The 72,089-nt window shown below is 37.3% G+C and overlaps 1 protein-coding gene and 1 long non-coding RNA gene across 3 annotated transcripts; both read left to right on the forward strand.

The window, feature by feature from the left end:
* Nucleotides 1–1,293: 1,293 nt before the first annotated feature.
* LOC306640955 (interferon-induced very large GTPase 1-like) lies at nt 1,294–23,060 on the forward strand. 2 transcript variants are annotated; one of them, XM_079105695.1, is made up of 2 exons: nt 1,294–1,427; nt 14,083–23,060. In XM_079105695.1, exon 2 carries the CDS (start codon nt 14,085–14,087, stop codon nt 21,372–21,374), a length of 7,290 nt encoding a protein of 2,429 aa, XP_078961821.1. In that variant the 5' UTR covers nt 1,294–1,427; nt 14,083–14,084; the 3' UTR covers nt 21,375–23,060. The 2 variants fall into 2 exon arrangements, with proteins under 2 accessions (XP_078961821.1, XP_078961822.1); XM_079105696.1 differs by having other exon boundaries at nt 1,302–1,431.
* Nucleotides 23,061–26,759: 3,699 nt separating this feature from the next.
* On the forward strand, nt 26,760–27,884 carry LOC306641000. The gene is made up of 2 exons (XR_013757982.1): nt 26,760–27,088; nt 27,553–27,884. It is a non-coding gene; the product is annotated as an uncharacterized lncRNA (long non-coding RNA).
* Nucleotides 27,885–72,089: the final 44,205 nt, after the last annotated feature.

Consider the following 72,089-nt stretch of genomic DNA (forward strand, 5'->3'; position numbering starts at 1 on the left):
AATGCCAACTTTCAGGAATGCCATTCTCTGAGCCTCAAAAACTCTAAGATGCTGGCAGTCCTGGGAAAGTCTCAGGTTCAAATTAAACTCCTAGAATATCGTAGCTGGAGAGACCCTTCCCAGTAATTCCTCTTGTGACATATTTGATCTTCAAAGTCAATTCTGTGCTGGGGAAAAAGAATTCATATTTGCACATGTACTTCAGGCCAAGCACTAGGTGAGAGTCACCTATGTCATCTCCTTTTGTCCTCACGGCTGTTATCGACTTAGATAATAGTACTGTCACTAGCAAATTCATCCACCATTTGACCGTTTCTCATTACTTAGGTTGCTTTCCTCCTACATACACGTAGTGTAAAGGAAGCTTTAAAAACTTAAAGCTTCGTTTTCCTCCAAAAGTTTTAATATGTTTAGTCAACAGAATGAGCTCACGACATACATACTGGGAGGTAAAAAATGCATACAAATTATTAATGTGCTTAAGCATAGCATCCATACTAAAGTATGCGACTCCAAGAGGGCAAGATGGATGAACTTTATGCAGAGCTAAACAAAGGGATGGGAACCTGGACCCCCTGAGAGGGAGGTTGACATGAGTGCTAGAAGGGCAGGTAAGGAGGAACAAATGAGCCACTCTTGTCACCTTGATAGGCAGGTAGAGTTTCCCAGTGACCTGGTGTCAGAATCCCAATCTTTTCTTTTTGTGAAAAGATCTTTCTCAGGTAGGAAGGGAGTATCAGATAGAAAATCATTTACCTGAATCCATGGTGTACTTTACTAGTACAGTTAGATACAGATTTCTGTTTACTAAAGGAAAACTTTCCAAAGGCCTTCCTTTGTCTGAATTAGGAGTCTCTCTGAATAACCAATTCAAACTAAGAAAAATAAATATATATTTGGAGTCAAATATTTTGAACTCCCTCACTAGTAACTGTTGGATCCTGGGCTCAAACATTGACTACTACTAAAACTTTTGATCGTGAGAAAATGCACATGCTCCCCCCAAAAGGGAGAAGATCAGTCTTACTGGTAAGACACTGTGTCAGCAGCCTCACACCCTCCCTGTTCCTCGGGTCAATCCATTTAACTAGCCATTGTCATCCCCAAAGATAACTGAGGAAACCAGTTCAGATACAGTCGTTTCCTCATTCAATTGTCACATATTTCTTGAACATTCACATTTTTCATGTTCTTTGTATGGAACTAAAGAAATAAACATGTATAAGAGAGAGCCTCCCACAACCGGAAGGAGAAGGGGGAGGTGGCCTGCTCTGAGGTTAATTTCAGTCTCTTCTCTTACAAAAGAAACCAGAACTAATGGCAGCTGTGAATCCTCTGCCTCCCACACTTGGGTAGGGAACCTGCTCTTGGTGGTGCACTTTTCTCTGGAGCAACCTGAAGACAGGCTCTTGGACTGAAGGAGACAGGTAGGTGAATAAGAAGTGAAGAAATGGGGTAGATGGAGAGAGATGACCACAGACCACGATGTTTTCGAAATCCAGATGGGAAAGTGCAGCTGGAGTTCCTTGATTAGGTTTCCAGATCTGAGAGCAATAATGGCTCCCTGGGCTCCTGGTTCTTCCCTCTGAATCATTCCTCCTTTTTCATAAAAAGTAGTACAAGCTCACAGTTGAGCAGTTTTAGCAGCTTGCTTCCTGCCAGTAGAATTTGAGGATGGGGTTGAAGGGATGTAACAGTCTCCTTTCATCTTGCGCTCACTGTGTCTCAGTTCAAGCTGGCAGGCTTTCTGTTTACTAATGATATGGGTCTTAGAGATCAGATACAAGTCCTTGTTCCCTGATGTTGAAGATTAAACACCTGAGAAATGTTGAGGCAAGCGTAGGAAGAAAATTTTATTTACAAAAGTGATAAAGTCAGACTTCTCCTAAGGGAAAATGGCCCCAGAGCTAGGTGTCCCCGGGACGGGATGCGTCTTGCCCCTTATAGACCCCAGGACCCCCTTTTAATCACTGTCTTCTCTTTCTTCCCCATGTATGCCTGGAAGCAGGGAAGAGGGGGTTAATTATTAGCCACCCAGAGTGCCCAGGACTTGATTGCAGAGGTTAACAACCCATTGTTTTCTGTGTAATAACCTGCCCTTATCCCCTCTGTACCCCCTCATTCACAACCTACACTGAGTGTCTGACCTTTGCTCCCTGCTTCAGTTTGCTGACAAATGTGACATATCCTGTCCATTCAGGTGAGGCAAAGTTGCAGACAGATTGCTTTCTGACAAAGAAAGCATGTGTGTGTGTGAATCAGCAGCATGGGCTCATATTATAGAATTATTCTCTTAACCTGGTGTTCCCACCATTCTCATCTATCTGTGCCCTTGCACTAATATTCTCAAGAACTTGTGATATATGTCACTGGAGCCTCACTCCATTAGACTCAAGTCACATCCATAGGTGACCTTCAGATAGACTCTCCTATACATTTGTCTTGTGCTATATTTTAAGAATGGTGTCCTAAGGCTTCCTCTGAGACTTCTGGTTTGATTGTTAACACTGTGCCAGACTCTTATTCTCTTGAAAGAGTTCTTTATGTACCTGATTACTCGAACCTTTTGATATTTGTGAGGTTTTAGCAAAATATTTCACAATCAATCATACCTGTTTCAAAAGCTTATTCCTTTTTTCCTCATGTCATTCAAACAATGAAGTCATGATTTTGAGAAAAAGGAAAATGAATTTTTATTGCTTTGCTGGCAAAGGAGAAGGTCAGAGGATTTTTGTCTTAGAGTTTGTGATTCTTCCCATCAGAAACAACAAAGGGCTTTTTAAAGAGGCGATGCAAAGGTTTCATTTTAGGTGTTCCTTGTCAGGGGTCATAATTCACTTTGACCTTGAAGTATAGCCATTTCTTAGGTCTTCTGTTTCCATTCCTAAAGTCTGAATTACTTCATTCCTGTGGTATGTGGGTTGAAGGATAGATAACTTGGCTTAGGATGGGAAGAAGGGTAATCTTGTTTCCCCAGTGTTAGGAAGGGGGAGAAGGAGAAGAGAAAGAAAAAAAAAATCAGTTTAAAAATAAGCTGCAGTGGCAGAGAATCAAGGGTTATGTTCAAAGCGTGAAGTGGACCACTGTTTCATAACCAGCAGAGGTTCATGATCAAATATCTCAATTTTAATGTTTTCTGCCTTTTGGAGAAAATGAGAAATTCAACATTATGCAGTCCTGATGTCTTCTAGTTTAACAATTCCTTCCTTAATTTATCTCTCTGTTCACATTTCATTAAAACTAGCAAGAAGAAATCAGGAGACATCTTCAACATTTTGCCTTAGAGGATCCTTACCTCCATAATCAATTTTATCACTATCAGTTCCACTGTATACATAACCCCAGGACACAATTTTTCCAGGCTTTCTGCTACACATAACAAGAATCTTCTTTCTCCTGGTTCTGCTGCCAAATTCTTCTCTTTTCTTCTAAGTCCTCACTACAGCCACTTCAGAGTCTAGGTTTCTGTTCATTGTCTATCCAAGGTAATTTCAACTTTCTCTATCATGCTCCTCAAAATTCTTCTGGTCTCCAGGCACTTACCTGACTCCAAATATGTTGCCAGGTTTCTAGGTATTTGTTACAGCAGCACCCAACTTCTTGGTTCCAAAAGCATGTATTTTATAATGCTTTGTAACAAGTTATCAGAACTTAGTATCTTAACATAGTAACTGTTTATCTATTTATCAATCATCATTTCTTTCTGGAGCCCAGTGCTTAACTGAGTCCTCTCCTCAGGGTCTCACAAGACTGCCATACAGGAGAGAACTGAGCTATGTTGCCTACTGGAGAAAAAACTTACACCTGTTGACACAATTCAATCTTTTGTTGTTGTAGGACAGTTCACTTAGGTTCTTCCTCCTTTCTTAGATATTATTATTTCTTAGGATTTGGAGTTTCTTGTTGGAGTGGCTTGTTCCACAATATGTAGAATGGCTTATTCCATTAGAAAATCATTCTAAATTCTATCTCTAGCCATTTGTCCAAATTTTCTTATAGGAAACCTGATAAAGGAACTCTTTGGAATAATCCTCATCTTCCACTAGCTTTTATATTCCACTCCCACAATGCTTCATGACATCCCTACAATTTATTACTCTAGTCCAGAAATCCAGTTTCCTGCCATTTCTTCACAAAGTTATTGTTCTTTCCTAAAAAGTATGAAAGCATCTTGCTTTATTCATTTCTTCAGCTTTCACATTTTTTGTGAGAATACTAGGCCCATATAAATTTAGTAAAATTTGTACGTTTTTTAATTATTAATCAGTCTTGTATTAATTTGGTCCCTAGATGGAGCCAAAGACCTCACAAAAGAACTGAGAGGTTCTCTCTTAGCAGGAAGGACCTCTCAAGGAAAAACTGTCCTAAACCTCTTTGAAACAATATCTCTGCTCTAGATCCTGCTCCTCCTTACTTCCTCTTGGGTTTTATTTCCTGTATTTTGAACACCTGACTTTACTAGTTGTTTCACTTTGAACAAGAAAACATGCTCAAGTCTTTTGGTTCTGTTTAAATGCAGATTGTATTCTGGCTCCTGTATATATTTTTGCCTTCATTATTTTTTCTAATATTGCCAGATTTCTTGCCTTATAATTTATATTAACAAAGACCAGAAAATTAATCCTTATACATATTCACATATTGGATAGTAGAAATAAGAATAATATTCATTGTTGCTATTATTGGCCTATTTCTAGTCAGACAGAAATTTCTCTGTAAATGTAGGGGAAGGCTAAATTTCCATCTTTCTATGGGTTCATATCTAGAGATTTTTCATTAAAACACATTTTAAGACAACACTGGGATTTTGTTAAACAACATAAAATGAAGCAGGCCTTATGAATGCTTATAATTTTTTAATTTGTTCTTTTTAAAGATACATGACAGTAGAATGTAGTTTGACTTATTAAATACATGAAGTATAACTTGTTGTAATTAGGATCCCATTCTTGTGGATTTATATGATGTGAAGTTTTGCTGGTGGTATATTCATGTATGAACACAGGAAAGTTGTATCTGATTAATTCTACTATCTTTTCTATTTCCATTCCCCTCCCTTCCCTTTGTCCAATCCAATGAACTTCTATACTTCCCACCCAACTTGTATGTTAGCATCACACATATCAGAGAGAACAACATTTGGTTTGGAGGGTTAGGCTTATTTCACTTAGAATGATAGTCCCAAGATCCATCCATTTACTGGCAGTAGTCATAAAGGCATTTTTTTGTGTGTGAATGAGTAATATTCCATTATGTGTAAATACCACATTTTCTTAATCCATCATCTGCTGAGGGCACCTAGGTTGGTTCAATAGCTTACCCATTATGAATTGTGCTGCTAAAAAAATTAATGTGACTTCATCACTTTAGTATGCTAATTTTTAATCATTTGGGAATATGCTGAGGAGTGGGATAACTTGGTCAAACGGTGGTTCCATTCCAAGTTTTCAAAGAGTATCCATACTGCTTTCCAGAATGGTTGCCCCAATTTGCATTCCCACCAGCAATGTATGAGTGTACCATTTTCCCCACATCCTCACCAACATTATTACTTGTATTCTTGATAATTGCCTTCCTGACTGGAATGAGATGGAATCTTAGTGTACTTTTAATTTTTATTTCTCTAATTGCTAGAGATGTTGAACATTTTTTCATATATTTGTTGACCATTCATGTTTCATTTTTTCTGGAGTACCTGTTCAGTTCCTTGGCCAATTTATTGATTGGATTATTTGGTTTTCTTTCCTTTCTTTCTTTCTTTGTTTTTTTTTTTTTTTTTTTTTAGTTAAGTTTTTTGAGTCCTTTTCATTATTTTAATTTTTTTCAAATATACTTTTAGTCATGGATGGAGACAATACCTTTATTTTTTTTTTATTTGATGCTGAGGATCAAACCCACTGCCTCACACCTGCTAGGCAAGCCCTCTACCACTCAGCTACAAACCCAGCCCTTTGTGTTCTTTATATAACCTGGAGATTAATACTCTACCTGAGGTACAAGTGGTAAAGATTTTCTCCCATTCTGTAGGCTCTCTATTCACATTGTTGAATGTTTCCTTTGCTGCAAAGAAGCATTTTTGTTTGATACTATGCCATTAATTGGTTTTTGACTTTACTTGCTGTGCTTTAGGAGTCTGTTGAGGAAGTTTGTTCATAAGCCAACATGATAGAGAGTTGGGCCTATATTTTCTTCTAGTAGGTGCAGGGTCAGTCATCTAATGCCTAGGTCCTTAATCCATTTTGAGTTGAGCTTTGGGCAGGGTAAGAGATAGGGGTTCAATTTCATTCTGCTGCATGTGGATTTCTAGTTTTTCCAGCACCATTTGTTAAAGAGGCTATCTCTTCTTCAATGTATGTTTATGGTGCCTTTTTCTAGTGCAAGATAACTCTATTTATGTAACTTTGTCTCTGTGTCTTCTATTTGTTCCATTGGTCTTCATGTCTGCTTTTGTGCCAATATCATGCTGCTTTTTGTTACTATAGTTCTGTAGTATGATTTAAGGTCTGGTATTGTGATGCCTTCTGCTTCACTTTTCTTGCTAAGAATTGCTTTATGAATTCTGAAACTTTTACTTCTCCAAATGAATTTCATGACTGCTTTTTCTATTTCTGTGAAGAATTTCATTGGAATTTTAATAGGAATTACTATCTATATAGCACTTTCATTAGTATGGCTATTTTGACAATGTTAATTCTGCCTACAGAAGAACATGAAATACCTTTCCTTTATCTAAGGTCTTCTTCAATGTCTTTCTTTAGTGTTCTGTAATTTTCATTGTAGAGATCTTTCACCTGTTTTATTAGATTGATTCAAAAGTACTTTATTTTATTTGAGGCTACTGTGAATGGGATAGTCTTCCCAAATTCTCTTCCAGCTGATTGATCATTGGTTAATAGGAATGCAATTGATTTATGGGTGTTAATTTTATATCCTGCTACTTTACTTTTTTCATTTCTGACATCTAGAAGATTTCTGGTGGAGTTTTTTGGGACTTCAAATACAGTATCATGACCTTGCTATTCATAGCAATATTTTGAGCCCTTCTATTCCTGTTAATATATTTTAATTTCTTTCTTTAGCCTAATTGCCCTGGCTAGAATATCAAGGACTATGTTGAATAGTAGTGGTGAAAGAGGGCATCTCTGTCTTATTCCAGTATTTAGAGGGAATGCTTTCAGTTTATTTATATTTACAATTATGTGGGCCTTGTGTTTAATGGATATAGCTTTTAAAATGTTGAGTTATATTTCTACTATCCCTAGTTGTTCTAATGTTTTGAACATGAGTGGATGCTGAATTTTGTCAAATGCTTTTCCTGTATGTATTATTGAGGTAATCATATAATTCTTATCTGTAAGTCTATTGATGTAGTGAATTGATTTTACTGATTTCCATATGTCGAAACAACTTTGTATCCCTTGGGTGAGTCCAATTTGATCGTTGTGTGCTATCTTGTTAATATGTTTTGTATGCGAGTTGCAGTCTTTTATTAAGAATTTTTGCATATATGATCATCAGGGATATTGGCCTGAAGTTTTCTTTCCTTGATGTGTCTTTGATTTTGGTATCAGGGCGATACTAACTTCATAGAATGAGTTTGGAAGTGTTTCCCCTTTTATATTTCACAGAATTATTTGAGGAATATTGTTGTTAGTTCTTCTTTGTAGGTCTAGTACAACTAGGAAAAAAAAAGTGAAGAAAAATCTTAGCAGAATTTTTCCATTTTTTAATGGTTCATGAAATATTTTCTACTTTTCCTTTGTAGCTCAGAAAGAAAGTTGGTTTTTAGCAGAGGTCAACTGCCTCCCTAGGAAGAAATATTCCTCCACAGCTGATGATTGCCTTTAGGGAAAATCCAAGAGAAACTCCAGAAGAAAGAGAGCAATCATCACAGCTGCATCTGACAGTTCCTCTCTGCCCCATAGTTCCAAATACCATTTAGTCCAAGCTGGGGAGGGCTTCCTGGATCATTGGTTCTTGTTCTTCTCCCAGGGAAAAATAAATAAATAAATAAATATATATATAATAATAATAATATATAGAACATATATGTAATATATGTAACATATATATTATATATAACAAAGGACTAACAAATGTTGGAAAGGGCATGCAGAAAGTGAAAGTTTCATACATCATTGGTGGAAGGTAGAATAGTGCAATGTTGTATAAAGTAATCTATAGATTTCTTAAAAAGATAAATGTTAAATTATGATATGACCTAGAAATTCTACTGAGAGGTGTATACACCCCCCAAAAATTAAAAATTACACAAGCGTCCATAGTGGTACTATTCACAGTAGCCAAAAGGATGAATATAATATGAATACTTATCAATTGATGTATAAATAAGATGTGGTACATTCATACAATGGAACATGACCAACCATAAAAGGGTGTGGTGATGTAGCCTCAGTGTGGATGAGCCTTGAAGACGTTATGAAAAGTGAAAGGAACCATACAGAACAAGTGAAATATTATGTCATTCCTTTATAAGAAATATTCAAACTACATAAATTCATAGAGACTGAAGGCAGATTGGTGGTTACCAAGACCTAGGGAAGCTGGGGAGAGAGAGTGCTATATATCACTTGCCTTAGGGTTGGTCAGCTATAATTCTACTACAGCTATAATTCTTCCACAGAAACTTCAATTAGAAACAGGGAAAGAAGCAGAAGTCCAGAGACAGAAAACTTTGCAGAGCACATTCTTCAACTCTAAAAGTGCTCAGTCTTTACTAGCCACTGTTTGTTGTTCTCAGGACTGAAAGCTGAATAAGACATAGACTCTGCTTCCTGGAATCACAGACCGTGGTCTAAGGGAAGCAGACAAGGCCATGAAGTTTCCAATCAATGGTGTGTAGTCAATGTTTAATACTCAGGAAAAGAAAACTGATGTGGAATTTTGTCATTGCTGGGGATCAAACCCAGGGCCTTGTGCATGCTAGTTAAGTACTCTACCACTGAGCTATACTCCCAGTCCAGTCCAAAATTTAAATGTGATATTAATTTGCATTTCCCAATAACTAATGCAATTATGCATATTTTAATGTGCTTGTTGGCTATTTGTATGTTTTCTTAGGAGAAATATCTATGCAATTATATGCCTATTTTAAAAATTGGGCTGTTTTTCTTTATGGTAATGAGTTATAAGACTTCATTTTATATTCTGTGCATTAAATCAATATTGTATATATGGACTGTCAAATATTTTCTTCCATTCTTTGAGGTGACTTTTAATTTTCTTGATCATGTGCTTTGAAGCACACAGGTATTTAATTTTGATGCTGTCTTCTTTCTCTTTCTTCTTTTGTGACTTTTGTTTTTGGTATCATTTTAAAAACCATTCCCAAATCTCAGATCATAAAGATTTATCTTTTTAATAAGTATTTTTTCTCTTAAATTTTTGTCTTTGATCCATCTGGAGTTAATTTTCATATATTATGGGAGTTAGGGTTTTGCATGTAGATATCTAGTTGTCTTTACACCACTTATTAAAGAGATTTTTCTTCCCATTGAATTATTTTGGCGCCCTTGTCAAAAACACTTAGTTTTACCAATATGATTTACTTTCTGATCTCTTCATTCCATTTCACTGATCTATATGTCCATTCTCATGCCAGTACCACACTATTATGATATCTGTGGTTTTGTTGTTTTGAAATTAAGAAACACGAATCTGTGTGAATTCATTAAATATGTTCTTCATTTTCAGTCTTGTTTCAGTTAGTTGAGGTCTTCTGCTACTCTACATGAATTTATCATGTTTCTAATCTCTACAAAAAAAATGCCATTGAGTGACATCTCTGTCTGAATTTGGTATCAAGCCAATGTTGGCTCTATCAAATGAGTAAGAAAGTATTTCTTTCTCCTTCTTTTTTAGGACAATTTGTTGAATATTGGTGTTAATTCTTTTAGTGAAGCCATCTGGTCATATGTAATTTGTTGAATTACATATTTTCATAATATCCTTCTAAACTCCATTTGATTTTATCACTGTAAAGTTGGTAGTGACGGCCACAGTGTCATATCTCGCTTTGGTCATATGAGTCCCCTCATTTCTTGTCTGTTTTGTTGTTTTGTTTCGTGAAGCTAAATTTCGGTTGTGTTGATCTTCTCTACTGTCATTCTCTATTTAATACATCTCCATGCTAATCTTTATTATTTTCTTCCTTCTGCATTCTTTGGGTTAAGTTTACTCTTCTGTTTCTAGTTCCTTAAGGGGTGGATATGTCTCATTGATTTGAGATATTTCCATTTTTATAATTTAGGAATGTATGAGTGTAAGTTTCACTTCATCTTATAAGTTTTGGCATGTTACTTTTTAGTTTCCAATCATCTCAAAGTATTTTCTATTTTCAATGTAATTTGTACTTTAAAAATTCCTTTTCTATTAGTGCATCATAGTTATGAATAATATTGGGGTTCATTTTGAGATAATCATACAAGCACGGAATATAATTTACTCCACTTCAGTCACCAGTACTTCTCCTTTCTCTCCACTCCTCCATCCCCATTTCCCTTCCTCTACTGGTCTTCCTTCTATTTATTTTTAGGTTTTTTTTAAATTAGTGCTTTGTAGTTTTAAAGGTGAAATTTACTATGGTATAATCATGTATGTACATAGCATATTTTGGTCAATTTCATTCCACAGTTCTCTTCGCCCTTCCCTCTTCCTCTTCCTCAGTCACCTTTCTCTGCTCCACTGATATTGCTTCTCATTTTCATAAGATTCCCCCTATTTTTTCCCCTTATTTTGGTCTAGCTTCTACATATGAGAGAAAACATTCCACCTTTGATGTTCTGGAGTCTGGCTTATTTCACTCAGCATGATAGTCTCCAGTTCCATACATTTACAGAAAATTTGCTTTATGGCTAAGTAAAATTACATTGTGTACACACCACCTATACACAATGTCTTTATCCATTCATCTTGATGCAGATTCAATAATGAAGTCAATGTTTTGAGAAAAAAGAAAAAGTGTTTTGTTTTGTTATCAAAGGATAAATGCAAGAGACTCACATCACACAGGCAACCATTCTAACTGCCAGTGGAAACAAAGAGCTTTAAAATGAAGGCATACAAAGGCAGTTTTCTAAGTATTATTATCAGTAGACCTAATAAATTTTATCCTTAAAAGATCTGTTGTTCTGATTTTGAGTACAGTTTCTTTATTCTCATGGACAATGAGTGGAAGGGCAATAACTCATCTTAGCACAGGAAGAACGTTAATCCTGCTTCCCTCATAGTTGGGGAAGAGAAGAAGAGGAAGAAAAACATGTTACTTTTTTAAAAATAAGGCTCTAGTGATCAAACAACAAGATTTATAGTGAATATATATGTAGTGAATATGAATATATACATAGTGAATACAAATGTGCAGTGAATGCATAAATTGGACCCTAGTGACTTAAAATGAACCCTATTATTATTGACTCACATTTCTAATGTCTGGAATGTCCAAAATTAAGGTGCAGACATATGAACAGAGCTTTTTTGTTGTGTTAGCACATACAGAAAGCAAAAGTGCAAAAAGACCAAAGAGGGTTGAAATCATTCATTCATAATGGAGTTAGTCCCATCTATGAGTGTGCAGTCTTCATGCCAAAATCACTTCTCAAGGGTACCACTTTGCTAAATTGTACAGTTCAACAATCGTTTTGGAGGGTACAAACATTCAAATCACAGTGGATGAGAAGATGATTAATCCCATGAAGACAAGGAAAGAAAAATCTAAAAGACAGTGTGTAGGGGGTGAAGAGAAATAAGAGCAGAGAGAGTTTTAACATCAAGAATACAAATAACAATAATTGCTAGTGGGGATGTGAAGGAAAATATGGTACATTTGTACATTCTTTCTGGGACTACAAATTGATACATCTACTTTAGAAAGCAGTCTGGAGATTCCTACAAAGACTAGCAATGGAACAACTATATGACTCCACTATACCACATTTATCCAAAATGCTTAAAACCAGAATATTAGGTACAAGCATGCCAATGTTCATAGCAGTGATAGTCATGGTAGCCAAGTTGTTGAATCAGGCTATGTGTCAACAGGCAAATGGGTAAAGAAAATATGGCATATATACACCATGAAGTTTTACTCAGTCATAAAGAATAATGAAATTATGTCATTTGCTGATAAATGGATTGAACTAGAGATTATGCTAAGTGAAATAAGCCAGCCTCAGAAAGACGAAGGTTGAATGTTTTCTCTCATGGGAGGAAGCTAGAGAGAGAGGAAAAGGAAAGGAATAAAAAAAGGGATTTCATGAAAATAGAAAGGAGAGCAATAGAGTAGAGGAAGGGGATCAAGAGGAAGGAAAGAGGGAATGGCATGGAGAAATACTGGAGAACAAAATCTATGAAACTATGCTACAACTGGGTGTGACTATACCACAGAGAATTTCAATTTTGTACATTATACTAATTAAAATCACAGTAACAGCAATCACTGTATTAATAGAAGGGAGAACAGTAGAGCAGCACAAATGGATCAGTAGAGGAGTGGGGGAAAGAAAGGTATCACAGAATGAGGTTGATCAAATCATGTTATGTGTATGTTTGTATGTGGCATAATGAATCCCACTTTTATGTATAAATATAATGTACCAATAAAAGTTTTAAAAATCAAAAACGTTACCTGAAGAAGAGATTTGAGATAGATGGTAGCCAGGTGCAGTGGCATACACCTGTGATCCCAGCAGCTTGGGATCCCAAGGCAGGAGGATTGCAGTTTCAAAGCCAGGCTCAGCAGAAGTGAGGCACTAAGCAACTCAGTGAGACATTGTATCTGAATAAAATAAGATGTAGGACCCGGGATGTGGCTCAGTGGTCAAGTATCCCGAGTTCAATCTCTGGCCTTCCCCTCCTCCACCAAAAAAAAAAAAAAAAAAAGATAGGTGCTGCAATATGGATAGACCTTGAAAACATTTTGCTGAGGGAAATAAACTAATCCCAAAGGACCAAATATTGTATAATTCTATTTATATGAAATGCCCAGAATAGGAAATTCCATAGAGATAGAGAGTAGATTAGTGATTGCCAAGGACTGGGGTGAGGAGGGAATGAAGTGACTGCTAATGAGTAAGGGGTTTCATTTTGGGGTGATGCAAATGTTCTTGAATTATATAGTGCTAGCGATTGTGAATATATGACAAAACATTGAATTGTACTCTTTTAAATGTGAAATTTATGCTATGTGGAATTACACCTATTCGGAAAATAAACAATAAATCTTTCTGAAAAGGAAAAAAGAGGATAAATAAATTTGTATTTGTAGGTAGATAGGTGTATGGGACACACATTGAGCAAGTATGCTAGTGACATCAAATAGCATAGGAATTATAGGATGAAGTAAAACTTGATAATGCCTAAAATTGGAAGAAATGAAATCACATTCTCATCTTCCATCTAAGGATATTCACTGAAGATGAAATGGGTGCAAAACACTAAAGAAACCCTGGATTAAAGAGAATATGGGGGTCTATATACATGACCACGAATGACATCCATATATAGATAATTCTTCATGTCATGGAAAGACGATATTAACTAGGTATGGATAAAATGCAGGAAATGAGTTACACACATACATCAGTTTAGAAGTGCATTTAAAAAGACAGCAAATAAGCATTGAATAACCTAAGAAGAAGTAACAGAGAGGTAGGAATGAAGCAAATCAAAGAAAAAATGTAGAATAAAGCAAGACAAATGGTGATATTGCACTATTTTAAAAGATAAGCATCAAGCTGACGAACTCATGGATATTCTCAAACTCCATGCTCGGCCTCATACTTTCCATTTAACTGAGTTTGTGTAGTAAATGCCCAAATCAGTATATTAAGTTGCAATTTACTATGGTAAATGAAAAAGCAATTTTTTTGACGATGCCCACAATGATACTTAGCACAAACACAGAAAGGATTTGATGAAAAATATATTTTAGAATAAGTAGGCAGGGAAGAAAAAGTCTTGGAGACTTGTATCACTAATACATTCTCTCTTTTGATCATGAGGCAAACATTTCCTAGAGTTAGGACACTATCAATTCTAACTGGGTGTGTGTATTTCACACAGGCATGGACACAACAGAACACATCTGTGATAAGCCTCTGCTCAGAGGCAAAAGGAGGCAAGAACTCCAAGAGATGCTGAGAGATATAGGACTGGATGCTGGGTACTGGTTTCCCAAGCTGCAGGAATATCTGGGTTTGACCTGTCCTCAAGCCTTACAATACTTAACAGAAAAAGACCTCCAGAAGCTGAAATCCCAGGTGCGACATCCATGGGAGAAAAAAGCCCTGGAGAAGCTGGTTGACCTGTCGCACTCAAATCGTCCTCCAGAGTTACAGGAGTCACCAGTGGAGATGATAAAGAGAAAGCAGAAGCAGGCAGAGCAATTGCTGCAGGAGCTGGGAGACTTTCTATTAGAAGGGAGGCAGAGGCAGGAAGAGGCAGTGGAGAGAAAAGAGGCAGAGCTGAGGCAAGCCTTGGAGATCCCTGAGGAGTACTGGTCAGTACCTGAAAAGCCCTTAAGGGAAGTCATGGAAATCATGCAGAGACTACTCAGTCCCATGGAGCAGACACTGTCCCACACGCAAAACCTCCCAGATGGAGATCTAATAAGATGGGCATCTGGAGGGCTGGCTCTGCAAGGGATATACAAAACGTGCCACCAAATGGACCTGATGCAGCAGAGAGAGGAGCTACTCAGTGTCCCCAAGGAGTTCTCACTCTTTGGTTCTCAGCAGGCGATACAAATGGTAACAAAAGAATTTATATCATTTGAAGAAGAATCCATGTTCATCCAGACAATAGAAAAGATGGGCTTCAGTGTAACTGCCTCTGCCAATGGTGGAGGTTGGGGAATTCAACTACAGATTGGAATGAATAAAAGCAAGCATTCAGAATCCAAGGAAACACAACAAACAAGTTCTGAGGGTACATATTTCTGCTCAACCAAGTTCTACTATGCCCCTCTGGCCTCTTGCTACTTTCCCATCAATGAGCTTCAGTTATCCAAGCCTGCTCTTCAGGAACTGAAATACATCGAAGACCTCTTGGGTCAGATGGCAGACACAGATATCTTCCCCTTGTTGAGGCACAGGACTGAAAATTTCTTCCACAGGTTTGGCTCTCATGTAAACCAAGGCCCTCTGCATCTGGGAGGAATCTATTGGTGGAAGGCTGTTTCAGAGGGATTCCAAAGTGACCAGCTGACTGATGTGAAGCAGCAGGCAGCAGAGGCCCTGGATACTTACCTAAGTGGGAGCTACAGTGGCTCTCCAGTAAAAGTTGCTGGGGCTATGGGTGTGTCACACTCACCTTCCAAAACAACCTCTCAAAGCCAAATTTTACAAAATCTTCAAACCAAAATCCAGTTATCTGTGGTCCATACAGGTGGCCCACCAGAAGCAGATGGCCTTGTCCAGTGGAAAGCTGGCCTTGTTTCTAACAATCAAACCTGGTGTGTCATTGACCGGGGACTTCAACTGGTACCCATTTGGGACATCATCCTCTCTAGTCACAGAAGTGATTTTCAAGATCCCCTTAAGATAGCTAACTGCCTGAAAGACAACTACACTGCTCTGACTGGTCTCAGTGCCCAGATCCAGGAGGGAGCAGAATTGTTGAGTGCTGGGCAGGAGGCTAGAGTTTTCCTAGATGAGGTAAAATCCTGGGAGGTATCTGATCCTGAAGAGCAACTTCAGAAACTGATAGATGTCATGAACAAACTGAGTCAAAAAATAAATGGTTATGACACCTGGATTAACATATGCCTCACAGACTGGGATCTGCAGAATTTTCTAGTAAATACTGTCAATTTTAGCAAAAATTCTTCCAGACATAAAATTAAATTTATTAAATCACAGTTGCGCAGCCTTCTGGATCCCCACATCTACAAAGTGACAAATTTTCCTCAGGCGCACTCCATCATGCAATGGATCTTCCAGTCAGAGTCAGAGCTAGAGCAACTCAATATCTCCCAATTTTCTCAGTTCATTGAAATCTTAAAGGAAACCAAGAATGAACTCTTTGAGGTGAATGTAAGATGTGAAGTCCAAGAAACAGGGGAGGAAGCTAAAAGGAAGGCCACCTATGAGGTCTGCTTAGCTCTCAGCAACTTCTTGAATCACCTCCAAGCAACAGAGCAGCCAGACACACAGCTCTTGCTACTTACCATTGCAGCTGGTGCAGGATATCAGGTGGGAAGCAATATTTTTCGACATCTCCTGGGGCATGATGAGTTAGATTTTCTACTGGATGAAATGCAAACCGCCTACAATAAATACCAGGAGCTCAAAACTATTTCCAGCTATAGGGCCCATGCATTCTTGGTGCTCACAGGTCTGACAGCCACAGCTGGAGTAATAGCTCTTTCTGCAGAAGAGAAGACACAGCGCATGGAGTTTATCAGAAAACATATGGGACAACTGTTCTCTAAAGAAGTTGTACATGTCCTCACTAAACTTGGGGCAGATCATGATTGGGAAAACCTAGAAAGAGACCTGAGATCGCTCATTGATGGAGATTATGAAGCTACCATCTCCTCTTTGAAAATGGATGAGGTTAAAAGACAGCTACAGAGTCTTCTTCATGAAAGGAAACAGCCCCATGAACCAAATATTAATGCAAATAACACAAGTGAAGTAATAGAAAATGGAGCCTTTCTAGACTTACTCCAGCGACTTGGCCTAGAATGTTACTACCCAAAAAGGATGAGTAGAGCTAACTTCCATGTGATCTACAAGAGTTCTGTGTCCAACGCCCAGCCCAAATCTGAACAAGAACTTTCCTTCTATTTCCTTCAGAAGCTGTTGATGCTGGGTTATGGATTGAGACACCTGGTCTTCAAAGATGATAGAAACATAGACTATCAAGTCCCTCCAAGTGCCTCCAATCAGGAAAATGAGGCTTTTGATCCATATGAAGACTTTTTGAAAGATGATGATAATCTCACTAATCCTTTGACCACTGAGTCCAGGCCCCACATTCACCCCATGGATATCCAGATGGCCATTTTTCACTGTGCAGATAATTTTGCCAGACAATATATTTTGACCAAACTATCCATCTGTCAATTTGCCCTGCCATTCCTGGTGCCAAATCCCTGCACTTCTCAAATTGAATTCTCCCTCTGGCCTCTCAGACAAATTAGGAGAAGTTGGCAGCAAGCAAGCAAATCACCACCAGGGAAGAACTGTCACAAGAATCAACAGATGTGTCGTGTCTCCACCCCCATTGTGTCTTTCCTTAGGGTTGGTAATGGCCTGTCTGCTTCCAAATCTCATATCATGAACTGTCTTCTCAGTGAACGCAAACATGATGTGTTCTTCCACCGACACTGCAGAGAAAGCAGCAAGAACTGTCTCTTGATGGGGGGTGTGGTGGAAATCTGCTGGTTCTGCCCTGGCGGGGAAGAGGAGGACAGGTTTGACAGCTGTGTGACCTTCACCAATCTTCATGGAGATGCAAAGGAGCATAAAAGGCAGCTCGCCTTCCTAAAGGAGGTCTCTTCTCTCATTGTGGTCCTCATGTCAGCTGCTGATGACAATGAAGAAAACCAAAAAATAGTCCGTGACCTGTGGCAGTCGTCAAGATCATTGATCTGCTTGCTTGATGACAAAGAAAAATGCAAAGTCAATAACTCTGGTAGGAGAGTGAAAATTGGCCTAAGGAGTAGAAATGAGGCAGAATTGACAGAGGAGCTCACAACTACCATCAGACATTTGCTAGAGTGTTCCAGCACTGCTCTCAGCATGGAGGACTGTTCTTGTATAGCTCGCCAGCAAGGATTTCTCATTGATGAAGACCAGAGAGATTGCAAGGAAGCCAAAGAAAAGGCTGAGACTATCATGGACCTACTAAAAGAAACAGAGTTGTCTCGGATGAAGGAAATTTTTCTACCCCTTCAAGGAGAACTGTGGCATCTTTGGTGTAAGAAGGACAAAGAACTATATCATTTGAGAGAAAAAGGTAATAGAAGCATTGAGCAACACAAGAGTGAAGTTGAGACAGATAAACAAGTAATACGACATCGACAATTGACAAGAGCCTTTCCTCTCAATATCTTAATGGGATCTCTGCTTCAGATTCTCCATGAGTATTCAGAAACTCACACCACACTTTACTTCTTACAATGGCTGAGTGTGTTTTTAGATAGCATGACTGCAGAGCATTTGGAAAACTTGCGTGAAAAACTAATATATTTGTGGTCAAATGTACACACAGAAAAGCAAAAATCCCAAGTCAGCAACTCTTTGAAACTCTGGCAAAATAAAATAGAAGCCATCTCTACTGAGATTAATGACTGTACCTTGGGAATTGAGCAATTTCTCAGAGAGGTTGGCCAGATCTATGAAGCTCTGGAAGAAACTTCCCCCAAAGGAGACACAATTTTTCTCTCCCTTCCCCAAATTGCTGCAGACCTGATGATATCTGGAGTTCCCATAGAGCTGATGGATGGAGATGCTTCCTATGTGCCCCTAAAGTGGGTGGCAGCTGTTTTTGAAATGCTCTCTGAGAAACTTGGAGACAAGAGGCTCTTTGTTCTCTCTGTCCTTGGCCTGCAGAGCTCAGGGAAGTCCACCCTACTAAATGCTCTTTTTGGGTTGCAGTTCACTGTCAGTGCAGGCAGGTGTACCAAGGGGGCCTACATGCAGCTCCTGAAGGTGGATGAGGCATCAGCAGAGGAACTTGGCTTTGACTTTGTGCTGGTTGTCGACACAGAAGGACTTCGGGCCCCAGAACTCAGCAACAAATCTCAGAATAGGGACAATGAGTTAGCAACCTTTGTCATTGGACTTGCAAACATGACTCTGATCAATATATTTGGGGAGAATCCATCAGAAATGCAAGACATCCTACAGATAGCTGTCCAAGCCTTTCTGAGGATGAAACAAGTGAATATCTCCCCAACTTGCATATTTGTGCATCAGAATGTGGGAGAAGTTACAGCTAAAGACCAAACTATGGAAGGACGAAGACAATTAGAGCAGAGGCTAGATGAAATGGCAGCAATAGCTGCTAAACAAGAAGAGTGCTCACAGGTAACATGCTTCGGTGACGTCATCAAATTTGATGCCAGTACTCACGTGTACTACTTCGCTCATCTCTGGGATGGCAATCCCCCCATGGCCCCTCCCAATCCTCGCTACAGCCACAATGTCCAGGAACTGAAAAGTAGAATCCTTTTGACTGCCAAACAGGAATCCAGGGGAAGCATCCTGAAGATATCAGATGTAAAATTCAGAGTTCAAGATTTGTGGCGAGCCCTGTTAAGTGAGAACTTTATTTTCAATTTCAGGAACACCCGAGAGGTCATGGCCATGAGCAAACTGGAAACCATGTACAACCACTGGACCTGGGAGCTCAGGAGCTATATGCTAGACTTGCAGAACCAGCTTCACAATCAGATTCAGAATAGAAAAATTCTGACAATTACAGCAGGCATAATTGTGGTTCCAGTTACAGGGAAATATGAAACTATCAAGCTAGAATTTGAAAAATATTTTAATGAAGACCCAGATCATGAAATACTGGTTCAATGGAAAGCAAATTTTGAAAATAAATTGTTACTCCTTAAAGAGTCCCTTATTTTAGACACCAGAAGAAAAGTCAATGAACTTATTAGTCTCAGAAAAAGCCAAGAAAGACTGGATAAGAAGAAAGAAGATTATGAAAATCAAATATTAGAGAGGAGCCAAATCTTGGCTTTAAGTGTAAAAGGGAAAGAATTTAGTGATGAAGAGTTACATGATAAATTCAATGAACTTTGGAAAAAATGGGTCTATGAAGTATCTTCAACTTCCCCTCAGTTCATAGAGCCTAACATTGATGTGGATGCTGAGAACATCCTTTTGGATTATTTCAAAAAGGAGAAAAACATAATAGAAAAAATAAAGGGAAACTCTGGAGAGGATTTTCAAATTGAATATGGAAAACATGTCCAAATGAGTAAGGAATATTTGTTTCACAGAAAGAATTTAGAGGCCTCTGATGAAGAGTCCATTAATATGACTACTCACCGCATTTTTTCAAGGTTTGATGAATCTATTAAAAGCATTTTGAGACAACAACGTGATTATGATCAAAATGACTTTCATGAAATTATGAGAATAATAGAAGAGGAAGTGAAATCTGCACCCACTAAGGAAAGATATGTATTTACCAGCAAATACACCATTGAATTATCTCTGTGTTTATTCCAAAGAGCATCAAAACATTTTAAGGAAATGCACAGGGCATTCAAGACAGCACATGATCCTGTAAACTATCTAGAATGCAAGAAAGATGATTTTTTCATGAGTTTCAAGATCTCCTGCCAAGGAGCAACCTCTATCACGTCTTTTGTTGATTTTCTGTGGCACAAGCTCACACCAGCTGTCTCTGCCACCATCTGGGAGAAAATGATCATTAAAATAACTGGGGACATGAGAGTTACCTGCCCTGCATTCAATGGAAACAGGTCGAACCTGGAGAAACACATTCTCATCTCTCTAGCAGAAGAAGAAAATTTTGACAATTATTGGCAATATATTCATAATCCAGAATCATTCTTTAGGGATTACATTGAAAACCATGTTAAAACATACTGTTTGGGCAAAGGTGGGGAAAAAATAAAAACATTTTTCAAAATCAGTTTAGATGACATCAAGCATGCCATCCTCTCTGCCATTCATGAATCCACAGCAGTAGCTAAAGTTACAAGCAGCACTGCTTCTGGGTGGCTGGATTTATTCTGTGATCACCTGGAGAATGACTTGATTTTCCCACGAGGAGATTTGGTAAGCATTGAGCACCAGGAAATAAAAGATATGGAATTCCTCAAAGAAGCCATGAGTGTAGCTTTGGATCCCACAATGAAGAAGGTAGAACAAAATTATTCAAGTAGGAGCATAGATGAAATGATTCCTGAAATTGTGAAAATCCTCTTGGAACATCTCTGTGGCTGCTGGAAGCAGTGTCCCTTCTGTAAAGCAATATGTACAAACACAGTTCCTAAACATGACGGAGACCACAGTGTTCCATTTCATCGTCTTCGGGCTGTCATTGGAAGTAACTGGTATAATACAGACAACTTTGTCATTGATTGCTGTTCTAGTTTAGTAGCAAGTGATAGTTTGTTTATTTTTAGAGATGACTGTAATATTCCTTATAAGAACTATCGGCAGGCAGGAGGGAAATTTGCCACATGGAGCATCACCCCAGACTCATCCACACAGCCATACTGGAAATGGTTTGTCTCTCACTTCAGAACAAACCTGGAAGAAAAATATCAGCTAAAATTTATAAATAGAGGTCAAATTCCTGAAGAATGGGCAAAAATCACAAAGCAGTATGTGCTTGATGTGTTGAAAAAGCAGTAATCCTCAGTGAACACTTAAGAATCTTAGCATCTGAACAAAAATCAGAGTACATGACCAATCTTAAAACAAATCCTCCTTACAACTAGAACTTTAAATAGTCCACTTAGTGAATGAAAGATGTAAAAATAGATTACCATTTGGGGAGTTTCAGTTCCTGTAAATGAACTTCATTTTTCTCTTCCTCAATTGTGTCTGGGTTAGAAGGAAATTGCTAAAATAGTCTCATATGACAAAATCAAATAAATCTATATTTAAAATGTCCCTGTCCTTTTTATTGGCACCCAAATAGACATGTAGACCAATGGTACAAAATAGAAGACACAGAGACAAATCCACATAAATACAATTATCTCATACTAGACAAAGCTGCCAGAAATATACATTGGAAAAAAGATAGCCTTTTAAACAAATGGTGCTGGGAAAACTGGAAATCCATATGCAACAAAGTGAAATTAAACCTCTATCTCTCATCCTGCACAAAAGTCAACTCAAAGGGGTTCAAAGACTTAGGAACTAGAATAGCGACCCCGTGCCTAATGGAAGGAAAAGTAGGCCCAAATCTTCACCATGTTGGCCCAAAATCTGACTTCCTTAACAAGACTCCTAAAGAGCAAGAAATAAAAGAAAGAATCAATAAATGGGATGGATTCAAACTAAAAAGCTTCTTCTCAGCAAAGGAAACAATCAATAATGTGAAGAGAGAGCCTACAGAGTGGGAGGAAATCTTTATTACACACACCTCAGATCGAGCACTACTCTCCAGGGTATATAAAGAACTCAAAAAAACCAAATAACTAAATTAATAAATGGGCTAAGGAACTGAGCAGAGACTTCACAGAAGAAGATATACAATTAATCAACAAACATGAAAAATTGTTCATCGTCTCTAGCAATTAGAGAAATGCAAATTAAAATTGCTCTAAGATTTCATCTCACTCCAGTCAGAATGGAAATTATCAGGAATCCAAGCAACAATAAGTGTTAGCAAGGATGAGTGAAAGAAGGTACACTCATATATTGCTAGTGGGATTGCAAATTGTGCAACACCTCTGGAAAGCAGTACGGAGATTCCTTAGAAAATGTGGAAAGGAACCACCATTTGACTCAACTATTCCACTCCTTGGCATATTCCCAGAGGACTTAAACACAGCATACTACAGTGATGAAGCACATCAATGTTTATTTCAGCTCAATTCACAATAGATAAGGTCTGAAACCAACCTAATTGTCCTTCAACAGATGAATGAATAAAGAAACTGTGGTACATATACACACCAGTATATTACTCAGCCTTAAAGAATGAAACTATGGCATTTGCACGTAAATGGATGGAGCTGGAGAATATCACACTAAGTGAAATAAGCCAATCCTAAAAAACCAAAGACCAAGTATTTTTTCTGAACAGTGGATACTGATCCATAATGTGGGGGAGTGTTAGGGAAAAATGAAGGAACTTTGGATTGTGCAGAGGGGAGTGAAGGAGAGGTGGGGAGGTGAGGATGGGAAGGACAGTACAATGAGACAGATATTATTATCATGTATACATATATGATTGCATGACCGGTTTGACTCTGCACCTTGTATAGTCAGAGGAATGAGAAGTTATGCTCCATTTGTGTACAACATGTCAAAATGGATTCCACTGTCATATATAACTAATTATAACAAATTTATAAAAACTGAAAAAGTAAAGAGGGGTGGGAGGGGTGGGGGGAAGGGAAAAAATAACAGAATGAATCAAACAACATTACTCTATGTAAATTTATGATTACACAAATGGTATGCCTTTATGCCATGTACAGAGAAACAACATGTATCCCATTTGTTTACAATAAAAAAAAACTGAAAAAGTAAATAATATCCTATGTCCTACTGTGAAATAATATTCTGAATATTTTTAAAAAATCTATGATATCTCAGAGAAACTCATCTTTACACAAGAAATTGAAAATCATTATGCGTCTCTACAAATTTCTCTAGAGTAACTTCATGGCAGTTGAACCAATGTACAGGTCTTGAAACTAGTAATGGACTTTAACTCTTTGTGTGAACAATTTTCACTCTTGCAGTTCATGAATAAAATTTACTAACTTTTAAATGCAAATGCATCCACGGATAGTTCATGATTCCCATGCATAATGCTATTTATGCATATTTTGTCTTATCAAAGAACAAACCAGAGACTTGAGCAGGAGAGAGCCTCCGTCAAGTCAGGAAACATTATCAAGCAAACATGGGAAATAGAATGCAAAAATGGTTTTCTTCATTTAGCCATCAACTTTCTTCTTTCTGGAATTTTGACACTTCCCTGTTCATGCTACAAAAAGTTGAGGTATTCAGAGTGCTTAGGTCTTCAAATCCTGGTGTCATGTACCTAAGGAGGAATAACTCCTGAAACCAAATTTATGATAGTCATTTAAATCAGTTTGAATTATGTCTGTGGACAAGGTCAAATTTGATTAAACCATTAGTGATCACATACACTCCCCCTTAAGGAAAAAATATCAAAAAATATGTAGCTTTTAAAAATATCATAATTGTAATGTATAAAGCCGCCCGCCTCTCCCATTACAGGAATTTTCGGCCTCCCAACCACTTGTCAATCTGCGCTCCACCCGCCTCTCCCATTACAGGAATTTCCAGCCTCCCAACCACTTGTCAATCTGCGCTCTGCCCGCCTCTTCGTTACAGGAATTTCTGGCTTACGCTGCCGCCATTTTCCTGCTTCCCACGTTACGTCCTAACATGTTATTGGTTCATCATTCAGCTTGCAAGAATTCTCCTCCGCTATTGGTTCCTTCCAGCCCGCGAGATTCCAATATCTGGGAGAAGCCATACACCATCTTCCTCTTTTGCCCCTTCTTTTCGCCCTGAGCGGACGTGTTAATCGTCCACATAAATAAAGTCTCTTGCGTGAGACCTCGTGTCTGCAGAGCATTTTTTCTGGGAGCTATTGGCAAGCCACAACTGAGACAAGCAAGTGAGCAGCAGTTCAGCAGGATCGCATAGCGGTGGCTTCCACCACAGATCCCAACCTGAGCTGCATTTTTCCTCTAACATCCTGTGCCAAAACCCAGGATGGGTTCTTCCACTAACTAAGCAAGCAGAATCCCATCCAATAGCCCCAGCGCCTGTGGATAGAGGCTCACCTTCCATTTACCTGGACCCCAGTTTTCTGCATGCAACACCAGGCTCCAAATTGGTGAGTTTCCCTTAGTCAGGTCCCCTGACCACTTAAACACATCTCAGCTGATCTGAGAAGTGGCCATTGAATATCTGGGGCTCTCAAGATTGCCGAGGTGTGGGGGTGCCTCTAACCATGACTTTCAAAGTTACAGTTGGTCCCTATAGTTGGTCCTATTTGCTGGGTGGTTTCCTGATTTTATGGTGCTGAGATTTTTTCTCAGGGCTTGAGGTTCATCTTATATTTTTTTCGTCTCGCTCGAAATCCTGGTGAGGTCCTCAAACTCTCTTGGCTAATGCCTGGTAGACACCGGTACTGTGTGACGACCAGACCTGTGTACTAACCCCTCATTGCCTAACACGTGGTCGTGGGACACCATTGATCACTAACCTAGGCAGGTCTCAGTCTTCACCGTGGAATCTAGGACTTCCACCCCAGCAAACTCGCCCCTGAGATGTTTATTAAACAATCTCAAACACCTTCACCTGTTCCCTGAATTAGAACTAAACTGTCCTTTAGATAGTAAATCAGAATGGTCTATTTATGACACCCTAAATTCTAGCTTTATTCTAGGTATAATTATATGCATAATTATACTAGTTATAATTAAGTACATATGTGGGCGACCTGGTGAATGGAAAGAGACTTTTCCCCTTTGTGTTTTTCCTTTCTTTCGTGCTAAACCTAATCTTTGCTCTCCTCAAAAACCTGAACACGTTCTCTTGGCTTCTTCTCCCCCTTTTAATCCTTCTTTCTCTATGAGTTTGATCCAGCTGATGAGTCCTCTCCTTACAGGCCTCCTACTGCAGAAGCCCCTGTTCATTCCTCTCCTTTGCCTCATTCTGTTTCTCCTTCCGCTCCCCCATTCAGCCCACCAAGAACCCCCACCACGCGGTCTTGTGCACACATTCTAGCTGCTTTATGGGAGGTGGATGGTGCAGAGGGAATAAAACCTGAACATGTTCTCTTGGCTTATTCCTTATGTTCAAGTTTTTCTTTCTCGCTTCTTGTCTCTTGTAGGCTCAAGCCCTTCAAACCTATTAGCCCCTTTCAGATTCAGATCTCAGTCAAGGGTTACATTGAAATGTAAATGAAGAAAGGCGCAGTGGGAGACCAGTTTCAAACACAAGAAAAAAAAAGTGTCCATTTTAAATTTCTCCTGGGCTACAACTCAGAATACTTTTCTCCCTTTCAACTTTTCTCTCCTTCTCATTTTCTCATGCTTTAATTAATAACCATTATCATTTTTATTCTAGGACTTTTGTTTTTCTCAAATGCTGTATTTTTGAGCTCACAATTTTGACCCTACATACCTATAATGATATTTGATCAGTTCCTTTTATCCAACTCTAGAGTTATTTTTGAACATCCATTACATTGCAATGGAGATAAATATTACAAGGCCTTTGCTTTTGTGTTAAATATTAGCGCACATAAAAATTAAAATTTTAAAAATGGATCCAAATATTTTTAATTCACGTGATTTAATGAGGTTCAATTTAAATTGGGTAAACTAATAGAAGTAAAATGTCCTTAAAATTAACTCACAAGTCTCTAAGTGGTCAAACTAATAAAATGTTGATGTTTATAAAATGTCTAATATCAATTTTTCTAGGACTTTCTTTCAACAGGAAAGAGATGGCAAATACTGAAGCCAGAATTGGGAACAGGTAGTTAGTGTAGAAATAGGGGATCCCGTCAAATCGAGGAAATGGAGGCCATAAAATCATCTGCCTCTGGAAGTTGGAAACTGCCCCTGGAAGAATGGAATGTCAAGGATCTCCGGAGCCCATTGATTACCAAATTTACCTGCCTTTATCAAGAACTGCAAGCAAGAAGCTGCTAATTAATGCCCCCTGGGCCCTTGCCTGCCTGAATCACCTTGTCCCTCCCCCCGCCCATGGCTTCTCACTTAATGCAAAACCAAGCCTAGTCACGTAGGCAGGAAGGAGAGATAAGGGGGGGAGAGAACTGGAGAACAAAAGAGAATTTAACCTATAAAAGATGTAGGGTGCGCTCACTTGGGGACTTTTGAACATGAGCCATGGCCCCCTTCTCCCTGCCAGGAGAAGTCTGTATTATTAGCTTTAAATAAAACCTGCTTAATATGCTTGCCTTGGCGTGCTTCTCTAGTGTTCAATCTTCAACATTAGAAGGAGCAGAGCTCGTCACCAGTAAACGGCGGTATCAATACTGTTGGCATACTTGTCTGATATCTTGGTTTTTCTACAATAAGATGAGTGATTACTCAAATGTGTTTGTTAGAGACATCTGATTAATTTATAAAGCTATTCCATGGAGTAACATACTTAAAAACATTATTCTTTGCATATTAAATGTGTTCATACTTTCCAGGTATACAAGCCTTTAAAGCACAAAATTTACCAAGCTGCTGTTCTCCAAATTAAACTTGTCTGTGAATGGTAGACCTATCATTTAATGCTCTATTATAGGACCTGTCATCAATAGGGTATATGTAAAATAACATTTAAGAAAGAGTGTAATGTGCAGTAGCAAAAATGGGACAACAGTGACTGAAATTGGGGTCTCTGAGGACCTCGTGGCTGTGGCATGCCTGGTGCCTGGGAGTGCACCTATGCAAGGGCACAAGATGCCTAACTGCTGTGGCAGTACGTTGATCTCAGGCACACAGCTCTTGGGCAGGAAGGACATCTTCCTTCTCTGGTTCCTGCCCACCTCACAGTAACTTTGGAACCTAACATTGCACACATAACTCTTTAGATCCACATTTCCATCAGAGAACAGAGCTCCATCTGATCTCAGTTTAATCTTCAAAATCTGTGTTTATAACCCTTTATTTTCTAATACTCCTTTGCCCCTTACTGAAAAGCCCCACTTTACCTGAGATAAGGCTCTGCCTCACCACCCTGCTACACATTACAATGGCTCCAAAGTAAGCCTGACTTTAACTCATTTAAAGTTGTGTCCAAAAGTCTGATGTTTGTTGTACTGTGATCTCAAATGGAAACTCAGCCAAAATTCAAGATAGCTATTGCACAAACTGAATGTTTAACTGTTGATAATTCCATTTTGTATTTTGCGTGTAAACTCTAATTGTTGTCTGATCAATATTTTGCAGAAGTACTGCTTCAAGAGCGAACACCATAAATTAACTTGAAATAGTAAGCCATCACCTATAGAACAGATAATGTAAACCCCAATTAGATAAAAGGGGGTAAATAACTGTAAAGTTATAGACATTAAAGCTAAAGCCCAGTACTCTTACTTTATGACTGGTGAGACTGACTTGCTTGATGGTTAAGATCAAACTTAGAGATTGAGATTAAATACAGAGGTCAAGAAAAGTCCATATTTGGATCTTGCCCTCAAAGTCAGCCTGAACCCAGGGAACAAGAGGACTTCTCCAAGGAGCTTTGCAACTCTGGGTCACACAACCTCCTGACCAAGGAGATTGATGAGTCCACTAGAGGAAAAGCCACTCAGTGCACCTGCTGCAGAGGAGAGTCATGGAAAAAGGGAGACATCCCTAATGCTTCCAAGGGAAGCCACTTCATCGAGAAGACCCTGCCTAACCAAATGGCACTAATGGAGCTAAAAAAAACCTGCTCTTAAGTTCTCTATGGGTAACCCCTGTGGAAACTCAGCTGACTCTTTAACAGACAGGCACAGGTCACTTTGACCAGCTTGATCTTAAACACCTAGCAAAGCAGTTAAAACCAAAATATAGCCATTCTTGGGCATTTATAAATAATGATGACTATCAAGAGAAACTGCCAGAGTCAGAAGTTTTTAGTCAGTTTAAGGCCTACAGACACAGGTAGGCTTAATCTATGTTTGCTAGTATCTCTACTGAATATTGTGTTTACATTCCTGATAACCTAGACAATGTTAAAGCTTCCAAATAGAGGCCTTGTCCTATCCAGCCTTTGTTAGGCCTTGTTATGGGAACAACTTCTCAGTTCTTCCAACCCCTGGTGAGGAATTATTGACTTCTGTCATCTTTATAATATGCATTAGCATGTTCCAGATCCTGCAACATTTATATTGTATCAATCTCATTTCAGTATTCATGTCTTTTTGTTCTCTCATAGAAGCACCCATCCCCAGATTCCTTTACGACCTGATATTCCCAAACTGGACTTCTACCATGAACCCCTCAATTGATCCGATTTCTAAAAAGGGAACTCCAAACTACTTGCCCCATACTGCCCACTTCCCACTCGAAGAAGCCAGATTGGTCATCACCCCTTTTCCCTACAGCAGTGAAGGAGTTCCTAGTATTAGAGGGGTAAATGAAATCAGAATTGGGGACAGGCAGTTAGTATAGAAACAGGGGATCAGTCAAATCGAGGAAATGAAGTCCATGAAAATCATCTGCCTTTGGAAGTCTGGAATGAGAATGAACTTTTTACATCTCACCTGCAAAACCAACCCCAGTCACCTAGGCAGGAAGTAGAGAGAAGGTTTCAAAAAGAACTGGAGAGCAAGATTTTCTTATAAAAAGAGAAATGGGGGAATGTAATGTATAAAGCCGCCCGCCTCTCCCATTACAGGAATTTCCAGCCTCCCAACAACTTGTCAATCTGTGCTCCGCCCGCCTCTTATGTTACAGGAATTTCCAGCTTATACTGCCGCCATTGTCCTGCTTCCCACGTTACATCCTAACATGCTATTGGTTCATCATTCAGCTTGCAAGAATTCTCCTCCACTATTGGTTCCTTCCAGCCCGCGAGATTCCAATATCTGGGAGAAGCCATATGCCATCTTCTTCTTTTGCCCCTTCTTTTCACCCTGAGTGGACCTGTTAATCATCCACATAAATAAATTCTCTTGCATGACACCTCGTTTCTGCAGAGCATTTTTTCTGGGAGCTATTGGCAAGACACAACTGAGACAAGCGAGCGAGTGGCAGTTCAGCAGGATCACACAGCGTTGGCTACTGCCGCGGATCCCAACCTGAGCTGCATTTTTCCCCTAACAATAATAATTAAACTTATTGGGTTCTCATATTTCAATAAGAAATTTATTTTTCATGTATACAAATGTAAAGGAGTGCTTATCTCTAAGACATATTTGTGACTTTTAATACTGTTTGAGTCCTAATGATCAGAATAATATTGAAAAAAGCTCCAAAGACAACATAGGGCCTGAGAAGGGAAGAAAATCACCTTTCTGTAAACCTATCCCTTATGCTTAGTTCTCAAATTCAATGATTGAAAGGAATTCTGATTCAAAGAAGAAAATTTCCTCATTTTAGACATAAAGTTATCCTTTGGTTTCTATTTACTGCTACAGTCTCTTCCTGTTCCACAGGTAGTAAAAAGAGAGCCCAAGGGACAGCAGATAAACAACTTGGATCTTTAGAGCTGAAATATAGGAATGCTGGCTTTGTCCCCACTATCTGCCATAGGACTACAAATATATTATCAGTTTCAGAACAAACTGATTACAACCTACAGATGTTTTCTGTTTGTTTGTTGTAGTTCTATGGATTAAATGCTGGCATTGCACACATGAGGAAGCACGTTATTAGTCAACTGCAGCTGTTCCCCCCCCCCCCCCCCCGGAGATGGAGTTTCATTAAGATGCAACTTGCAATCCTCCTGCTTCAACCTCTGAAGTAGCTGGGATTAAAGGTATTTGTTACCATGATGGCTTTCAGAAGTCTTAGAAAAGAAACATTAGTAAGGATATAAATGAACAGAATGGTTTTCCCTTTTTTCCCTGAGAAATAGAAGCAGGCAGGGAAGTGAGTAGCAGAAGCATAAGACAGTTACTAGAGGAGCAGCTCAATAGTAATAGTTAGAAAACAGAAAACTGATGCATTTAAAAAAAGAAAGACTATTGAAAAGAACAAGAATAAACATTTTTTTCCATTTGGACTTTGAGTTGGGAGTTGGAGGGGGTCAAGGAAAGAAATCTAGGTCTTGCAAATTCATTCCTTAGAGATGGAGGAAACAAATTGAGCGACAACAAAGAGAGTGCCTTGGTCCTTTGTGGTCCAGGTTGGAATTATTCCTGGAGGTTAAAATTTTGTAACCTAAATCATTGTAAGATATCCATGGGTGCAAGTAGAGATTCTCCCCTTCCATCCACTTAGTTAAATCTATAAAGTTTACCCCAAATCTTCCTGCCTCAATGCCCAGTTTAATTACATGACTTCTGGTTGAAGCAAGATGAAAAATTCAGGCCTTTCACCACCAGGTGGCGACAATGTGCCTAATGAAGTTAAAGACTTCCAAAATATTTCAAGCAAGTAATATTAATACTTAGAGTCAGAAAATGCTTTGTTGTGGGGGGAATGTATAGTGTGTTACAGGATGCTTGTCTGCATCTCTATAATTTACCACCAGATGTTGTTACCCCTCTGAGCAGTCGGGGTACCGAAAAGATCTCCAGCATTGCCAAATATCTCTGAAACCTTTGTATTCCTCCAAATGAGATCCACTATGAAATGAACCCCTAAAGAATTTTGAATAGGAGAAAAAGAATCAAATGTTGATGAAAAATTTTTAAGTTTATTTTTAATAAATGACACACATTTTTGACAAAATTCAAAAATTTGGAAAAATGATAAAATGCCAAATACCACCTTCTATGAATATTTTCACAACCACCCCAGTCACCACGCATGTGGACATGAGGTTGTATATGTGTAACTTTTCACTGAAGACAATGTATAGTGCACACACTCCTTTAATTTCCACATAGCTATGGATATATTTCTAGGTCCTCAATTTGAACATCTACAAAAGATTCCTTTGAATGTAATCATTCAGAATCCTGATTTGGGCAAGGGAAGTTCCTAGTTTTCAATACTATAAATAATGCTACAATTGTTTTAGCATCTTTGAAAGCATACTTTGGCAAGACATGAGTTTGACACTGTTTCACACTCAATGTGGGCCACATATCTAGAATTTTGCGAGGCCCTAGATCTTTACAGAATGAACTAGACATAGATTTTCTTCCAAAGAGATATACAAGCTGATAGAAAGAATATGAAAGCAGGACAGACTAAAATGTGATTAGTGACATTAAAATTTAAGTTGCAAATATTGGCATGAGATAAATAGAGAATTGATTGGAGGTCATGGATGCTTTCCTAGACATGTATCTAGAAAAAGGTAATAAAGAGTTAGAGATATTGAAAAAAAAACAAACAGAAATCCTTGACATGAAGGAAACAATAAACCAAATTAAGAACTCCATAGAAAGCATATCCAATAGGATAGAACACCTGGAAGACAGAACCTCAGACATTGAAGACAAAATATTTAACCTTGAAAACAAAGTTGAACAAACAGAGAAGATGGTAAGAAATCATGAACAGAATCTACAAGAACTATGGGATATCATGAAAAGGCCAAATTTAAGAATTATTGGGATTGAGGAAGGCCTAGAGAAACAAGCCAAAGGAATGAACAACCTATTCAATGAAATAATATCAGAAAATTTCCCAAATCTGAAGAATGAAATGGAAAATTAAGTTCAAGAGGCTTATAGGACTCCAAATACACAAAATTACAAAAGACCCACACCAAGGCACATTATAATGAAAATACTGAACATACAAAATAAAGACAGAATTTTAAAGGCTGTGAGGGAAAAGAACCAAATTACATTCAGGGGGAATATCAGCAGATTTTTCAATCCAGACCCTAAAAGCTAGAAGGGCCTGGAACAACATTTTTCAAGCCCTGAAAGAAAATGGATGCCAACCAAGAATCTTATACCCAGCAAAACTTACCTTCAAATTTGATGATGAAATAAAATCCTTCCATGATAAACAAAAGCTAAAAGAATTTACAAAAAGAAAGCCAGCATTACAGAACATTCTCAGCAAAATATTCCATGAGGAAGAGATGAAAAACAAAGAAGCAAATCAGCAAAGGGAGGAATTATCCTAAGGAATTGTCAAATAAAGGAGGAAACAAGTTGTGTCAAACAAATAAATAAATAAAATTTAAAAAATGAACCAAAAAAACGGGAAACCAAATCATATCTCTATAATAACCCTGAATGTTAATGGCCTGAATTCATCAATCAAAAGACATAGACTGGCAGATTGGATTAAAAAGAAAGATCCAACAATATGTTGCCTGCAAGAGACTCACCTCATAGAAAAAGATACCCATAGACTAAAGGTGAAAGGATGGGGAAAAACATACCATGCACATGGACTCAGCAAAAAAGCCTGAGTATCCATCCTCATTTCAGATAATGTGGACTTCAAGCCAAAGTTAGTCAGAAGGGATAAAGAAGGTCATTTCATACTGCTTAAGGAAAGCATAAATCAGCAAGATATAACAATCATAAACATCTATGCCCCAAACAGTGGCTCATCCATGTATGTCAAACAAATCCTTCTCAATTTCAGAAACCAAATAGACCATAATACAATAATACTAGGTGATTTTAACACGCCTCTCTCACCACTGGACAGATCTTCCAGACAAAAATTGAACAAAGAAACCATAGATCTCAATAACACAATCAATAATTTAGACTTAACGGACATTTATAGAATATACCATCCAACCAAGAGCGAATACACTTTCTTCTCAGCAGCACATGGATCCTTCTCTAAAATAGACCATATATTATGTCACAAAGCTAATGTTAGCAAATACAAGAAGATAGAGACACTACCATGTATTCTATCAGATCATAATGGATTGAAGTTAGAAATAAATGAAAGAATAAAACGCAGAAACTATTCCAACATCTGGAAATTAAACAATATGCTATTATATGATGAATGGATAACAGAAGATATTAGGAAGGAAATTAAAAAAATTCTTAGAGGTAAATGAGAACAAAGAAACATCATATCAAAATCTCTGGGACACTATGAAAGCAGTACTTAGAGGGAAATTTATTTCATGGAGCGCATTTAATAAAAGAAGTAAAACTCAACAAATAAACGACCTAACACTACAGCTCAAAGCCCTAGAAAAAGAAGAACAGAACAGCACCAAAAGTAGTAGAAGACAGGAAATAGTTAAACTCAGAGCTGAAATCAATGAAATTGAAACAAAAGAAACAATACAAAAAATTGACAAAATAAATAGTTGGTTCTTCGAAAAAATAAACAAAATTGATAAACCTTTAGCCACACTAACAAAGAGAAGACGAGAGAAAACCCAAATCACTAAAATTCGGAATGAACAAGGAAATATCACAACAGACAGGATTGAAATACAAAACATAATTAGAAGCTATTTTGAAAATCTATACTCCAACAAAATAGAAAATTTTGAAGGCATCAACAAGTTTCTAGAGACATATGAATTGCCTAAACTGAACGAGGAGGACATAAACAATTTAAATAGACCAATTTCAAGTACTGAAATAGAAGAAGTCATCAAAAGCCTACCAACAAAGAAAAGTCCGGGACCAGATGGGTTCTCAGTCAAATTCTACAAAACCTTTAAAGAAGAGCTCATTCCAATACTTCTCAAAGTATTCCATAAAATAGAAGAGGAGGGAACCATCCCAAACTCATTCTATGAAGCCAATATCACACTGATACCTAAACCAGACAGAGACTCATCAAGGAAAGAAAATTTCAGACCAATATCCTTAATGAACATCGATGCAAAAATTCTCAACCAAATTTTAGCAAATCGCATACAAAAACATATTAAAAAGATAGTGCACCATGATCAAGTGGGTTTCATCCCAGGGATGCAAGGTTGGTTCAACATCAGGAAATCAATAAACGTAATTCACCACATTAATAGACTTAAAGTCAAGAATCACATGATTATTTCAATAGATGCAGAAAAAGCATTTGATAAAATACAGCACCCCTTCATGCTCAAAACACTAGAAAAAATAGGGATAGTGGGAACATTCCTTAACATTGTAAAGGCCATTTATGCTAAGCCCATGGCTAATATCATTCTAAATGGTGAAAAACTGAAAGCATTCCCCCTAAAAACTGGAACAAGGCAGGGATGCCCTCTTTCACCACTTCTATTCAACATCGTTCTTGAGACTCTGGCCAGAGCAATTAGACAAACCAAAGAGATTAAAGGGATACGAATTGGGAAAGAAGAACTCAAACTGTCCCTGTTCGCTGATGACATGATTATATATTTAGAGGAACCTGGAAATTCCACCAGAAAACTCTTAGAACTCATAAGTGAATTCAGTAAAGTAGCAGGTTACAAGATCAATGCCCATAAATCCACCGCATTTTTATACATAAGTGATGAATCTTCAGAAAGAGAAATTAGGAAAACTACCCCATTCACAATAGCCTCGAAAAAAATAAAATACTTGGGAATCAATCTCACAAAAGAGGTGAAAGACCTCTACAATGAGAAGTATACAACACTAAAGAAAGAAATTAAAGAACACCTTAGAAGATGGAAAGATCTTCCATGTTCTTGGGTAGGCAGAATTAATATTGTCAAAATGGCCATACTACCTAAAGTGTTATACAAATTCAATGCGATTCCAATTAAAATCCCAATGATGTTCCTTACAGAAATAGAGTAAGCAATTATGAAATTCATCTGGAAGAATAAGAAACCCAGAGTAGCTAAAGCAATCCTCAGTAGAAAGAGTGAAGCAGGGAGTATCGCAATACCAGATCTTCAACTCTATTAGAAAGCAATAGTAACAAAAACGACATGGTTTTGGTACCAAAATAGAAAGGTAGATCAATGGTATAGAATAGAGGACACGGACACAAACCCAAATAAATACAATTTTCTCATACTACACAAAGGTGCCAAAAATATGCAATGGAGAAAAGATAGCCTCTTCAACAAATGGTGCTGGGAGAATTGGAAATCCATATGCAACAGAATGAAACTAAACCCATATCTCTCACCATGCACGAAACTAAACTCAAAATGGATTAAGGACCTCGGAATCAGACCAGAGACCCTGCAGATTATAGAAGAAAAAGTAGGTCCAAATCTTCACCTTGTTGGTCTAGGATCAGACTTCCTTAACAGGACTCCCATAGCACAAGAAATAAAAGCTAGAATCAACCACTGGGATAGATTCAAACTAAAAAGCTTTCTCTCAGCAAAGGAAACTATCAGCAATGCGAAGAAAGAGCCTACAGAGTGGGAGAATATCTTTGCCAATCATACTTCAGATAGAGCACTAATCTCCAGAATCTATAAAGAACTCAAAAACTTTACTCCAAGAATTCAAATAATCCAGTCAACAAATGGGCTAAGGAAATGAATAGACACTTCACAGAAGAAGATCTACAAGCAATCAACAAACATATGGAAAAATGTTCAACATCTCTAGTAATAAGAGAAATGCAAATCAAAACCACCCTAAGATTCCATCTCACCCCAAGTAGAATGGCGATTATCAAGAATACAAGCAACAACAGGTGTTGGCGAGGATGTGGGGAGAAAGGTACACTCATACATTGCTGGTGGGGCTGCAAATTAGTGCAGCCACTCTGGAAAGCAGTGTGGAGATTCCTTAGAAAACTTGGAATGGACCCTCCATTTGACCCAGCTATCCCACTCCTTGGCCTATACCCAAAGGACTTAAAATCAGCATACTACAGAGACACAGCCACATCAATGTTCATAGCTGCTCAATTCACAATAGCCAGACTGTGGAACCAACCTAGATGCCCTTCAATTGATGAGTGGATAAAGAAACTGTGGTATATATATACAATGGAATCTTACTCAGCCATAAAGAATGATAAAATTATGGCATTTGCAGGCAAATGGATGAAATTGGAGAATATCATGCTAAGTGAGATAAGCCAATCTCAAAAAGCCAAAGGACGAATGATATCGCTAATAAGTGGAGGATGACACATAATGGGGGGTAGGGAAGGGTTAGTGTTAGGGTTAGAGTTAGGGTTAGGGAGGGGGGCAAGTATGGAGGAAGGAAGTACTGTATAGAGGGTAAAGAGGGGTGGGAGGGTTGGGGGGAAGGGAAAAAATAACAGAATGAATCAAACAACATTACACTATGTAAATTTATGATTACACAAATGGTATGCCTTTATGCCATGTACAAACAGAGAAACAACATGTATCCCATTTGTTTACAATAAAAAAAAAAAAAAAACTTGGCAGCTTCTACTTCAATGATGGTACATATAGCAACCATTTATATAAAGCCTATTTCCTTTGTTCCCTGTAGGTAGGCCAGGGCCAGATTTTGCTTCCATATATGTCCTGTATTTATCATATGGGTTTGCTCTTAATGAACCTTCAGTAACTTCACATTTAATGGAAGTATTTATGGGAAATTTTCTTCTCTGGTTACAATGTAAAAGAGAGAGAAAGGAAATCACATAAGAGAAGACGGCTATGGATACAAGTTCAAATTTCCTCCAGCTTCCTAAACTCAAAGGCAAGTGAGGAAACAGGGAGGTAAAGGAGAGGAGATAGGAAGCAAAAGGAAATGTTGATGTGCAGTTCTCTGATCCACCCTTCTTTCTTCTGATTTCAAGGAGAAATCTCAGTGACTTTACAGAAGACTTAAACTAAAGATGATGTATAGAAATATTTTACTCTCTTTGTTTTCAGACTGTAATCTGATATGTCTCCCAGGTCCTTTTCCATTGGTAGGAGGAGATAAAAACATTTAAGTTTCGACCTAGTTCAAAATTAAACCAATCTGACAATTTAAATAGGAAGTATTTACTCTCTATCAGATGAGACGATGGTTAATCAAGCAATGGTTAATCTCCTTTTCCTATTTCTTTACTCATTATTTTCTGGAAAGAATGGAGCTTATCTAAATATTTTTCTGGCACTGAGAAGATGTTTTCATGGTGTAGGCTTCTGCTGGCTTTTTATGGTACAGCATCACCATCAGCTGGCCCTTGGAACACAGTTCTCTGTGCACATTCTGCAAGACCTCGCTGCTGAGTTGGCTAGTTAAATGTCTCTCTATATTTGACAGAGACAACACTCTGAGCTGATCTAACTAAACCAAAGACTCTGCTGGCTCTAGAACTCTGATTTTATTGCTACATCCTCCATCCCTCAGATTGGTTTGGGTCACCATCATGTTTGGGTCAAGTCACACTGCCATGACGGGGCAAGGGCAGCCAATTAAGTTTCATTTCAACATCCACGCCACATAAAACACAGGGCATTTCTTTGAAATTAACCCCCAGGTCTCCTTCTACCTGAACACGATGAGCTATATTTGTATGAATGAATTCTAAAATTCATACATGGCAAAATCCATTTTAGATTTCAAAAGCCTAATATTATTTTAGTCCTATTATTCTCTACTTCTGTAAAAACTGTCTTTTCTCCTTCGAGACAAATGAATTCTTGAATGGACTATGGAGAAACACAAATCATGCCATCTGCATCCACATCCATGTCCTCAATTTGTTGTGTCTGATGAATACAGAGACTGTGCTCTGTCCAACTCACCTCCAGGCCTTTGCCAGGAGACGTCTGAGGTCTGAAGATTAGAGAGAGGAACTGGGAGGCCACTGCTTCATCATGGCAGCTGATATTGGCCTTGAGTTCTCACAGGAGCACACTTATTCTCAAATCACTTCCCGTTTGGGAAGTTTGTCCATTCGTTCAATACACGTTCACAGGGTAACTATGTGAAATGTACTTTGACAGACACAATGTGTGACTCCATGATAGCTTCCTTTTTGTGTAGCAGCAAACTACCACAATTTGGTTTGAAACAACAAATTACTCTTCCAGTTCTGGAGGCCAAAGTCCAAAATTGGGTCTTCTGGAGCTGAAAACAAGGTATTGGCAAGACTTCACTGCATCTGGTTGCCCTAGGAGAAAATCCATTTCCTTGCCTTTTTCAGCTTCTAGAAACTGATTGCATTCCTAGACTCATGACCCCTGCCATCTTCAAAGTCAGCAGGGGCTAATCAAATTGTTCTCATGCTCTATCACTCACTCTGATCCCGCTGTTTCCCTCTCCTGCTGTAGCTATACAAAGAGCACAATATTGATGCAGGTACGAATGAATCGCTTAGTATGAAGTTCAGTATGTAGTATAGAATGAGATTCACACCTATATGAAAATTTGATGTATCAAAAGATTGATACCACAATCGCATAGGGAAGTCATAGAAATGAACTATAAACAAACAGAAGTTTTTCTGGCTTTCTTGGTCAATATATGGGAGTGGGAGAACTGATTAATCCCATGAAAATAAACAAAAGGAGATTCTTCCCTCATATTATACATGAAAGTATGTAACGAGTAGATCAAAACTTAAATAGGAAGGAAAAATTATGAACTTTTTAGAACACGATGTAGAAAAATATTCCCTCATTAGAAAATATTTATAAAATACAAAACACCCCTCAGGAAAAAATCAACAGAATTTACTTCATAAAAAAAAAATCAATGAATTGTATTCATTTGAAAACATCATAACAAAGAGATACAAAATAAACTGAGAAGATATTTCTACCTATATAACTGATGAACAATTAGCATGAAAAGATTGTAGGAATCAATAAAATTAAACAACCTAGTGGGAAAAAGTTTTGACCAGTTAATGCAAAGAAAATGAAACTCGAATGGTACATAAATCTCAAAAAGGTACTCAACACAACTAGCACTTCAGACTAGGAAAAGTGAGCTTACAATCAGATTTAGTTTTGCTACTCTTAGATTTGCATGGATATTATATACTGGATGATATCCGATGTTGGAAAAATGATGCAGTGATGGGATAATCTCATTAGATATTTTCTGATAAATGTGAACATGGGCTAAACCCTGAACCCAGTAATTCTATTCCTAAGTGTATGCCTCAAATAACTCACACATGAACAGAAGACAGGAAAACAATTTTTATAGTAAAACTTTTAATAGCAAAACCAAACAAAACTAAAAAAAAAAACAAATTCTCAAATTCTCAACAAAGGTAAAATGAAAAATAACTCTAGTATATTTATAGGTTTGTTTGCTATTTAATATAACAATAATTAATTTCAACCACAAGAAACAACATGGATAAAACCTTGGCCCATAATTTTGTTCTCAAAAATCATTCACAGAATACTATAAGTAGTGTGACTCCATTCATATGAAGTAAAACCTATGCACATGTAAATAGTCTATATTGATCAATACAAATATGGATGATAGAATTATAAAGGAGAACACATTTATGACTCACAAAACACACAGTCAAGGTCACTTTGAGTAGAGAGGTATGTGTATTACTTTGGGGAGAGAAATGCAAGCCAAATAAATAGTAATGTAATGTTATTTTTCTTAAATTGGATTGTGGGTCCACAGCTTTTATGAAATTGGCTTCTCATATATTTATACATATACACGCACATTTATTTCCTCTTCATTAAATGTAATTTTAAAATAAAGGAGCATTTTTGCATTTCAAAAATAATTCTTCTCTCAGGAACTTCTTTCTTTGCTGTATCATTTTTTTTTTTTTTGTCTCTCACTCATAAATTGTATCTGACAAGAACCCTCATGGTAACATGGGAAAATGAAAATACAGAGAACTTTAAAGTGGTGTGTAGTCACTTAATACATAACAGTCAATAGAACTTCAGGTGTCTACATGAGCCGATTATACTCCTTTATGTAACTCAATGTAAGGAAAGTGTCCTTTAAGGTTTGAAAATGATAGTATACAAACTTGGGAATCTTATATTTACTTATCTTTTTTATTTTTACAGACTGCATTTTGATTCATTGTACACAAATGGGGTACATCATTTTGTTTCTATGGTTGTGCACAATGTAGAGTTCCTCCATTCTTCTCTCACCCCCCACCCACTCCTCCTCCATTATATATCATCATCCACTTATCAGGAAAAACATTTGGCCTTTGGTTTTGGGGATTGGCTCATATTTAGGTATCTTTTTAAAGGAAAACTAGATAAAGTTGAGACTAAATAAGTAAGCATAGGAAGCACTTTGCTAGTTCTTTCAAAGTTAACTTCATTTTCCTCTTACATTTTAAGCATCTATGATAATTCATAGATGATGGTAATCTTTAAGTTTAAAATTATGATATCCCAATGATGTCAAACTAATAGGCACACAATAAATGCTCTTGGATCATGGTAAGAAGGACTTTCTTTGTGTTAATCTTTCAAGCAGTCTTCTCATGTGTTTACTTTGACAGGAAATCGATGACTTGACCTCTTCATGGATTCTAGAATGTGGCAAGCTTATCTGACCTCAAAGGCACGTTAAAAATCAATTTAGAATTTTATCTTCAATCAGGTGAATGTACTACATTGAAAATGAAGACACATCTGACTGTCTTTTTAAAGACTTAATCCACTTTAAAAACCAAACAATTTGGAATCTGGGCTGGGTAGTGAAAGAAGAGCCCCTGAGATAACAAGAGTTAATGGGAATCTCTCTCTCTCTCTCTCTCTCTCATAAACAGCTGAGGAGAATGGAAGCAATTCTTTCCTAGCACCCTTTTACTTAGGCTATAGGGAAAAGTCTGAAAATAATATCCAAAAATATATTCAGGAACTAGCCATGTAAAAGATTTTTCCTAGAAAGTATTTCAAATTCCTTAAGAAACATGTTCCAATTTTATGTTTTGGCCATATTGGCATTTTGGAGTATGCTAATTTTTGCTTGTTTCTTAAGCATTTATAAATAGGAGCTGTTGTTTTGTTTGTTTGTTTTATTTTGTTCCTGGCTGGGGAGTAGTTCAGTGGTAGAGAACTTTCTTAAATGGTATGAGGCCCTGTGTTTGATCCCCATAAGGATGAAAAAAATATTTTAAAAATTCTATTAAAAACATCATAGTGATAAAATTATGACACTTTATTTCTTTGCTTGCCTGTTTTAGTTTTGCATTACTTGATTTTAGATGAAAACCCAAATTCAAATGAGTTATGAAAATACCAGCTTTCTAAAAATGTCACTTAAAAAATTGAAGAATTCTCTCCCTTCAAAGGAGAATATGCCAAGGTTTTTACAAAGCTCATCTAAGAAATTTTCAAAGCTTGATTACTTTGTCCCATCCTAGAACTTATGTTTGGGTTGCTATATTTGTTAGTTTTCTTGATTGTTAATTCAAACATGCATTAGTTATGCACCTATTTATCCCTGGAGTCAAATCACTGACATTTCCCATGTTTACCTCAGTTTAAATGAACTACTGTAATTAGATTTAGATTTTGACTGAACAGATATTTGGAAGATTTCCAAGACTTGAGATCACTAGATAACAGTTAAATAATGATTTTTCAACATGGAAAACAGCAAACTAGCCTGTGAATTAAAAGCCAAATGAAACTGGGGGGCATATTTTTTCATTCTATTTGAGATTTTGAAAGAATAAAAAAGCATTTTATCATTTTGCTTTCATTTTAACTTGGAGCCCTAGTCATTGAAAGACTCCCAGTTGGATCAGGGCATAGTGGCACAGGATTGTGATAACAGCTACTCCAGAAATGAGGCAGGAGGATCAAAGTTCAAAGACAAAAGATAGCAGAGTGAAACAGACATTATTACCTCATGTACATGTATAACTGCATGACCGATGTTATCCTGCAATAAGTACATTCAGAAAAATGAAAGATTATACTCTACGTGACCTATCAAAATGTATAAATGCTTCTACTGTCATGTACAACTATGAGAATAAATAAAACAAAAAATTTAAAAAACGTTCAAAACCAGCCTTGGAAACATAATGAGACTCTGTCTCAAAAATACAAAGGAAAATAAAAGTGCTGGGTATGTAGCTCAGTGGAAGAACACTTGACTAACATGAGTGAGGCCCTGGGTTCAACACCCAAAACAGAAAACAAACAAATAAAACTCAGTCAACAACACTTCAATAGCAATTGTAGTTAATGTTCAGCTCATGAGGATGAAGGCAGCTTGGGTGTCTTGGGCTAACTTTTATGGTGGAACTACTTCAACTTTTAATTGTTCTATACAGTTCCTCACATAATTTTTTCTTTCAATGACTTAGGTAATCTGCTTTGTTCCACTTCATTCCTCATATTTCTTATGCAAGATTTTAAGTTTTTTATTCATGACAACAAAAGAGTTACAGCGATCTTGTTTCTTTGTAGGACATAACATGGTTGTAATCATGTCAGAAATGAATTAATTTAATCAAGGAAAAGTTATATTGTAAAGCTCTTAGACCTGTATGTTACATATATATATATAAATATATGTATGTATATATGTATATGTATATGCTTAACAAGTTCAGATTGTAAAAATATGTGACCATTAGGTCATATTTACCCAAACATGTCCAACATTAAACTATTCCTGTGTACATTAGGATATAAGAAACAATTTATAGTGGGAAAATGATGAATCATAATGATTCTCAGGACTGTGAAGTATCCCGTATCTTCCTCTATATTTGTAGGAAAAAAAATCTAGTTTTAATAAAGTTGATCATGACCAAATCAGATTCTTCTAACTTTAAGATATTCCAAATACAAGGCTCTTCCTATCAATAAGCAGACTTTTCTTATTTGACTGACACCTGACTCTTCTATCTGCTAATGTAGAATATGTTTAAAATACTAAAAATACTGGTAAAGGTAAATCAATTTAGATTCCTTGTCTGAAAGATTCTCTTTAGATTGTAGGGCCAGCATTAAGAAACAAGGGAAACAGCAATTAAAAAAATGTTCAAATTAATTTTGTCATTAATTATTGTGGTTCAACATGCACTATATTAATGGATAAAATTTCTCTTTTTCATTTTAACAACAGAAGTTTATATATTTCAACAAATAATTTTAAGAACTCTAATAATTTTTGTTCAATAGATAGAGATTACTACAAATGCACTTTTATCAAAATTATTAACTAAAGAGTGCCTTTAAATGATCATTAATTTCTTCATAATATTAATACCCATGGTAAGGTATGCATGGATATTGAAACAAATGACAGTATATGAAATTCAGCAAATGGTTTCTAGTTTTTATTTTTATTATTTATTTTTATTATTTTATTTTTATTATTTTCTCTAATTAGTTACACATGACAGCAGAATGCATTTTGACTCATTGTACAAAAATGGAGCACAACTTTTCATTTCTCTATACATGATACAATCACACCATTTGATCATAAACGTACAGAGGGTAATAATGTCCATCTGATTAAACCATATTTCCCCCACATACCACGTCCCCACCCCTCACTCCCCTCTGCCCAAACAAAAGTTCCTTCATTCTTCCCTCGCCCTTCCCCATTATGGATCAGCATCCACATATCAGAAAATATTTGACTTTTAGTTTTTTGGGTTTGGCTTATTTCACTTAGCATGATATTCTCTAGACCCATCCATTTAGCTGCAAATGCCATTGTTACATTCTCTAAGACTGAGTAATATTCCATTGTGTACATATACCACAGTTTCTTCATCCATTCATCTATTGAAGGGCATGTAAGTTGGTTCCACAGTTTAGGTATTGTGAATTGTGCTGCTATAAACCTTGATGTGGCTGCGTCACTGTAGTGTGCTGATTTTAAGTCCTTTGGGTATAGACTGAGGTGTGGGATAGCTGGGTCAAATGGTGATTCCATTCCAGGTTTTCTAAGGAATCTTCATACTGCTTTCCACAGTGGCACCCAATTTTCAGTCCCAGCAACAGCATGGAGGTCTAGAAGGAACCACACAGTCAACCTCGTCCCTATTGTCACCACAGCTGCCACCAGAGTCACTACCACCCTCTAGTCTGCATGTGCTAATTGTGAGCAGTGACCAAAGGACAACCCTCCCCTCCACACACCCTCCTTCCTTTCACCACCAATGCCAGCCCTGCCTGAGGTCAGAAGTGTAGGTCACCCTCTCATCTCACCCACCAGTCCGTGGTTCCTGACCATGGAGGACACGAAGCTGGAGTTCTCCTCCCTCCCCCCGTGCAAAGAAAGAGGGAGTTCTCCTCCCTCCCCCAGAGCAAAGGAGATTAGAGCTTTATCTGAGGTACATGTGATATAGATTTTTCTCCCATTCTGTAGGCTCTCTCGTCACATTTTTTATTGTTTTCTTTGCTGAGAAGAAACTTTTTAGTTTGAATCCAACCCATTTATTGATTCTTGCTTTTATTTTTGTGCTTTAGGAGTCTGGTTAAGGAAGTCTGATCCTAAGCTGACATGATGAAGATTTGGACCTATTTATTCTTCTATTAGGCACAGGGTCTCTGGTCTAATTCCTAGGTCTTTGATCCACTTTGAGCTGACTTTTTGTGCAGGGTGAAAGATAGATGTTTAATTTCATTTTGTTGCATATAGATTTCCAATTTTCCCAGCACTATTTGTTGAAGAGGCTATCTTTTCTCCAGTGAATGTTTTTGGCATCTTTATCTAGTATAAGATAACTGTATTTTTGTGGTTTTGGTCTCTGTGTCTTTTCTATTCTGTACCATTGGTCTACCTGTCTATTTTGGTGCCAATACCATGCTGTTTTTGTTACTATAGCTTTGTTGTATAGTTTAAGGCCTGGTATTGTGATGCCTCCTGCTTCATTCTTCTTGCTAATGATAGCTTGGTTATTCTGGATCTCTTATTTTTCCAAATGAATTTTATGATTGCTTTTTCTTGTTCTATGTGGAATGTCATTGGGATTTTTATAGGAATTGCATTGAATCTTTGTAACACTTTTGATAGTATGGCTATTTTGACAATATTAATTCTGCCTATCCAAGAACATGGGAGAATTTCCATCTTCTAAGGTCTTCTTCAATTTCTTTCTTTAGTGTTCTGTAGTTTTCATTGTAGAGATCCTTCACTTCTCTTCTCAGATTGATTCTCAAGTATTTTATTTTATTTTTTTGAGGCTATTGTGAATGGGGTAGTTTCCTAATTTCTCTTTCAGAGGATTCACCAGTGATGTATAGAAATGCATATGATTTACAGGTGTTGGTTTTATATCCTGCTACTTTGCTGAATTCATTTATTAGATCTAGAAGTTTTCTGGTGGAAATTTTTGGATCTTCTAGATATAGAATCCTGTCATTGGCAAATAGTGGTAGTTTGAGTTCTTTTCCTATTCATATCCCTTTAATTTCTTTCATCTCTCTAATTACTCTGGCTAGAGTATCAAGAACTATGTTGAATAGAATTGGTGAAAGAGGACAACTCTGTTCCAGTTTTTAGAGGGAATTCTTCTAATTTTTCTCCATTTAGAATGATGTTGACATAGACAGGTTTTACAATGTTGAGGTATGTTCCTACCATCCCTAGTTTTTCTAGTGTTTTGAACATGAAGGAGTGCTGTATTTTGTCAAATGTTTTTACTTTATCTCTTGAGATGATCATGATTCTTGTTTTTAAGTCTATTGGTATGATGAATTATGTCTATTGATTTCCATATATTGAACCAAGCCTGCATCCCTGAGATGAACCCCACTTGATTGTGGTGCACTATCTTTTTACTATGATTTTATATGCAATTTTCCAGAATTTTATTGAGAATTTTTGCATCTATGTTCATCAGGGATATTGGTCTGATGTTTTCTTTCCCTAATGTGTCTTTCTCTGGTTTTGGTATCAGGGTGATATTAGCCTCATAGAATGAGTTTGGAAGCATTCGCTCTTTTCTGTATCATAGAATAATATGAGGAGTATTGGTGTTAATTCTTCTTTGAAGGTCTTCTAGAACTTGACTGAGAAGCCATCTGGTCCTGGGTTTTTCTTCGTTCATCAGCTTTTGATAGCATTTTCTATTTCATTACTTGAAATTGTTTTGTTTGAATCATGTATGACTTCCAATTTTAGTTTAGGTAGGTCGTATGTCTCTAGAAATTTGTCAATGTCTTTGACATTTTTTGTTTTGTTGGAGTATAAATTTTCAAAACAGTTTCTAATTATCTTCTGTATTTCAGTTGTGTCCATTTTGATGTTTCCTTCTTCATGATGTATTTTAGAAATTTGTCTTTTCTCTCTTTTTCTCTTTGTTAGTAGGGCTAGGGGTTTATTGATTTTATTTACCACATGCACCTCAGATAGAGCAGTAATCTCCAGGTTATATATAAAGAGTTCAAAAAAACTTAACACCAAAAAAAAAAAAAACTATCAATAAATGGGCTAAGGAACTTAACAGATACTACACAAGAAAGAAATACAATCATCAACAAAGATATAAAAAAAATTTCATCATCTCTAGAAATTAGAGAAATCCAAAAACTAACCTAAGCTTTCATCTCACTCCAATCAGAATGGCAATTATCAAGAATACAAGCAATGATAATTGTTGGGGTGGATGTGTGGAAAAAGGTACACTCAAACATTGCTGGTGGGGCTGCACATTGTTGCAACCCCTCTGGAAAACAGTATGGAAATTCCTCAGATAACCTGGAATGGAACCACCATTTAACTCATTTATCCCACTCCTTGGTTTTTACCCCAAGGACTTAAAATCAGCATATTGCAGTGACACAGCCACATCAATTTTTATAGCAACTCAATTCACAATAGCTGAAGTATGGAACTAAACTAGATGCCCTTTGTCATATGAATAAAGAAACTGTGGTACATATACACAATAGAATATTACTCAAACTTAAAAAAGAATGAAATTCTGGCATTTGCAGGTATATGGATGTAGCTGGAGAATATCATGCTAAGGGACATAAGCCAAATACCCCAAACTAAAGTCTGAATATTTTCTCTGATAAGTGGGTGTTAATCCATATTGTGTTGGAGAATGAAGGAAGTTTGGATTGTGCAGATGGGAGTGAAGGAAAGGGAATGGGTGTGAAGATAGGAAGGATGGTGGAATGAGATGGACATTATTACCCTATATAGATGTATGAATATGCTACTAGTGTGACTCTACACCATGTACAGCCAGAGGAAGGAGAAGTTGTGCTCCCCTTGTGTACAATGCGTCAGAGTGCATTCTACTCTCATGTATAACTCATTAGAACAAATTTAAAAATTAAAAAAAAACTACAGTGATGTAGCCACATCGATGTTTATAGCAGCTCATCTTACAATAGCTAAATTATGGAACCAACCTAGGTGCCTTTCAATAGATGAATGGATAAAGAAAATGTGATACACACACACACACACACACACACACACAGATATATAGATATATATATATACATATATATATATATGAGATGGGATATTACTCAGCTTTAAAGACAAATGAAATTATGACATTTTCTGGTAAATGGATGGAGCTGGAGAATATCATGGTATGCAAAATTAGCCAAACCCAAAAAACCCAAGACTAAATGTTTTCTCTGATATGTGGATACTAATTCACAATAAGTGGGGTTGCTAGAGAAGAATAGAGTTACTTTTATTAGGTAGAGAGGAGTGAAGGGAGGGAAAGGGGTATGGGGGCAGGTAGGATAGTAGAGTGAAACAGACATTATTTCCTCAGGTATATATATAACTGCATGACTGATGTCATCCTGCAATATGTACAATAAGAAAAATGAGAAATTACATTCCACTTATGTATGATTTACCAAAATGTATACATGCATTCCACTGTCATCTACAACTAATTAGAACAAAAAAAAATTTTTTTAAGTAAATAAACCCTATCCACACCCCCCCCCCCCAAGAAAAAGATGCCAAGGAGTGGAGGTACCCTATGAGAGGAGAAATGCAGGAAAGTTAACCTGGAAAGTTCTTAGGTCCATATTCTTCTAGGATGAAAAGCCAGGTATGAACTTTAGGTTAGGTTCACTAAGAGACTTTAAAAACCCACGTTTCTTGGCTACATATACTGCAGAAACATGGAATAACCCATATAATTTGCATAAGACAAATTATAAGCAATCTTTATTAACAAAACTTTCAACAATTTTAGATATTTAGTTTTGGCTCTTGGCAGATAATCCAGTTGAAAATATCATGGTTTTTATTTTTCTATGACTAAGGAATTTATTGATGTGAGCTTAGAAACTGTAGGAAACGTTCTTGTCGTGGATGTGCAGGGATCTCCAGAAGTGCTGCCCTTTGTTATTGCATACATTTTGGAAACACTGGGGTAAAGTGCAGAGATACTGCTTTTTTTTATAAATATTAACAATACAGACGATGTGACCACTCCAGACAGAAAGGTGCTTACCTGTCCACTCTGGAACCACAGGCAGTTTGAAGAGAACGCACGAAGATGATGGTTTTGGAACCAGGCAAGTGACAACTGAACAGAATGACTGACTCAAGAGGAACATAATAGAGGGGGTGAATTTCCATTTGGAAAGGAGAAAATACTAGAAATAACAATAATAATGTAAAATGGTAAGAACACAAGTAGTTTCCTTTCAATTTGCTGTTGCTTCCAGACACGTTTCTTGTTGAGCAACATTTTAAGAAGTTGTTGGACTTCTGCAGTAGATGGCACTGATAGTCTTACTCTTTTTGTTTTTAAACACTTTATCATAAACCAAAAATTTGGACTTGAAAAGAGGTATTATTGCAATAATGTACTTTTCATACTTAAAATTTATTTGTATGATATAAAGTTATTACTTTAAAGAAAATGCAAGTTAGGGGGTTCTAAATAGAATATAAAATTTGTTCTAAATAGAATATGATACACCAGTGTAGCATTATTTTTTTCTCTAAATGAAGTCCCCCAAAAAGAAAGTGCCTTGCATCATTTTTGAAAAAAAAAAAAAAAAATTAAACTCTCACGACCTCTAAATCAGTAAGAGACCTCTAAATCACTAAAGAGTTCTTAACCTTTTTTCTGTATTTTTGTTTTTAAACTTTTATAAATGATCTTAAATGAAATGGATGAGGCTTAATGAAAAGGTTACTAAGTTATTTGAAATATGGAACATTTATTCCATTTTATGTGGTCTTAATGATTCTGTGAGATTATTCCAGCTCAGACAGAAGCTCTCCTTTGAAGATGAATTTTTGGGGGCAATGTGATTTGCATGTATTTTTAGTGATTTTTGAATTAGGGACTCAATCTGTTCTTCAAATTGAGTTAATCCAAACATCACCATGTAATTTGCATTAGCAGTCACATTATGAATCTTTAGTTCTTCATATTTTAATTTATATGTACAATAGTTGTTTGAGGAAAAATATTTTTGCAATTTTAAGTATGATGTGAGGGAAGTTTTTAACTTTTTATAGTTCATGACCTTAGAGGTAGCACAAATGAAACTGTGTATCTCAATTTTCTCAGTACTCTTTTGTAGGGCTTTACTGATGGGAATGAAATCTGTGCATTACCATAGTACCAATAGCAGTATGCAAGGTGACTTATTACACCAAGCTACTTTCTTTCTTTCCTCCCTATGATGTAATAAGACAGAAAAAAATCATTTATCCAGCATAGTGAAACAGTGAAAATTTATTGAAATTAATGTGTTAACTAAGAGTTAAGTCCTGTTGAATCATTTGGTATTCTTCCAATTTCCCATCTTCTCTCCTATCTTACCACTCTGAAAATAGCATATTGCTAATCCCATCCTGGTCCAGTGTCCTACTGTGTGATTATGATATTTGGTGTAGAGATCTAGGGAAGCCAAGATTGCATTTGATGTTCAAAAAATTCCAGCTTTCCTGTAGGTAGATCATTATTGAACAGGTCAGCAAACATCTCTTGTAATCTCCATTAATAATCTATAATGCTTCATTCAGTGGAAATAGCTTGAAATAGTCTTCATAAAAGCAAATTTAGGTTTTAAAATGAGGCAGTTGAGGGTTTTGAAAAGTCTTTTAAAATTTATTTTATAAAAATGCATATCCTCTCTGGCTGTCTGGTAAAAATAGTAATTTGGTTGGTGATACTAATTTGTAGTTGGTAATTTTTCTCTTTTTCTCACCACAATCATTTCTATGTTGTCACTAAAGACATATACTAAAGATGATATACTAAAGACGGTCTCAAACACTATAAAACAGGACTATCGTCATCTTGCATACAATGTTAATGGGGCAAAACATGAGGTTTACTCTTCCCTGTAGGAACATTGCAAGTCCCCCCAACACCTTAGATCTGTTTATCCACTTAATGTTCAACTAGCTTTTCTGTAACTCTACCTATTCTTTGTTCTATTTGGTCTCATTTCTGTGCTGCTTTTATTTCAAGTGATGTTTTGTGATAGATCATTATGATTAGCTTAATCATGATTTATTTTTTAGAGTATTTGAACAATGCATTTGAGGACCCAATTTTAACTTTAAACGTGTAACATTAAATACATAATCCAGGCACAGAACTTAAAGTGAAATTGCATCAAAATATAGGCGAACTGCATTACTATCCATTTGAAAGTATGACACTTAAATACTGAAAATATTCAAACTGGAACGGCAGTGTTCTTATCTTCTAATTTCAGTTAATTGGTTCATGTTAATTTGTTATCCATTAGATATTTAAAACATAGTTATTTTTCTTTATTTATATACACTCTGTGATGGAAATGTTAGACTGGTAGTTTTTGCTATCAACTCTCAACCACTTAACTTTTAGAGCAAAATACTCATTTCAGGGAGATTTTTGTACTTAGAATCTGAGTTAAAAGTAATGTCAGAAAATGTTCAAGCATGCCATTTAAGAAAATATTAGGTTCTTAATTTTCTTATTACCACGATAATTCAAGGGAATTAGAAGTATTTAACTGCAATCTTGAATTATAAATGATTACTCGTGAGGTTCCCTAGTTAATTTCCCCCAATCTGGTGGGTAGGAAGCGTGTTTATCATTGTTCTAATTTACTTTGGTCTCACTACTGCGATGTTGACTGCTTCTGCATGTATGATCAGCCACCTGTGCTTTCTCTTCTGGGAAACGCCTTTGCAGTTCTTTTGTTGGTTTTTTCTTATTGATATGTAGGAATTCTCCAAACACTCTGCACACTGAATCTTTGCCTGCTATCTATCTGGAAAATATTTTCTCCCTGCGGATGGTCCTTCTATTTTCAGAACAAAAGTTCTTAGTTTTTAATTTAACCAAACATTAGATTTTTCCTTATTAAAAAAAATAAAGTGCTAACATCTGACTCTCCACCTTCAGTAGTCAATGAGACAGTCTTCACATTTGAGAGTAGCTTAGATTCTAGCTTTGTGTTCAGTGTGTTTCTTGTTCTTGTTCTTTTCTTAAACAAGAATTCTCAAAGATATGAAGAGGTTATATATTAAGTATGAAATATGAAAAAACTCACCAGTTTAATTTCCAAAATATATGTGTATATTTTGTATTGTATTATATGAGTCCCCTCTTCCTTTAAGACAGAAGGGAGGTGAATCCCTTGGAGACCCAGCAAAGTCCATAACTGCTGCCACATGACCTGTAATTTCTCCTCTAAGCCCATCCTTATCACTGACTTCTATGGTGACCACTCCGTAGAGCTCAGCCATGTTGACAGTCTCCCTGGACTCTCTGCAAAGAGAGCTGCCTTAGGTCCTCACCCACCTTAAATTTTCTGTACTTACTCCTACAGACTTCCATTGGTGGATATTTAACCTGTATTTACAGTAATTATTACCATAGATTATCAGAAAGATTATAATTGGAAAAGTACAGAAGTTTCTCCCCTTAGCTTGATGGTAGAAGTTTTCTTGAGTTCCAACTGATTTTTCATAATCAGGTTCAATATCCCCAGGAAGGAATGAGATTGAATTGATAATAGAGGGCTCCATTCTTTGAGTAGAAAGAAGACATGAAAGGAATTTTCAAGTGTGCCACTGAAATCATTTACTTTTGATCAATAAAACTGAAAGGAAACCTGAATATACTCTCCAGTTCTATTTGCTTTTATCACAAAGTTTTTGAGGTCCCATAGCTAAGCAATATATTCCTACTAGTTTTACTATAGATAACACTTCTGACAAGTAGTTTGAAATGGTACCAGCTGCCCAAGATGTTTTTCTGGAACTTGGAGGTAGCTGAAATATGTCAAAACACTCACCCTGCACTGGAGTCTGCACTGTGTTGAAACAGGAACCCATTTGTTAGAATGGTACCACTAGATAATTTGCTCAAATTCATGCTTTCTAAGTGATTAGGATGGGTGTATTATCAAACAGCTGTGATAGAAAATATTCTAATTATGCAGAGCCTGGGGCATATTCTTCCTCTATACTTCCTCTGGCAATTAGAGCCTATGGACTGCAGCTGGCCCTGCCCTGAGAGGTGGGGAGAGAAGCCCACAGAAAGCAGGCACTGATGCCTCCCTATCCTTCCCTGGGTTGTATGATTTTTCTTCCTCTTCTCCCTTTCTTAATTTGTTGTAAAGTATTGCTCACTGGATTTCAACAGTTTGACAGAGTCCATTAAAAAAATAATCTCTTAAAGAACGCTAGAGACTGCTTTAAGGAAAAGACTATGGGTAAATTCCAGGCAAGAAAGAACCATCAATCTTAGCTGCCTTTAACTCTTGAACCATGCACTGGGAGTGGACTGGCCCAATCCAAAAAGTTTTCAGTCAGAAGTGGGCAAGGGCTGGAAACAGGGTGAAGAAAGTGAGGCACCTGAAGGAAAAAGGTGAAATAATGCTCTCAGCTTTCCTTGTACCCCAGGTTGTCTAGTCCTACCCTGGGCGGTTCTGAGTCATAGAACTCTCTCATGGTACCTGGAGGGGTCTAAGCATATGTTGGGGGCTGTGCCATGTTGGCGGTGCCGAGATGGCGCCTGATCACATCGGCAGCAAGGAGGTTAATTGACATAAGCACACTCAGGTGATTTTCTGACCACGCACACAATGTATGCGCATGTGTTCTCGAGCACTAATTGCCTGCTCGGAGCATCTCGCCTAATCTTTGCGTAAGAGGCGTGGCCCTGCTCTCCGCGTCCTGGAGGTGATATAAGCGTAGGCGGAGCAAGACAGAGACACAGCAGCCATTAGAAGCAGCCAGAGGGAAAAACACGGACAGCAACCATTAGCAGCAGAAAAGCAGTAGCAGAAGACACGCGGCCGGCAGTAGCCAGAGAAGACATGCCACAGCAGCCATTAGCAAAAAAGCCAGAAGAAAGAACACAGCAGCGAGTAGGGGCAGTGGCGGAAGGCAGATCACGGAATGGAGAACTGAGACGCATCACTAGGGCACCTTAGGTGGACGTACCCTTAGTTCACAGGATGCAGGACTTTAAGGCATAGCAAGTTTCTCTCTTAAGCAAAGTCTCTCTCTCTGATAAGCGGGGTCTCTCTCTCTCCTCTCAAAGCAAGTAAACCTTATTTCCTCTCTCCTCTATAAACAAGCAAGAAAGCAGTGCACTAAAGAGAAAGATAGAAGTGCCTCAGTTTCCACTCCACCACCCATAAGACCTGTGCAAGTTGTTGCTGCAGGAGGTGACAAATATCCATGGATTTTGGAACCGCAAAGAGCCAGCGACGAGCATATACCCTTTATTTCAATGCATCATAAAAAATGTGAGAATTTTTTCAAGTGGAAGTGAATTCAGGAAACTGACAAGAAGGAAAAAAGACACACCAAAAAAAAAAAAAAAAAAAAAAAAAAAAAGAGACAGTCATCATCTAGGTAAACCAGTTTACAAACATTCATTAATCAACAAACATGCCTGTCATCACCCATGTTCCAAATAGCAATTCTGGGAATTGAGATTGAGACTAGGATAAAAAAATAGACTTTTTTTTCTCCTTTGAGGGTGGCCCAACTTTGCATGACACAGCAAAACTGTGGAATGGAGGACTTTACCCACTTCATTAATTGCTACAACACTTACTGAGTTCTTATGTGCACAGGGCATCAGACACAGGCTAACAACTGTGGACTCATAGCAAAGCAACAGAAAACAGTCTCCAGTACAAGCACAGCACAAGAGGGCAAGACAATCCCCCCAGAGCTTTGTAGAGGCAACACGAAATTTCCCCTCTGCCCTCTCATGGATCATTGTAATAAAATGACTCCATTAAATAGGAGAAAAGTCATATGGATTTATTTTCATTCAAAATGCAAACACCACAGCATGAAGGACAATCACATGAGTATAATTACTCACCTGTTTAATATTATGCACAAATTTACATATCCCCTTTTCAAAGGGGGAGGGAGAGGTGGGAATAGGTAGATAATTTGCAGGCTTAATAAATTATTATTAAGTGAGAAGATGGTGTCCAGGATGGTCTCTTTGAATTTTGAATGAGCCCGGGGACAGAATTTTGTAGGAGAAATCCATGCAAATGTAGTTATATTCCTCAGTCCTCTTTGAGATGAGTAATGGGATTTCAAGATGGGAGAGAGAGAATCATTCATTTTTGAAGTCTGGTGTTAATGCATAAGAAGAGAATTCCAGATTGAGTTTCTCCCTTTATATCAAACTGCTCAGCATGCTAAAATATGTCATCTTTGACAGATGTCATTCTCTGATTCCCAACAACTCTAAGATACTGGCAATCACAGGGAAATTCTCAGAGGTTCAATTAAATACAGGATATCGTACCTGGAGCCATCCCTCCCAGTACCTCTGCTTGCCACACATTTGATATTCAAAGTCAATTCTATGCTGGGGAAAAAGAATTCATATTTGAACATGTACTTCAGGCCAAGCACTAGGTGAGAGTCACCTGTGTCATCTCCTTTTGTCCTCACGGCTGTTATCGAGGTAGATAATAGTACTGCCACTAGAAAATTCATCCACCCTTTAGCAGCTTCTCATTCCTTAGGTTGCCCTTCTCATAAATACAGGTAGTGTTAGGGAAGCTCTAAATTTATTCTTTTCCCTGGAACTTTGGAAAGTTTAGTCAACAAAATGAACTCCCAATGCATAGAATATAAGGGACAATGCCTATGAGTTATGAATATGCTTAAGCATGGAATCCATACCCAAAGTCTGAGATTCAAACAGGGTAAGATGGAAGATCTTTATGCAGAGCTAAACGAAGGGATGGGAGCCTGGACTTCTGGGAGGGAGGTGTCACTGTAACTGGAAGAGCAGTGGAGGAAGTGCACAGTGAACACTGACGTCAACTTGTTATGCAGGTGACCAGTGGTAACCTCTGTCTGGGCCTGGTGTCAGACTCCCAATCTCTTCTTCCAGTAAAAAGATCTTTCATTAGGTAAGAAGGGTGTATTAGATAGAATAGCTTCCACCTGAATTCACGGTGTACTTTACTAGTGCAGGTAGATGTAGAATACCTTTTACAAAAGGAAATTTTCCAGAAGACCTCCTCTGTCAAAGAAATCAGAATTTTCTGAACACCAACTCAAAATATGCCACAGTAATATATTTGAGGTGAGATATTTTGATCTCCCTCACTAGTAACTATTTATTTTCAGCTCATATTATAATACTAAAACTCTTGATCATTAGAAAGTGCCTATGCTCCCACTCAAAGGGAGGAGATCAGTCTTACTCATAAGATGCTGGGTCGTCAGCCTTATACCCTCATGTTGCTCACCTGAATTCATTGAAATCGCCATTATCATACACACACACACACACACACACACACACACACACACACACACACACACCCCTGAGAAAAACAGCTCAAGTAAGCTAGTTTCCTTATTCAATCACACATTGCTTGAACATCCATGTATTTCATGCACTTTGTCCAGGGCTGGGGAAATAAACATGAATAAGATAGGACCTCCCACAGGAGGGAGAAGTGGGAGGTGCCCTGCTCTGAATTTAAATTCCGTCCCCTGTCTCACATAGCGAGCGACAACTGGCTGCAGCTGTTAGTCCTCAGTCTACCACACTAAGGCAAGGAAGCTGTGAACTTTTCTCTGGAGCAACCTGAAGACAAACTCTTGGCCTTAAGGAGACAAGTAGGTGGAAAAGGAAGTTGAGAAATGGGGTAGACAGAGAGAAGCAGCAGACCCAGACTATGAGGGTTCTAAAATCCAGATGGGAAAACTGCAGTTGGATTTCCCTGATTAGGTTTCCAGATTCGAGTGTAATAATGGCTCTTTCTTCTACTCCCTGGGTTCTTGGTCTTGTCCACTGAGTCATCCTTCCTTTTTCATGAAAAATAGTGAATGTTCACAGTTGAGCAGTTTTATCAGCTTGCTTCCTGCCAGTACAATTTCTGTGGTAGTAAGGGGATATAACAGCCTTCTTTCATTTTGTATTCACTGTGTCTCAGTTCAAGTTGGCAGAATTTCTGTTGTATTAATATTCTCAAGAACTTTCAAGTCTCTTATATATTTCACTGGTACCTTTCTTCATTAGACACAGTCACAACCATAGGTGATTATCAGATAAACTCTCCTATACAGTGGCCTTGTGCTAGTTTTTGTACAGAATGGTGTCCTAAAGCTTCCTCCAGAAATTCTGATTTAATTGATAGCTGTGCCAAACTCTTCCATTCCTCTCTCTCTCTCTCTCTCTCTCTCTCTCTCTTTTTGTGTGTTGGGGGGACAAGTGTACCATGGATTGAACTCAGGGGCACCCAACCACTGAACAACATGCCCAGGGCTATTTTGTATATTACTTAGGGACAGGGTCTCACTGAGCTGAGGCTGGCTTTGAACTCAGAATCTTCCTGCCTCAGCACCCCTGGATTGTGCCACCACATCTGGCTTCCATTTCTCTTGAAAGAATTCTTTATGTACCTGATTACACTGACCTTTTGATATTTTTGAGGATTTAGCAAAAGACTGAACAGTCATACTTCTTATCAACTACTTGATCATACCTCTTATCCACTACTCAGTCCTTGTACCAATGCCAGTTCATTAATGAGGACATGGTTTTGAGACAAAGGAAAAAGAATGTTATTGCTTTTCTAGCAAAGGAAAAACACAGGGGACTCCTGTGCCAGAGTCGATGAATTTGCCAATTAGGGGACAGAAGTCTTTTAAAGAGGTGATTCAAAGGCTACATTTCAGGTGTGCCCTGTCAGAGGTCATAATTCACTTTGGCCTTGGAAGATAACCATTTCTTAGGTCTTCTGGTGTCATACCCAAAGTCTGAAACATGTCATTCCTGTGATGTGTGTGCTGAAAGATACATAACTGGGCCTAGGAGGAGGAGAAGGGTCATCTTGCTTGCCCCAAGGATAGGGAGGGGGAGAGAAAGAGAAAGAAAACAACAAGCAAGTTTTAAAATAAATGCAGTGATAGAGCAGTAGGGGTTATATTCACAGCATGAAGTGGACCCTGTTACATACCCAGCAGAGCTTCATGACCAGATCTCTGAATTCTAACGTGTTTTGCCTTTTGGAGAGAATGAGACATTCAGTATCATGTAGTCCTGGTGTCTTTTAGTTTAACCATTCTTTTCTTGCTATGTTCCCCTCCTCTCACATTTTATTATAGTTAGCAAGAAGAAATCAGGAGACACCTTTGACATTTTCCATGAGGGGGTTCTTACTCTATAACCAAATTTACCACTTATTGGTTCTTCTATATGCTTAACTCCAGAACATACTTTTGCCAGGCTTCCTGCTACACATAACGAGAATCTTCCTCCTGCTTCTGATGCCACATTCCTCACTTGGTTCTAAGCCCTCATATAGCACTCTTAGAATTTTGGTTTCAACTTTCTCTATCATGCTCTTCAAAATACTCCAATCTTCACACACTTTCCTGAGTCCAAATATGTTGCCATGTTTCTAGGTATTTGTTACAGCCTCACTCAACTTCTTGTTGCCAAATGTATGTGCTATTTTTGTATTGCTTTATAAGAAGTTATCACAAACTCAGTATTTTAACACAAAAACTGTCTATCAGTCAATCACAATTTCTTTCAGGAGTCCAAGTACAACTTAATTGGATCCTCTGCTCAGTGTTTCACAAGGGTGCAATATAGGCAGAAACTAACCTATGCTCTCACCTGCGGGTTTGACTGGAGAAGATTGCATCTTTAAATGCAATATTCAATTCTATTTTGTTGTAGAACTGAGATTCCCATCCATTTCTCATTATTTAGTCTTGTTTCTGCCCTCACCTTTTTTTTTTTTTTTTCCTAAAAGAACTCTTTTATGCCTTATACATTCGAATTGCTAAATAAGGCTGCCTATCCAACATTTTCAACCTATCATCCTAGGGAATTTTCTTTACTGACTATCTCTACTGTTTTTTACCCATCATGATAATATGCCTTTAAGAAAACCTGATCGTACAAGCAATATGTACTAGAGAGAGTATGTATTAGAGAGTCTCATAACCCCAGAATTTATTCCACATGTATTTATTGAGGGCTGTTAGGTGCTGGAATTTGTTCTCGGTGCTGGGGATTGATTGATGGGTCAAATGCATGATATGCCTGCTCTTAGAGACTTGACATTCTAATAGGGAAAGAAGATCCTGAGCTTATAAACACATGAATAAGCCAAACACAGAATGTTTTGAATGTTGAGAAAGGAATAAACAGGGTATGGGGTGGAAAAATAGCTTGAGGGGACATTGGATTGTTCAGAGAACACATATTTGAGGAGGTGTGATTCTGTGGCTAATCCTGGGATGGTTCACACTCTTTTTGCTTTTTTAGGTTCTATTAAATTTTAGTTTGTTTCTTGGTTTTTGTCTCTTTTCCTATATATTACTGCTTCTTAGGGTTTGGAGTTGCTTATTAGATATATTGGATTAAATATGTAAAATAGCTGTATCAGAAAATTATTTTAATTTCCCACCTCTAGCCATTTGCCCAAATTGTCTCATAAGAAACCTGATAAAGAAACCTTGGGAGTAACCCTTATCTCACACTAGCTCTTACATCCCCCTCCCATACCTCATTGTGACATCGCTGGAATTGACTGCTCTAGTCCAGAAAAACATTTTTCCTGTCATTCCTTCACAAATTCATTGCTCTTTTTCTAAAAAGCCTGAAAGCATCTCGCTTTGGTCATTTCTTCAGATATCACTCTCTTGTGAAGATCTCCATGCCCATATAAACCTAATAAAACTTTTATGCTTTCTAATTGTTATTTAGCCTTGTATTAATTTAGATGCTGATATAGTCAAAGAGCTCACATAAGAACTAAGAGGTTTTTGTTTCTTTTTTTTAATCTTTAATTTTTATTTTTAGTGCATTGGAGTTAATTATTATAGATAATAGTGGGGTTCATTTTGACATATTCATAAATGCATAAACAAGTTTTCTCCATTTCAATCCCCAATACTACCCTTTCCTTTTGCCTCCCTCAATCTTCTTCCTTTAAACTATCGGTCTGCATTCTATTTATTTATTATTTACTTATTTTTAATTGGTGCACTATAATGATATAAAATTGGAATGATTGTGATATATTCATATAGGCACATAATATAATTTGTTCACTTTTAATCCCTACTTCTTCCCCTTTGCCTCCTCCTCCTCATCTTTGTTCCCCCACTTCTACTCTACTGCTATCCCTCTTATTTTCTCAAGATCCCCTTTTTTATTTTTATTTTTTATTTTTACAGACTGCATTTACATTCATTGTACACAAATGGGGTAAAACTTTTTGTTTCTATGGTTGTACACGATGTAGGTTCATGTAATCAGACATTTTTTTCTTCTACAATGATTTCATTATAAATATGTTCTTTTGGTTTCTTTCCTGGAAGTTATATCACCCCGTCCTATATCCCCAAGGAAAAAGTGACCGTAAAATCTTTGCAATGCTGTCTTCTAAATTCTACTCCTGTTACTTCTCCTCAGGTTTTGTTTTCTATATTTGAGCATTTGACTGTCCTGGTTGCTTCACTTTGAATGAGAAAATATTCTCAAATCTTCTTGTTCTGTTGAAATGCAGATTGCAGCTTGGTTCCTTCGCTAGTTTTTGCCTTTTTTATATTCCCCAAATTGCAAGATGTCTTTCCTTACACATCCTTTTTGTTTGAGTAATTCTACGAAGAAGAATTTATATTAATAGAGAACCAAATAAGGTAAAACTTATAAATATTCACAGATTGGATAATAGAAATAATATTCATTGTTGCTATTCTAGACATATTTCTAGTCACACAGAAATTTCTCTTTAAATATAACGCAAAGAGGAAATCTTTCTAAGAATCCATTTCTAGAGATTTTTCTTTAAGACATACATTTTTAACACAGCACTGTGAATTTTTATATAGTATAAAACAAAGAGGTCTTATGAATGCTTATAGTTTACTAAGAAAAAAGTGAAGAAAACAACTGGAGCAGAATTTTTCCATAAAGATAATGGAATAAATGTGCATGAAATATTTTCTACATTTCCTATGTAGCTCAGATAGAAGTTATATTCCATGTATGATATGTCAAAATACATTCTAATAAGAAGGAAAACAGCAGTATGCTAAGGGAAAGAAACAATACAGAAAAAGTGAAATATTTTGCCATTCCCTTTATAAGAATTATACAAAAATAGGTAAATCCATAGAGACTGAAGGCAGATTGATGATTACCAAGATCTAGGGGAAGTGGGAAGGGAGAAAGATTGCTTAATTAGCATGTACATGATATGGAGTTACACTGGTATTGATTCACCCAGCCCTCCTGCAAAATTGTGAGACAGCATCTATCAGAGAGAATATTGCCTTTGGTTTTTTGGGGTTATTTCACTTAGCATGATAGACTCCAATTCTATCCATTTACTGGCAAATCCCATAATTTAATGCTTCTTTATGGCTGAGTAGTATTCCATTGTGTATATGTATCACATTTTCTTTATCCATTGATCTATTTTTTAAATTATTTTTAATTAAATTTTATTTTTACGGACTGAATTTTGATTTATTGTATATCAATGGGGACATCATTTCATTTCTATGGTTGTACATGATGTAGATTCATACCATTTGTGTAATCATACATGTACATAGCGTAATGTCTGTCTCATTCCACCATTTTTCATACCCTCCATGTCCTTCTACATAATCTAAAGTTCCTCCATTCTTCTCTTACTCCCCACACCACCCCCATTATATAACATCATCCACTGACCAGGGAAAGCATTCGGCCTTTCATTTTTTGGTATTGTGTTATTTCAGTTAGCATGATATTCTTCAATTCCATCCATTTATTTACATATGCCATACTATTATTCTTCTTTATGGCTGAATAATATTCCATTTTGTATATATACCACAGTTTCTTTATCCATTCTTCTGTTGAAGGGCACCTGAGTTAGTTCCATAGCATAGCTGTTCTGAAATGAGTTGCTATGAACATTGATGTGGCTGATTCACTCTAGTGATCTTTGGAATTATAGTAGATCATTGAATCTAAATGATTCTCTTGTAAACAGAGTATAGTTACATCCTAAAGTTTTCTTCATTTTGTCAATCTCTGCCTTTAATGGGAGAGTTGGGTATCTTTATGTTAATCAATGATAAAAGACTCTTTTCTGTCATTTTCCTATTTTTCTATATGTTTCATCATTTTGTTTGTCATTCTTCGACACCAATTTTTTAAATTAGTCCATATTTTCTTATCCTAATAAAATACGTCTAGTAGTGATATTCATAAGGAAGAAATGTTTATTTAACTTAGTTTTGGAGGCAGAAAATTCAACATCATAGCATAGATGCTGGCAAAGGCAGATGTCAGGGCTGCATGAAGGAGCAAGGAGCCCCATCTTGAACCAGAGAGCAGAGAGAGAAGGGGCCGACCATGCTCACTGTGTAACAGCACTCTTAAGTGTTTTAACCAGGGTTCCATGGAAACTACTGTAACCCATTCGAGGGCATGCCCATAATGACCTAAGGACATCCCACTAGATCCCACCCCTCGAAGGTCCGACAGCATGTCCCGTTACCACCACCCTAAATACTGACCTGCCAATCCCACGGACACTTGGGGTCACCCAAACCTTGTTCAAACCACGGCAGCTCCATTCTCTCTCCTCCACACCTCTCTCCTTCCGAAGCTTCAGCTATGTATACATTGGGGTGATAGATGGTTCCCAAGAGCTCTCACAGTCTCTCTTCATTGGTCTTCATTCTTTTCCCATCTGCTCCTCAGACTGGATAAGTTTAACTGACAGCTCCTAAAGTTCTTGAACTCTTTCTTCTCCCTGCTTCAGTTTGCTGTTGAAATGCTTGTGAAATCATTATTTGCTTTACTGCAATTTCTATGTTGGACATTTTTATAATTTTTATTTCCTTATCGACATTCACTAATTTAGGAGCCATCATTACCCTGATTTCCTTTAACACTTTGTTTATGATTTCCTTTACTTTCTGAAGTGTATTCATGCCAGTCAATTTAAAGTCTTTTCCTAATAAATACTTTCATCACCAAGAAATATGTTAGTTTTCCGTGAGTAGGTCACACTTTCTTTTTACCATGATTTTTAAGTTTATGTAGAGAACTGTACATTTTGAAACTATAACATGGTAACTCTGGAAATCAGATTCTTCCTTATGCTCAGGATTTTAGTTTTTGATGGTAAGTGTGGGTTTAAATTGCTTCTTCAGGTTTTTTTTTAAAACCTTCTGGGGCTGGGGTTATAGCTCAGTTGGTAGAATTGCCTATCAAGCACAAGGCCCTGGGTTCAATACCCAGCAAAAAAAAAAAAAAAAAAAAAAAGGAAGAAACAACCTTCTTTTGAAAGACTGTCTTAGCCATCTTGGGCTCTGAAGTCTCTGATCCCTCGGCTTGTTGTTACCTCAGATACTCACAGAGTATATATTTTTCTTTTTAATTCTTGAAGAAGCAAACAGAATCCTCCTCCACTCTTTGCTTGGGCTCAGTGCCCAGGCCCAGCCAGGTCCTGTCCACTCTGCCTTGCCTTCCCCTTCCTGTGGGTACTCACCAGTTAGAAGTGGCAATTTGGGTCTTCTCAGGAATTCTCTGGCTATATTTCCTGCTATAGAATGCATGTGGTTTTCTAAATTTCTATATAAAGGGAGCTGAGAATGTTCTACTTCCCACAAAGTCTCTCTCCCTGGTCGTTCCTCCTGGTTTTTCAGCTCATGTATGGTTTCCTCATAATCTCTTCCACAGGCAGCAACGGGAAGTTCATTGGCCTCTCAGTATTTTCAGGAATATCCTCTGCATACTAATTTTTATGACCAGGGAAAGCTCTGAGAGTTCACACCACCTCATGGTTGGGGGCAAATCACTCTGTCACAATAAAGCATGACAACACACGAGGTTTCAATTCAGTGTCTACAACACACAGAAACTCAAGGCATCTTTGTAAGGATTCCTCTATATGACCACAGTGTGCTATATTTTTGTGATTGAATCCCAAAGTTGATACATGTCATGATCCATTTTGGGAGTCAAAAATAGGCAATAAACATACAGAAATATCTCCCAAAATTAGATGTACACTTTGCCAACAGGTATATAAAAAAGTAATGTTCAACATCTCTATTACTCAGGGAAATGCAAACCAAAACCACAATGAACCAACACCTCACTCCAGTGACAATGGCCTTTATAAAAAGGACAAAAATAACAAATGCTGGTGAGGATTTGGAAAGGGGAAATGGTATGCTGTTGTTCTGAATATAAATTAGTATAGCCCTTATAGTACATAGTGTGTATGTTCCTCAAGCAATCATAAAGTGATCTCCCATATGATCCAGCCATTGCAATACTGGGTTTATGTCCAAAGGAAATGAAATCAGCAGGTAAAAAAGACATCTGCATTTCCATGTTGATTACAGCAGTTTTCACAACAGCTAAGAACAGGAATCAACCTCAGCATCTATTCAGGATGAATGGACAAATGAAAGCTATGTACGCACAACGGAATAATATATAAAAATGGATACAACCCTGTCATTTGTGACATCTTGGAAAGAACTGAAAGACCTGTTAAGTGAAATAAGCCTGCACAGAAAGCAAAATAATGTATGATGTCACTCACATGGAGAGTCTAGGAATATTGATCTCATAAAAATTGAAAATATTTTTAGAAAAAAAAAAATCAGCCAAAGAGTGATAGCTGGGAATTTAGGACAGGTTTTTATAATTAACAATTCTACACAGTAAATTAATAAGACTTAAGAGAGCCCACTAATCCAGAGAAATAATAAGCCTTAGATGAGAGACAGAGACCTAGGTGCAAGCTAAAATTTCATAGAAAAGGCAAGGAGAGTACAGGAACCCCACAATTAGCAGCAGAATGACAATTCTTCAAAGTTGTGTTCCCTGACTACACAATCTAAAGCAGTTTCAAATTATTCATAGCCCATAACACTTATTCTTGCTTACACTTAAAACATTCTGAAATTATTTTACTCATTCATGTTCTACTGAATAACCTGTATTACTTACAGTCTACTTGCCCTGTCAGTACATAAATACATAAGGCCCCATCTCATCTGTGTTATTCATCAATCAACCCATAGCACACTGACAGCCCTCAATAAATATGTGTGGGAGAGGTTATGGAATTTTTTAGCATCTCTTTGCTAAATTCCTAATGCATGTTACTTGTGTGATCAGGTTTCATTAAGTACATTCGCATCATGGGTACAAGAGTGTCTCTAGGAAGAGCAGGATGAAGTTGTTGGAGGGACATCTTGAGTTGGTAACTGAGTTTATAGAGAACCGTTGGGGAAAAGATGAGGTTCAGAAGTAAGACTAAATAGTAAGTTCATGTGATGCCTTCATCCTTCCTTTTCACCAGCAAGCATTTGTTGAGACAGATGTGCTCATTTCAAATATTTCTTTGAGAAATCTTACACGAAATGATATATAAATAAGATAAAAAAAAAAAAGTTCTAGTCAGGATATAATCTGCATTAAAGTAGAATGGAAAGATTTGAGCACATTCTCTTGTCCAAATTGAAGCCACCAAGAAACTACATTGCTCAAGATATCTTAGACTCAAGAAAGAGAAAACCAGACCCAAGGGAAGGTAAGTAGGAGAAGGAGGTTACAGATGATGCTTCCATGGGGCCAGAGGGAAGAACACAAGGATGAATATTAATTTTAGTCTTAAATTTGAAGTTGGAAATACTTGAAGGTGAGAAGGACCACTCAGATGTCTTAGACAGCATGTGGATTTACAAAGTGAGGTCACCAAAGGCGAGAGGAGCCTCAATGAGTGCTTTGTTTTTCTTTCCTGCTGCCCTAGTCTCCTCTCTGTGCTGTGGTTTGCAAGTTGCAACAACCCTTTTGGACCTTTCATACATATTTCTCCAACCCATTGTCTAGCAAAGTGCCTGGCAATTAGAAATGGATCAATATGTGTTAAATATAAAATTATGAATATGTGGTATCTGATTGTGAGAAAAGCTAAAATTGATTCTTTTTAGGGCCTGAGACAGTGACTGGGAAGATTGGAATTTCTTAGGTTATTTTTGCCCACTGTTTATCTCTTCACATAGATGATAGAAGTATATTCTTTTATTTTGGGCTTCTTCCACATATCTTGATATTGTGAGGTTAGCCTATGTTGTTGTATATAGCTGTGATGTTTATTTCATTTCTGTATCATATTTACCATATGAATATATCACAAATATATTCTCCTCATTTGGATGTGAATGGGCATTTCAGTTGTTTCCAGCATGTGACATAAATGAACAGCACTGACATGAACATTCTTGTGGATGTGTCTTGCTGTCCACGTATACATATGGAAATATACCTCAAAATGGAATTCCTGGCTTATTTCAGCTGTTTTATTTTGCGTAGCCATGATTTACTGTTTCATTTGGATTTGTTCTTCTTTCCTATCTTCTTGGTACTTATTTCATTATTTCATCCCATTAGTTAGGCTCCAATTGCCCTGTTTTATCATGACTCTCCCCCATTATTATCTCATACTTTTTTTTTTACTCAATTAGGGCAGAAATTGGGGCAATGCAAAGTGTAGCTCCTTAGATATCATCAGCTCTGAGCCATGAGTGCCAGGGGCTCTTGGCCATTAGAGCTGGCAGCTGTCCTAGTTGCTCTCAGCAGCTGTAGTCAGCAACTCCCCAAATGCTCCACAGCCAGGGCCAACCATTCCCAGCAGCAATTCTAAAACCAGAGCTAACAGCTCCCAATAGCACTTGACCATTCCCTGAAGCTGCTTAGTCTCTCTGGCTGCATAGTATTCTCAGTATTAGCAATCCTTGGTATTAACAGCTTTTAGTGAAACCAGCTCAGCCTGCTGTAGTAGTAATAAAAGTCATGAAAAGACAAAATGAAACTACCCAACAAGGTTTTATTGGTGTTTATGCTGAGTCATCTGGAGTGACTGCAGGGTCTGAAGCTGCTGCAACTGCAGACAACTTGGGGTGCTGAGAGAAGCTACAGTTTGTCAGGATGACACTTGGACTGGACTGCTAAAGAAGCAGTCACTTGATTGCCAATTCCAAAGGTTTCTTGGTGTTGGTGGGAATGAAGTCAAGCTGCTGCTGCCTCCGACTAGACATCAGAAGCAATGGTGTTGAGTAGAGACGTGTTAGTTGAGGAATCTGTTGGGATAACAAAAGCCACCTCCTATTTCTACCTGGCTGAGTGCAGTGATCTTATGTCCATTCATTGTCAAGGCACTGGCGCTATCAGCAGTAAATGGATGAGGTCACAGCAGCTACCAACACTTGCAGGTTTCTTTCCTCGACTCTCTGCACTAGCTAAGGCTGTTGCCTAGAATTGCAGGTGGCATGGCCCCAGCTCCCATCCTTGTCCTACCTCCTCCACATCCCAGGCCCAACCCAACCAATGGACTTTGTCTGAGGATAGCAGCAGCTGCAGCAGTGTTGTACCAGGGAAAGACTCAAAAGCTGTAAGTTGAACAACTTAAGCTAGAGATGTCTGCTGCCACCAAATACCTGACAGATTTAGCTATTGAATATTAAGGAAGAGAAAAATATTTTCAGAACATTTTAAATGCAATGATAAGAGATGAGCAATTTGTATTAATGATGATCTGGTTATAAAGGATTTCAGTTGTTATGTATTACCCACAGGGAATAAAGCCATTGATTCTCTAGAGAAAACAAAGTTTCAATAAAAGGTAACATCCTCCTCCAGTGGATTCAGTATAGCACTTACTGTCTGGCCAATGTTTTCACAAGGTAAAAGGTAAAGATCCCTTGGAGAGGATCAGGCCTCCTTCTGCGTCCATGCCTGGACTCAGAGAAACTGATTTATGTGTGTTGTTTTAATGAAACAAGTTTGTGCTAATTTGTTTCACAGAGATATTAACATAACACAGGTTTTAGGTCTGAAGAAGCTCAGAGCTGCTGTAGCAAATACTGAAAAGCATGGGAGCATATTTGAATTAAGGTTAGTGACTAGAGGATAGAAGAATATTGAGGTGCATGACAGAAAGTTGAAAGGACCTTAAATAAACCATCAGTGGAAACCTAAAGGCAGGATGCTGCAGTGAGTACTCAGGAGAAAGTAAGGAGTATGTTATCAGAACAGTTAGAAAAATATCTTTGTTATGTTGGGGCCAAAACCTCGCAAAATTATATCCTTGAGTTATGTACATAGCAGAACCCATAAGTGATAAAATTGCTTGTAAGATAAGGATTTTCCAAAATGTTGAAGTGACTCCTGATTTTTTTCTTGCTGACTCTGATAAAAAGTGAGAGGAGAAAGTTAAATTGAGGAAAGGAAAGGATTGTCAATCAAATAGAAACCAGAAATATATCATGTGGAATTTCTCATACCAACCAAAAGGCCAACATATTAGAATTAAGAGTTTTGATCATGATTGCAGTATATGATTTAGAATCTTTTTCTAAAAGCTTGGAATTATCAAAAGGTCAGAATAAGCAGGTATATAAATCACTCTTACAAGAAAATAAGATTTTGCCTCACAGATACCAATCAAACCAGAAGACCTTGAGGAAGCCTTAGGACATTTCCCTTACCCACCTCAGCAGGAGGCCAGGGTTTAGGTTATCGTGTCTGAAAATTACCTGTGAATATAACTAGTGTCTAGCTAGCTCCCAGAGAAATGTACAAGATTTTCACAAGTTCTTGAGCACATTATTAAAACTTAAACACTGGCAGATGAACTGAAAGACACAAAGAGAGTGAAATAAAAGGAGGCAACAAGCCCCTTATGGGCAAAGGAATCTAGAAAGCAAGTCTCTTGTTTGTCTTCCACCTGAAGATAGCAGCCCTTCATATTTGTTCAACCTATCTTGGTTTCTGAACAAATTATTTGAAAGCTGATCAGACAAAGGCGCAGAATAAACTCATAGTTTGCCCGAAAAAGAGGAGATGCTCGCTTTCAGCAATGCTTTCACCCAAATCCCCATTTACTCCTGCCCTGCCAGTGAGCAAGGAGCCCACTGGGCCAGCACAGTACTTCTGTGTGGGAGCAACTTAGCAATATCTGAACCCATTGCTTCATTTCTGTTCCTTCATTAAAATAAATATTTTAAAATCTCGAATCATCTGTTAAGCCCCAAAGTGCTTAGTATCAGTTATTTGGTATTTGCATATTAAGTAAAAACTTCTTTATCATTTTTGAACACAACCTGGGAACTTTATTATATTGTACACAAAAAGCAGACCTTATCAATTCTTATAGTTTCCTTGGACAAAAGTGGAAAAAAAAAACCCACAAATGTGAACAGCATTTTTACTTAATGATAATGGAAAAGTAAAGAATGGAAAGTAATATTTTCTACATATTTTTGTAATGTTGTTCAAAAGAAGATCTGTTTTTTCTTGGTTTGTTTTATCTTCATATTGCTAGAGATCAAATCCAGGACCTTGCTTCTGCTAGACTAATGCTCTACCATTACCTTTATCAGGTAAATCTCTGATTTTCATCCCAAAACAAAACTGGCTATTTAGCACAGGCCCACTAGGCCCTAGATAGAAATATTCCTCTTTAGCTGATGATTAACTTTAGGGGAAAATGAAAGAGAATTTCCAGCAGGAAGAGATCAAAAAATCACAGCTGCCACCGACATTCCCTCTCTGTTTTCCACAACTCCGACTGCCTTTTAATCCAAGCAGGGAATGACTTCCCATATCATTGGGTTCTTATTGTTATCACAGGGGGGAAAAGCTGTGTAGAAAGCATTCCTTAGTTGACTGTGAATAAAACTGGAATCTTTCCAGTGGAATTTCAACTGAGAACAAATACAGAAAGAAACCATAGAAACCTAGAGACAGAAAACTTACAGAACACATTTTTGATCAGTTCTTGCAAGTGCATGGTCTTTGCCAGTCACTGTGTTCTGTTCTCAGGACTGAAAGCTGAACACCTAGTCTCTGCTCCCTGGGATCACAGTCAGTGGTCTAAGGGAAGCAGACAAGACCATAAGAGATTGGAATCAATGCTGTGTGGTAAATGTTTAACAGTCAGCTCCAGGAAAAGAAAACTCCTGGTTTTCGGCATTTGCCTATTCACATTACGTGAATATACTTCTGTGGGAAATTTTAAGTAACCAACTCCATCAGTACATTGGGAATGGAAGCACAGCAACACAACCTTATACATAGAGAAGGGGCAGAATTGGATTCAAGAGTATAAATAAACTGGGTGTGTTGGCGCACACCTATAATCCCAGAGAACCTGGAGGCTAAAGCAGGAAGATCCCAAATTTGAGGCCAGTTTCCGCAACTTTAGCCAGACTCTGTGTCAAAACCAAATTATTTTTTATAAGTGGGTTGGGATGTAACTTAGTGACAAAGCACCCTTGGGTCCATCCCCAGTACAAAAAATTTTTAAAAAAGAGTATAAATAATAGGAAAATATAATTAAATAATGAAGAAGTGGTGGGTTTTGGGCTTGTACTGTATTTTCATGTACTTTAATTGGAAATCTAAATTTTAATTTTCTGAGAAGAAATTAATATCAAGTCAAACATTTGAACAGTTCAGTGGCATTGAGTACATTCACAATGTTGTGCAACTACCACCTCTATCAAGTAGCAAAACATTTTCATCCTCACAAAAGAAAACTCTATACTTATGAAGCAATCATCCCCATTTCCACCTCCCCTGGACCTTGACAAGCACCAATATGCTCTAAGGCTCTATGGGTTCACCTACTCTGAATATTTTCATATAAAGAAAATGATACAATATTTGACTTTTTCTGCCTAGTTTCTTTCACTTAGCATAATGTTTTCAAGTTTCAGTCACATTGAGGCTACATCAGAACTACTTCCTATCGATTGACTTTGTTCCATTGTATGAAAGTACCTCAACTTGTTGATCCATCACCAATTGATGGACATTTGAATTATTTCCATCCTTTTGGCTACTGTCAAAAGCATTGTCATAAATATTTGTGTACAATTAATTACTTGAACACCAGTTTCAAATTTTTAAAATGTATATCTAGAAGTAGAATTCCTAGCCATATTGTAATTCAATTATATTTTTTATGTAAACAACAGATTGTTTTCTGTTAGAGCTGCCTCATTTCATATTACTGCCAAGAATGTAGGACAGTATCACCTTCTGCATACTTTTTTCAATATTCATCATTAAAGTTCTCTGATTCTTCTTTTTCCTTAACTCTGCTGTTGAAATCTTCGGCGAATTCTTCACTTAAGTTGCTGTTTCTAGCTCCAGAATTTCAGCTTACTCCTGTTTATAATTTGGTGCAACTTTATTTATGTTCCTTATTTAAGAAGACATCATTATTCTGGTTTCCCTTAACTGTTTTTGTATAATTTCCCTTGCCTCTTAGAGTATATTTAATCCAATTTGTTTAAAACTTTTGATTAATAAGTCCAATACTTTTTTATTTTTATTTTTACAGACTGAATTTTGATTGATTATACATAAATTTTCATTGCTGTGGTTGTAGAAGATGTAGATTCACACCATCCATATAATCATACATGTACATAGGGTAATGATGTCTGTCTCATTCCACCATTGTTCATATCCTTGCCCCATCCCCCCTCTCTTTTCCCTCTACCTAATCCAAAATTCCTCCATTCTTCTCTTACCCTCACTCACACCCCCATTATGTATCATCATCCACTTATCAGGAAAAACATTCAGCCTTTGGTTTTTTGGGAATTGGCTTATTTCCCTTAGTATGAGATTCTCCAATTCCATCCATTTACCTACAAACATCACACTTTTATTTTTCTTTATGACTGAATAATATTCCATTGTGTATATATACACCACAGTTTGTTTATCCATTCATCTGTTGAAGGGCATTTAGGTTGGTTCCACAATCTCCCAAATAATCTCTTAGTTTTACTGTGAATGTTCTATATTTTCCTATTTCTTAACAGGTTTTTAAATTTTTATAGAAAACTGGACATTTTGAAATAATCATGTAATTGCTCCAGAAATCAGATTCTTCATCATGCTCAGTTTTTTAAAATCTTTTATGTTTATTTCCTCATATACTTAATTTTTAATGTGGTGATAACATTCAAGATCTGCTCTCTTAACAATCTCAAGTTCACCTTGTGTTATTAACTCTAGTCACAATTCTGTGCTATAGATGGAGAAAGTATAATTAAATCTCATTAAATCATTGTATCTTTTGGAAATATATGTCCATTTGTTACCCTCTACCAGCCCCTGATGACCACCATTCTGAACTTTCTGAGTTTGACTTTTTCAAATTTCATATAAAAGTGAAATCACACAGTATTTTTTGTTTCATAACTGTCTTATTTTGTTCAGTCAAATGCCCTCCAGTTTCATCCATGTTGTTGCAAATGGCAGGATAGCCTTCTTTTTGATGGTTAGTGTGGGTTGTATTTATCTAAGGAGCGATGTGGAATCTCCTTTGGAAAGACTCTCCTTGTCATGTGGGGTCTCTGAAATCTCAGTTCCTCTTGCCTATATTCAGCTGAGCTTAGAGAGATTTATCATAGAGATTATTAGTTATGCTAGACATGTATTT

The sequence above is a fragment of the Sciurus vulgaris genome (assembly GCF_902686455.1).
Source record: "Sciurus vulgaris genome assembly, chromosome: 11".
Lineage (NCBI taxonomy): Eukaryota > Metazoa > Chordata > Mammalia > Rodentia > Sciuridae > Sciurus > Sciurus vulgaris.

What these genes read in the sequence shown, in the direction of transcription:
- LOC306640955 (XM_079105695.1), top strand. Translation starts at nt 14,085, where the DNA reads ATGGACACAACAGAACACATCTGTGATAAGCCTCTGCTCAGAGGCAAA.